Here is a 72,089-nt window from a genome sequence, read left to right as displayed (position 1 = left end):
GTTCAATCCCAAAATTCATGACTTACCAGGTACGCGGATACCCTGCTTTTAACTGCATCATTAAAAAAACATAAATGTAATAAAAAAAGTTTTTTCTAGTGCAAAAGACTTTGCTAAAGATGAGGGCCTAAAAAATGAAATCTGTTTTTTTTATAGAAAAGAGATATTTTGATTGTTAAGAAATGTCCAGACATCAATAACAAAAAAACCAAAACAAAAAAAATAGCATACAGTACAAAAGAAGTAGACACACTAATAGATTTCAAAAAATATTAACTTTAAAACTATTGCACAGCGTATAGATAAAATATTTGCGATAAATAGAATTTTACGGATTTTATGATCAGTAAAAAGAAATAAAAGACAAAAACTAAATTTAACTATTAACCAAAAATTTAAATTAACTGCAATGTTTTCTGTTTGTCATTTTCTTTCATTATGTTTATTATAAATTTCATTTAATAATTATGAATATTAATGGATAATTTGTTTTAGATAGTTCCAAATTAAACATAAATTAATAAATAATAATTATGGATTTTTTTAGGAACTATCTCAATTTTAAGAAATCTTTTTGAAATACACTAAGAGCAAGAGAAATCAGAGAATTTTGATAATCGACTAAAAAACCTAGAGTATATTAGGGTAGGCTGAAAAAGTAGACGCACTTCATACTTTTTAACAACAATGCAAAAAAGGTTATTAGCTACTGTCATTAATAAAGTTTAATTCGACTCAAAATTTAAATAATTAAAAATATGTCCCATAATTTTGTTGATTGGATAAGATAGCAAATATAGATAATCCAAAGTTCATTTAAAACATTGTTTATTAAAAATACATTGCAATACAATAAAGTACTATAATAACAGCCCAGCAAACAGGAATACCATTGGTTCCAATCACTTGTATTCAAAAAAGCAAATTATTTGATTACAAGGGAAGTGCATTAGTCCATCTTAAATGGGGTATGTTTTCAATAAAATTTACTTAGAAATGAAATGTAACAGTTAATATAAGATTTTGAATAAATAAACTAATTTTAATGATGAATAAACAATCATATTTAAAGTCATATTAAAGAAATCATATTAATATAAAATCATATAGAAAATAAATCATATTAAAGAAATTTAAATTAACTGCAATATTTTCTGTTTGTCATTTTCCTTCATTATGTTTATTATAAATTTCATTTAATAATTATGAATATTAATGGATTATTTGTTTTAGACAGTTCCAAATTAAACATAAATTAATAAATAATAATAATTATGGAATTTTTTAGGAACTATCTCAATTTTAAGAAATCTTTTTGAAATACACTAAGAGCAAGAGAAATCAGTGAATTCTGATAATCGACTAAAAAACCTAGAGTATATTAGGGTAGGCTGAAAAAGTAGACGCACTTCATACTTTTTAACAACAATGCAAAAAAGGTTATTAGCTACTGTCATTAATAAAGTTTAATTCGACTCAAAATTTAAATAATTAAAAATATGTCCCATAATTTTGTTGATTGGATAAGATAGCACATATAGATAATCCAAAGTTCATTTAAAACATTTTTTATTAAAAATACATTGCAATACAATAAAGTACTATCATAACAGCCCTGCAAACAGGAATACCATTGGTTCCAGTCACTTGTATTCAAAAAAGCAAATTATTTGATTACAAGGGAAGTGCATTAGTCCATCTTAAATGGGGTATGTTTTCAATAAAATTTACTTAGAAATGAAATGTAACAGTTAATATAAGATTTTGAATAAATAAACTAATTTTAATGATGAATAAACAATCATATTTAGAATTGTAAGTATTAGTATCTATGGAGCAGGAAATGGGTAAGAAGTTTCTATTGAAATGACCACGTATTGTATTTGCATGTTTTTATCAGAAAAACGAAATTTCTTTTTTTTTTTTTAAAGTGTCTTTTTTATACAATTAAGTGATGACTTTAAATGAGAAAATTTGACACAGTTTTCAAACAAAATTACATTAAATTGAATTAATTTAAGGAAGTTACACCATTATATGATATGCAATTAAGTGGGGATGACTGTAATACTATCAACCATTTCATTTCAAAAGCTTAAGTTTTAAAATTTTATCACTATTAACTCCTTGACTGCCATACTTAATTCAACTCTATTTTATACATCAAGATTAGTAATTTGTTTCAATGTACCATACTATTAATGCAACTCTTAAAAGTAATAAAAAAATTTGAAACATAATTTTTAAGATATAATTTAAATAAAGCATGATAAATTACAAGTAAATTTCATTCATCTAAAATAACTAAACTTGTATCTTTATTTTTGAAAATACATGCATGAGTATTAATTCTTCGATAAATCTTAAGAAGGCACAGTTAGACACAGAAAATGAAAATTCCTTTCTTTCAAAATTAAAAACAAAAATGTTAACATCCATCACTAATTACCATTAGAAAAGAAAAATTATCTCAAAAAATTTATGTAATAAAAACAAACATCTTACTCGTTTATGCTGTGCAAAGCACCACTATTAGCTTGGATGATCCAAAATATTGTTGGTTTAGGATAACCGGGTGGAGGTTTACAATTAATGGTTAAAGGTTCTCCTTCAACAACATATTCTTCTTTGCTTTCTTCATCAGCAAATGAATTTAGTTCTATAAAAAATAGATTTAGATTATATTTGTCGAATAACAAAATATCATAAACAAACAAATAATAAATTTTTGACACAACACTTAAAAATATTTAAATTTCTCTTGATGTACAGTATGCAAAAAAAAAAGATCTAATGATTGGATTTTCATGCACTAGAACTCAAACTTAATGGTTGACTGGGGACCTCAAATATGGTCGCTCAGGGGATAGAGGGTTCGAATCCCAGCGATAGCTGGTTGATACCCGGCTCCCATCAACCACAGTGCTAACGCAAAATATCCTCAGTGGTGGACGGATCGTGGGTTAGAGTCCCCTTGTCATCAGGCTAAACGTGGGAGGTTTTCCTCACCACACAACGCAAATACGGGTTAGTTCCATCGAAGAGTCCTCCACAAAGGCAAAATTTCGCACAATACTTGATCCGGGAGTTTTCTTCTCTTCTAGAATGGGTTCAAAATTACAAAGCCACGGAGTTGAATATTGGTATTCCCAAAATTGGGTGGGCTGTTCAACAACGAGTATAAAACATATATACATTAACCGCAGTGGCTCAGGCGATAGAGCATTCGTCTTCCAATGAGGTGAACCAGGTTCGAATCCCAGCAATGGCAGGTCGATTCGAATTCTGCACCCGGATCGCACCGACCACAGTGCTGACGTAAAATATCCTCAGTGGTAGAGGGATCCTGGGTTAGAGTTCCCTTGCCGCCAAGCTAACCGTGGTAGGTTTTCATGGTTTTCCTCTCCATGTAACCCACATGTGGTTTAGTTCCATCAAGAAGTCCTTCATGGAGGCAAATTTCTCTCAATACTTGAGACAGGAGTTCACTTATCTCCTGGATTTGGTCCAAAATTACAAGGCTATGGAGTTGAACATTAGTAGTCGTAAACTGAACATTGGGTTGTCTGTTCAATGATGATTATAAAATAAAATTGATTGTACCGACATCATTTTAAGTTATGAAATCAGACACAAAAACATACTTTCTTTGAATAAACATATCTTTTTTTCAAAGGATTTGAAAAAATGTCTCATTGTGAAAGTCTCATTGTCTCTTTCACAATGACAATGAAATGTCTCATTGTCATTGTGAAAGTCTCTCGGGGGAGCCTGTAACCCCTAGAGAGCGCGTCCCCAGGTGGCGGATCGGGGAATGCCTCCATCGGCTAATACCTTTGGGTGGTAGGAGGGAAATAAAATACCTCCCGCGGACCAACAGGCAGAAGTCCAACCTCTTCGTAGGCTCTGGCAACCCCCCTCCTCATGATGTTTTCAAATGTGTGTGCGAATACAGGCCCTCAGCAAAGGTACCTCAAGCCTTNAAAAAAAAAAAAAAAAAAAAAAAAAAAAAAAAAAAAAAAAAAAAAAAAAAAAAAAAAAAAAAGATCTAATGATTGGATTTTTGTGCACTAGAACTCAAACTTAATGGTTGACTGGGGACCTCAAATATGGTCGCTCAGGGGATAGAGGGTTCGTCTTCCAATGAGATGAACTGTGTTCGAATCCCAGCGATAGCTGGTAGATACCTGGCTCCCCTCAACCACAGTGCTAATGCAAAATATCCTCACCACTGGTAGACGGATCAGGGGTTAGAGTCCCCTGGTCATCAGGCTAACCGTGGGAGGTTTTCCTCACCACACAATGCAAATGCGGGTGAGTTCCATCAAAAAGTCCTCTACGAAGGCAAAATTTCGCCTAATACTTGATCCGGGAGTTTTCTTCTCTTCTAGAATGGGTTCAAAATTACAAAGCCACGGAGTTGAATATTGGTATTCCCAAAATTGGGTGGGCTGTTCAACAACGAGTATAAAACATATATACATTAACCGCAGTGGCTCAGGCGATAGAGCATTTGTCTTCCAATGAGGTGAACCAGGTACGAATCCCAGCAATTTGAATCGAATTCTGCACCCGGATCGCACCAGCCACAGTGCTGATGTAAAATATCCTCAGTGGTAGCGGGATCATGGGTTAGAGTTCCCTTGCCGCCAAGCTAACCGTCGGAGGTTTTCATGGTTTTTCCTTTCCATATAACCCAAATGTGGTTTAGTTCCATCAAGAAGTCCTTCATGGAGACAAATTTCTCTCAATACTTGATACAGGAGTTCACTCATCTCCTGGATTTGGTTCAAAATTACAAGGCTATGGAGTTGAACGTTAGTAGTCATAAACCGAACATTGGGTTGTCTGTTCAATGACGATTATAAAATAAAATTGATTGTGCAGACATCATTTTCAGGTATGAAATCAGACACAAAAATATACTTTCTCTGAATAAACATATCTTTTTTTCAAAGGATTTAGTTTCCCTACATTCAAAATGTAAGGAGTAACTGCAATCTGGGAAATATGGTCCCCAATGATTTGGTTAGGAGAACAGTCCAAAGTTTGGACCCTTAATGTTAATTTTATTTTTGGCATATTTTGCTGCTATCCTGAGCACTTTTTAAGTGAATTTAAAAAATTTTGGACAAAATTATAAAATTAGTTTACCCAATGATAATTTAATGCAAAAAATAACTCTTAATAATCATTTATTTTATTTAAAAATAGATTTAAAAAAAAGGTTTTACAAATTTTTACACTCAACTCATTTAACATTCAATTAACATCATAACATTCAATAAACTCATTTAACATTCAACTCATTTCTTACAGAAAGTATAAGCAGCAATTTTTGCATGAAAACACTTATTTTAGTATAATTTAATGAATTAACTTCGAAATTTTTTAAAAAAAATAGAGAATAATAGAAAAATATTACTGATAACCAAAAAAACTAGATTTTTCTTAAAAAGTAAAACATATACCAGATTTCCTTAGATGAACTGCATTAGTAACAGCAGTGCCATGTACATTTTTAGCATAGCACTGATAGATCCCTTCATCTGAATCAATAGGCTTATTGACTTCTAGAGTTCCCTTTTTATGTTGCTGAATGATTCTATTGGGCTCTTCTGTCCAATCAAACTCTCTTCCATCTTTTGTCCAAGAATATCTGTAATAAATAAAATAGGTATAACAATAAAACACCAACAACAAATAATAACACCTCCCACCTTCCATTTAGAAGCTATTTGTGGCACTTGACAGGCCCCTTGCCTCCTAACCAAAAATTAACTATAAAAACTATGTAACTAAAATAAGAAATTTAATTTTAATAAATTTTGAAAAACACTGAAATTAAAACACTAAAATTCCAAAATTTAAAGACACATATCAAAGTCTCAAAAGTTAAAAATTTTTCAACATTTCTGTTTTGTAAAAATATAATAAATTACACTCAAAACATATGTAGTCTAAGAATTTGATTAAAAAATTTAAGTATAAATTATACTCTAAAAAATAATAATGCCAAAAATCTGTCATTATTTAATTTTCTTAAAAACTAAGTGTAAATAAAGTATAGTAAAATATCGTGCACCCTTACTCGTTCTTATTAACTTAATAGCAAGAAGAAAAATTATTTTGCTAAAAGACAATTTGTGTTTTTGAATTTATTAAGAAATTTAAAAAAAAAAATCTAAATTATCAGTGAGATTGCAATTTTGTGCCATAAAAAAAATAATAATTGTTACATGTTGTATAAAACATTTTAAGTGAAGCTTTTATATGCTTCAAATTATTTTATTTGTTGAACTTGGAAAAATTTTGGAGAGTTCATTCTTATGTGGAGCCATTTATGTATGGATATTTCTTATCCATACATAAATGGCTTTATGCTATTGCTTAACTAACTATTTATTCCCACAATGTTTATTTTAAGTAAATTCTGAATCAATAAAAAATTACATTATTTTTATGCTGCGTAATTTATCTCCGTTAAACAGGATGACAAGTTTCTTTCACAGTGGAAAAAGCTGCTTTGAAAGATACATGTTTCTGGTTAACTAAAGTGATAAAAAAGATTTAAATATTCAAAAAAAGTTAAATATTAAAAAAATGTATAACTGTGATCTAGTTAAAATAACATAAATTTCATGCAATTTAACAAATCATTTTTAAATAAAAAATAAATAAACACTAACATCAAGGTTTATTATAACATCAATTATAAATAGTTTCTTAAAAATTGGTGGGATTAAAAAAAAAAAAATTCCATAAAATGTGCGGTGCTTTTAATTTAATAATTTTTAATATTTAAATTTGTTAAAACTAAAGATCCAAAAAAACTTACGAATTGTTTAGAATTTGGATCGATGAAAATGTAGGGGATTGACACAGTGCTAGTAAAATAATAATTTAATATTTTTTTATTCATAAGGTTTGTTACATCTGGATCAAGGTTGGGGTTTTGGACGTCTTAAACTGGTTTCGAACAGGACACTTGGGTTTTACAGTCTTAAACTGTTCTTAACTGACTAAAACTGTCCTAAACTATTTTAAAGTGTCCAAAACATTGAACATTGGTAAAAGATAAAAATTCTATTAGTGTGTACACATAATAAGTTGTACACATAATAATTACATATATTAATAAATATTTGATACCTTTCATACAATTTGCTTTAACTTATTAAAGCAAAATAATATAATATAGTAGTAAGAAAAGATTTATAACTTTTGAAGCTCACAATTCATTGAACAACAATAATGAACAACCTTAAATATGAATAAATATGCTTTTAATACTGATAAATTATGCTTTTGTAGAAGGATAAATAATGCAATATTAAAATGAATAATAAACTTTTTTAATAAAAAACTGAAACTTGTCTTTATTTTGTTTCTTGTTCAAAAATTTACATTCTATTTTTCACAATATTTTCTTTTTAAAATTGTGACACAATTTGAGTAAATAGGTTTTGGGCAGTTTAAGACAGTTTTGGACAGGACGGTTTAAACCGTGGATTAATCCATTTTGTCGTAAACCCCTTGACAACTCTGATCTGGATAAATATTAGAGTCCAATTTGCATGATTTTGTCGTTGATCTGTTTCCGGTAATTACTGCTACAGATTTCATGATAGTTAATTCTTTGTTTTAATGTGATGATGATTTGCAAAATGCGATGAAGGAAATAATTAGTGGTTCACATTTACAGGGGTTTATTGTTTCAGAGAATATCGCAATCTACGAGGTGGATAACGTTAACTCATATGCAAGTTCGTCGGGACCACGAAACAATATTGCAATAGAGGGAGTTGTTGCTGTATCTGATATCGTAGTAGCTAGAGTTCACAATACTACTATGTAACAAAATATCATAAAGAAGTATTGATGGACGGAGAGAATCTTCAATTTATAAAATTATTCTTACTCCACTTCTGGGTTCCCATCAGCTTCGCATTCTAATATGAAAGGCTTGTCTTGTTCATCCTGAGTGAGAGATACTTGAAATAACTGTTCATGTGAGGGTTGTCTTGTTATCGTTGGTGGATGAGGAATGGTTGTGATGGCCGAACACAAATAGATGAGAGCAAATGAGAACAACACACGATACATGGCGATTACCTACAAAATTCGAGAGACTCGTGATATAAGATTACAAATAAGGAATTTAGCACAGTAGGGAACCGATTATCCGGAACGATCGAGACCATCACTATTCCGGATAACTGAGTTTTCCGGTTTTCTGAATCGTCACAAAAAAACAGTTTTTTTTTATTATCAAACCCAACTAAAAAAATTAATAAATATTTAGAAATAATCTTAAAAAGAAGAAAAAACGATAAAGTAATACACTAATGATTATTTCCAAAATGATGGTAAGGTAAACATCTTTTAAAAAAGAAAGAAAAATCCTAAAATCTAATGAGGAAAAAAAAAAATTAAAAATGGCAGGAAAATTTATCGAATTTTGTTCCGGTTTTCTGATTTCCGGATAAGAGGTTCTGTACTGTACTTACATTTATCAGTTTAATAAATTATGCAATAAAATCAAAAATTGTTGAAAAAATTACTTTTTGACCTGAGAAGAGATATTTTATTTTAAACACAGATACGTCTTTAACATTTTGTTATCATTTATTCTTTTTTTTCTTTTTTGCTAAAATATTACTTTATGATAAGCTACATGCATGACTTTACAATAGAATTGCCCAACATTCATTTAGGAAATGGTTCTATTCCAATCATCCACTCTTTAAACTCCTAAAATTATAGTTCACATTAAAAAAATATATACTTTTTTTGGTGACTGCAATGAATATAGAAACCTAATGTAAAGGCCTACAAATTTATCTTTCAGGCTTTTCGGCCCCTTATTTACATTATTTTTAACATCAATGTTCCTGTATCCATTATTCTGATGCATTCCTTGTTGTTGAAATTACCAGAACTTATTCTAGAACAGTGATTCTCAACCTGGGGGTGATCACTCAAAAGGAACAATATGGCTCTTCCGTGGGAGGATGAGTTTTCAAAACAAAAGAAAATTGCAAATAATAATTATAGAATCCAGCGAATTGCTCCTCATCTTGTTCCCTTCAATATATTTAGTAGAAAGAAGATTTAGTTCTGTCCTCAAGCATCTCACAAAACAAAGAAATAGGTTGGACATTTGTTTAAAAGGAGATCTGTGCTTAAATCTAACTAAATGCTTAAATCTGACTGTGCTAAATCCTTCAAGTTAGGTTGAAGAGGTAAAAATGAACAACTGAGAGTTCAAATTTTCAGTTTTTTCTTAACATTTTAGTTGTTAATAATTTCAATTCTTCCAAACTATATTAAAAAATTAAATTTAAAAAAAATCTATCTTGTTTTTATTAGTTTGCTTCAAATATCACCCATTTTAAAAAAAATTGAAAAAGTTTAGGTACATTTTATTTTATTTTAAATTTTAAAACTAACTAGGCAAAATTGCTTCATTATTTAAATTTTACTTTAAATTGATTCAGGTATAATTTAGTCTATTTTCAGTTTTATTGACACTCATTAGAGAGAATGTATGTTTGTTTTTTTTAATAAAAAGAGAAAGGGGGCATTAGGTGTTGATCAACTTCAAGTAGGGGGTCGGTGAACCACTAAAGATTGGGGACCACTGTTCTAGAAGCTCTCTTTTATTATACATAGAGTAAGACACAATAACACTGTTGAAAAAGTCATGCAATGCACTATTGCATGAATACATTTTTCAAGTAAAAAATTTACTTCGAAAATTCATGACTTTTACTTGAATTAAAATAAATAATTTCTTCACTTAAACATTCCTTTTTTTTTCTTTTTATAAATCTATTCTAAAACAGACTAGATAAATTCTACAAAGGTAACTGCACACCTACTATCATTCGAAATATTATTACTAATTTATCAATGTAAATGACTTAAACTATAAAATATATTAATAATTATTGATAAAATTAGTGGTATTTATTAATGCTGCAATATTTACTCTAAGACCATAAAGTATAAAAAAAAAAGATAAAAAATTCAATTAAGTTTGAAAAAAACCAATAAAATCATGAAAAAACCCAATAAAACCCTAAAAAAAAGAAAAAAAACAGTGAGTTGGGTTTTTTTTTTCTGAAAAAACCAGGGTCCTTAACAACCCTGGATTTAGGATAGCTTTATAATACAGTGTTTAACTAATTCAATTAAATTTAATAATGTAATTGTAAAGAATTTTTCCTAGAAATTCTTTTTACCAGTCAACTTATAAAAGGTATAGAATACCATTTAATAATTATCCCTGGACAAGTTTGAATTATTTTTGCAGTCAACATACAATTGTGTAGTTAGCAGAGGGTATTCTGAATAAACTGTTAAATATTGTGAATAAACTGCTTTTCTTCTTCAAATATTAACAGTTTCATTTGTATATTAAGGGCAAAATAATTTTTTTCAAATTTTAGCAGATTTACCGATAAATTGAACAGGATTGATGTATTAAATTAATTTAGTTTCCTTTATCTGATTCCATTTTTAAAAAAAAAAACATTTATAACAAATTTGGAATATATTGCATGAAAATAACCTTAGAATAAATGCCTGTTATTCAATATAACAAACAAGAACATCCAAGTGGAATAGGAAATTAACTACATTAGTAACATATACTGCATAATTTTAAAATGAATGAAATGATCTTAAATTATCTTAATTTATGTAAAATTAAACAATCCAATGCTAAGTGCGGTGGGTTTTAAAGTAGTCCGGAAAAGGCTCCTATAAGTCTCACACCTTAATTGGATGAGGTGCAAAAACTGAGTTTGTCCCTATAACTGAGTTTGTCTATAAGCCCTAGATACAATTTTGTCAATGTACAAAGACAGACAGGTTATGAAGTTACAAAAAATTTTCCAACTTTTTATAACATAAAATAATTTAATTTTTTACTATAGAAATCAACTAAGGCACAATGGTGAACTTAAAATTTTTTACAGTAAAATGTGTTTCGAAAATTACAAAATTCTACATAAAATAAGCGAAAAATTAATGGATAAATTGCAATAATTAGCGATACTTTAACCGATATTAAAGTTTACTTAATTTCCTTCAATAAAGTTTTGAAAGCAACTGATTCATAAAGAAACACTTCAGGCAAAAACAAAACAAAAAAAGAACACCTACTGAAAAATACGATAAATAAAGAAGCATTTAGAAAAGTAGAGCCAAACATAAATTAATCAAGGTTTAAAATATAATAACTTACGAAGATAGATGTTTAATAGATAATAATTTAATTAATAAAAGGATGAGTGAATTAGATGACGATAAGTAGACAGACTGTCTACATCTCAATGACTCATCAACTAAAAGAAATAGGAACTTCAAACGATCCTTATAAACAAAAATTTTACTTAACAAAATTAGTAGAAGTTACGGACTTCCGCAAGAAATATCTAAAGAACAAATCATTAAAAAACTGATAGTAACGTTAATTAAAACCGCAAGCAACAACTTTCGGGAGAAATTTAAGGTGTAATTTCTTTTAATATATCCTATTTTTATTCATATAAATTAAAACGTATTTATTTATAATTGTAAAAGATGATCAAAATTAACCTAGAGAAAATTCTAAGAATCAGACAAAAATTCCATTTAAAAATTCAAACATCGAAAAAGCCGCTAAATGTTTTAAATTTTCTAAAGTAAAATGGAAAAAAAATAGCTGTGATCAAAAATCACAAAAACAAACATACCAAATGTCACCCACAGATACACACAATAAAAACAATTACTAATTAACACATATGAAATTTTGTAAGTGAAGTTTACACATTTATGAAAGAAACACACCCAAACAACAAAGCAGCATTTGCGATCGCACACAACAGCGCTAACGATTTAATAACTGATTCTAGTATTTGTAACGAATCTTAAAACCTACGCAAAGAATTTTAAGTGACTATTCCCGCTGCTTCTGATTCCCGCATCTCTAGCTACCAGACTCAAATTGGATCAAGGCAATCCAAATGGAGATAGAGCCGGGGTTCGATCCTCAACTCCGATAAGACCCACCGCGTACAAGCGATTTACGTGCTCGTGAAATCTGCGGAATCAAGAATTTTATGGTCGGTCACTGAGCAGTACTATGGGAACAGGGATCTGGGGAAAATTTCCTTCCCCTTCAGATCTATGTCTAAATTCAGGAAGAGGGCATCACAATTTGGGATGGTATAAATAACCATATAAGAACACTGAACACGAAATAGATATTTCTTTTATTAATTTTACTACGAAATCAATAAATTACATTTCTTTTTCAATAATATATTTAAATATTATCTGTATATTCAACCAATAGCCCATTGTGCAGCTCTAGTGCGACGTAAATTAATAACAACAACAACAACAACTGTATATTCAATAATTGGGTATACTATAGCCTACGTCACAGGTTGTGTTATTCCTACTAAATTTAACCCATGAACGGTATTTTCTGCGAGCCTAGCTTCAAGCCACAAATAAACAAACGAAGTGTTTGATCGTTTAAATAGCTGCTCGCCAGATTTTATTGCATTATAAAGAAAAGTAATTGATATTCGATTTTTGATTAATAATTGATTTNCCCGACGACCTGCGCGCGAAGTCGAGCACTTTACGGTAGCACAGTTTAACGAGGACCAATACCGCACACCCTCGGTCCCTACGCAGACTGATCCAAGTGGTCACCCACCCGCACACTGACCGTAGCCAGTGATGCTTGACTTCGGTGATCTGCTGGGAACCGTGTATTAACGATCAGTCCACTGCGGGACCAAAATGGAGATAGAGCCGGGGTTCGATCCTCAACTCCGATGAGACCCACCGCGTACAAGCGATTTACGTGCTCGTGAAATCTGCGGAATAAAAAATTTTATGGTCGGTCACTGAGCAGTACTATGGGTACAGGGATCTGGGGAAAATTTCCTTCCCCTTCAGATCTATGTCTAAATTCAGGAAGTGGGCATCACAATTTCGGATGGTATAAATAACCATATAAGAACACTGAACACGAAATAGATATTTCTTTTATTAATTATACTACGAAATCAATAAATTACATTTCTTTTCCAATAATATACTGAAATATTATCTATATATTCAATAATTAGCTTCATTCAAAAGTATATAACACATATTTTTAAAAATTAACTGGAATTCAAGAGTTTTTTTCTTTTTTTTTTTTTAAGTAACAAAGCTACTGCGAGAGTTTTATACTGAAAGTGTATTCGGCATGTATAATATTTAATGCATAACCACCTATGGAGGAAATAATTTTAAAATAAAATTTATTCTGCTATTGACAATTAATCTATTTACTATTATATTTGTTATATATTATTATTATAATTATTTTATTATTATTATATATTATTCATATATTTATTATAAAAATTAATCCAATCTATTCATTGCTATTGTTAATTTAATTTTTTGATTTCGCTTTATTTCAATATTTTTCTTCTTAATCATATGTATTTATAAGAGTTTAGAGGAAAGAACCAAGGATGTTGATAGTTATGTACTTATCAAACAATATTGCTACCTATTAATTCCACTTACGTATGTGTGCAAATATTTTTCCATATACCTAATTCACTCGACTTGATAGGAAATTATACAAAGTACCTACCCGAGAAGCAGGCACCTCACTTTTTCAACCAATTGGTGACCAATTGGTTGAAAACCAATTGGTGGCTGAGATTACTTGGCATACTAGGCAAAGGAGATACCGAAAGAATGTCGGCTGGATAGCCTTAATAGTTACTGTCAGATCTGATTAGTTTCATATACCTAATGAAATATACCAGTATTTTCAAAATCTTTACAAACCCAAAATCACTAGTGAGGAAAACGGAATGAAGAGCATAAAAATCAGTTTAATTGCCCGGTTAAAATTGGCATTTAACAATCGTCTTCTCTTTTCTATATCCACAGGTAATCAAACAGGTTTAGTTGCTTTTACTCTCGCATTTTCAATAGTTCTTTTCCTCAGTTTTTTATTTTAATTTACTGAAATATTTGTTTTATACTTTATTTTTAGAAATATTTCAATCATATCTATTAAGGAATATATTTTTTTGTCATTGTTTGTATGCTTATTGCTTATTCTTATCGGCTTATTGTTTTCCGTTATTTCTAAACTAAATATTACTGACCAGGGCTTGAATAAAAACTTTGAAACCTGTTTCATTGCATAAGGTAGTAGACAAGTGGTGATAAACGAATTTAGAAATATATCTAAGCTCTGTCAGGCAATCAAGCTGGTTTTAATGATTTTTATCTTGTCCTTTCCACGAGTGATTTGAGTGATTCGAGATAGGTATTTATATTTTCTCTCACTTGAAAATCAGTAAGCGATCACTACCTTGAACAATTTTTTTTTTCACTTTTGATTAAGATAAAAAAAAAAGTACATCGTAAGAGCAATGAATATAAGCACCCTGTGTATGAAAAATTCGACTTCTTTTTCAATTTTTTCTTCTTTTTTGTTTCAGGTTTTTGCGAAACATGAGTTTGTAATCAGTCTTTTGAATCTTCATAAATTCTTAGCTCTCTCACAACAAAACCTTTTTATACCTGCCCAAGCTTATCCAACAGCAGTCGTTACGTTAATTTATCAATATTGTAATTAATTTATCCAGCTAAACTTTCGTGAGTTGCTATAGTTGTTAATAAATATTTTCCTTGATTTTTATTTTATTTTATTTTAATATTATTTTCGGCATATTTCATTACAAGTGACAAATGTTAATCAAAATCATATTACTGATTTTGCAGGGTTAAATATTTATTTATTTATACAAAATTATCAAAATAAAATGCAACATATTTTCGCACCGAATATACTGTTCAATAAGTTTTTCTTAAGAACATCATGATATGAAAATTTTTTTTACGCATGAAGCATTTCATATTCCATTTCTAAGTACAGGTCATAAAATTAGGAATTGACTTGAATATTACTATCTAGTCAAATTAGATATGATTTCCGATGACGTTTTTTTCTTTTCTTCTTTTTAAACGCAGAATTAAATGAAAATTACTCCTAACTCGGCGATAGAATTACTAATTTAAAATTTATTACTGTTTCCTTTAAAAAAAATTCAATTTTGTTCTAATACCTATTTATGAATCTGATATTGTTGTCTACGCAAGTGAGATATAATTTCCTTTGTTTTTTTTCCCGCAGTAAACTGAATGAAACCAAAATAAAGTCGATAGAATTAACTCTAAGTTACAAAATTTTATGAGACAAAAGTACAATTTCGTATGTAAACTTCCTAATTTGTTTATAATTATATTGCTCTGTATGGTAGCATATATAATTAATATATAATATCTGACATAATAGTGTTACATTTTCTTCATAAATATAACATATTGTTCTTTAATACTTTTCATTTATTTTTCTAGAAACGAGTAAAAGCTGGTATTATCAGGCTCTCTACCATTTTCAAGTATGATATTTCCTTTACAATTTACTTTAAAACTATGTCGTTTATTTAAAAAAAATATTTTTATCACAGATTTGTTGGTTAGGAAATAATTAAAAGCTCATTAGTTAATATTTAAGTACCTCAGCAAGACGGAAGAGGGTAAACTATTATGATTTATCCATAATTATTACAAATTAGTCAAAATTAGGTTTCAACAAGTCAACAAGTCAAAATTAGGTTTTTAAGAATTTAGGTAATAATCTGTTAAAAAAAGTTGTTTGTTTTCCTTAACTGTCACTAGTTACGAAATTTTGTTGTTTGCCATATCGTAGAAAAATGTAACGCTAAGTGTTACTTTGAAAAAAAAAAAATCATAATGAATCCATGCATAATATCAATAATATTAGGTACATATTGGGAGTGCAAATTAGTTCGGTCGGTTTTTTTGTGGTCAAAAATGCAGTTATTTCAGAACAAAATGAGTGAACAAATTAATCAAAGTACTGTCCATCGCTGGCTACTTCTTTTTCCCACCTCTCAGGCAATTTTCGAATTCCATCTCGAGAAAATGTCTTGTCTTTTGAGGCGATCCAAGTAAGGAGCCAATTTTCGATTTCTGCGAAAGAAGTGAATCGCTGACCTGCCAAATCGTGCTGCAACTATCGGAACAACCACTAATACTAAAGAGCAATACGACGAATACGGCGGGTGCGGTAAAATATCCCACTTGAGCGTTTCCAAATATTTTTTACGACTTGTCCGACATGAGTCCGACCGTTATCATGCAGAAGAATAACTTTGCCATGTCTTTGCTCCTATTCCGGCCGTTTTTCTACCAATGCACGGCTCAAACGAATCAATAGTAGCCTATACTAATCTCCCGTAATGGAATCGCCAGGTTGTAGCCGCTCATAGTATACAACATCATTCATCATTCACTATTCTTGAAACGTCGAAACCATTCCCTGCATGATTTATCAGTTGGAGCATTGTCACCATAAACTTCTACAAGCATTCNACATGAGTTTGTAATCAGTCTTTTGAATCTTCATAAATTCTTATCTCTCTCACAACAAAACCTTTTTATACCTGCCCAAGCTTATCCAACAGCAGTCGTTACGTTAATTTATCAATATCGTAATTAATTTATCCATCTAAACTTTCGTGAGTTGCTATAGTTGTTAATAATTATTTTCCTTGATTTTTATTTTATTTTAATATTATTTTCGGCACATTTCATTACAAGTGACAAATGTTAATCAAAATCATATTACTGATTTTGCAGGGTTAAATATTTATTTATTTATACAAAATTATCAAAATAAAATGCAACATATTTTCGCACCGAATATACTGTTCAATAAGTTTTTCTTTAGAACATCATGATATGAAATTTTTTTTTACGTATGAAGCATTTCATATTCCATTTCTAAGTATGTCGTAAAATTAGGAATTGACTTGAATATTACTATCTAGTCAAATTAGATATGATTTCCGATGACGTTTTTTTTCTTTTTAAATGCAGAATTAAATGAAAATCATTCCTAACTCGGCGATAGAATTACTAATTTAAAATTTATTACTGTTTCCTTTAAAAAAAAGTTCAATTTTTTTCTAATACCTATTTATGAATCTGATATTGTTGTCTACGCAAGTGAGATGTATCTTCCTTTGTTTTTTTTTCCAGCACTAACTGAATGAAACCAAAATGAAGTCGATAGAATTAACTGTAAGTTACAAAATTTTATAAGACAAAAGTACAATTTCGTATGTAAGCTTCCTAATTTGTTTATAATTATATCGCTCTGTATGGTTAGGAAATAATTAAAAGCTTATTAGTTAATATTTAAGTACCTTAGCAAGACGGAAGAGGGTAAACTATTTTGATTTATCAATAATTATTACGATTTCCAAGTCAAAATTAGGTTATTAAGAGTTTTGGCAATAATCTGCTAAAAAAAGTTTTTTATTTTCCTTAATTGTGACTGTAGTCACTGTTAAGGAACACAAAGTTTCATAACTATAGTTATGAAATTTTGTTGTTTGCCACCAATATCGTAGAAAAATGTAACGATCAGTGTTACTTCTTTAAAAAAAAAAAAAAATCATAATGAATCCATGCATAATATCAATAATATTATGTACATATTGGGAGTACAAATTAGTTCGGCCAGTCTCTTGTGGTCAAAAATGCAGTTATTTCAGAACAAAATTAATGAACAGATTAATCAAAGTATTGTCCATCGCTGGCTACTACTTTTTCCCACCTCTCAGGCAATTTTTGAATTCCATCTCGAGAAAATGTCACGTCTTTTGAGGCGATCCAAGTAAGGAGCCAATTTTCGATTTCTGCGTAATAAGTGAACCGGTGACCTGCCAAATCGTACTGCATCTGTCGGAACAACCAGTAATCCGAAAGAGCAATATATTGCGAATACGGCGGGTGCGGTAAAATATCCCACTTGAGCGTTTCCAAATAATTTTTACGACTTGTGCGACATGAGTTCGACCGTTATCATGCAGAAGAATAACTTTGTCATGTCTTTGCTCCTATTCCAGCCGTTTTTCTCGCAATGCACGGCTCAAACGAATCAATAGTAGCCTATACTAATCTCCCGTAATGGAATGGCCAGGTTGTAGCCGCTCATAGTATACAACATCATTCACCATTCACTATCCTTGAAACGTCGAAACCATTCCCTGCATGATTTATCAGTTGGAGCACTGTCACCATAAACTTCTACAAGCATTCGATGCTCTTCAACTGCACTTTTCTTCCAATTAAAGCAGAAACATGAAACTTCCCGCAAATGCTGCATAGTTACCACAAAATTTGACATATTCAACAAAGTAAAAAACAGGGTCCTTGTCTGAAACTCAAAGCGATATAAACTGAATATTATTGACAGATGTCGAACCTCTCTGAAACCACCGAAACCAGCTGTCACTATGAAGCATTCATAACAGTCAGAGCCGTCGTTTGAAAACGGACCGAACTAATTTGTACTCCCAATATGTATATAGAATAAAGAAGCATCAACACTTTGAAATTGATCAATTTGAAATTTTTTTAGACTAGCTGTGATTACTTATAGCTAATTTGAAAAGATGGCACCTCTGTAATCGGAAAATGAATAAAAGCTCATATTATCCATTAGTTCAGATTTAAGCACCCTAGCTAGTCGGAAAGCAGACAGTCAGAGGAAAAAAATTTCTCAAGAAAATAATTAAGCTCATATTGCCACAAGTTTAGATTTCAGGACTACAGCTAGTCAGCAAGCTATGTTTGATGATTTTTCGTTTTCTCGATAGTTTCGCAGCTCTACTGTGACCTGCTCAACGGGTATAAAAAGAAGTTACAGAGCGTAATCATTTCGAATTAAATTGCCAAATTACTGCCCTGATCAACCTGAGTGAGTTCTGGCGTCGACTGCCAGCCGAAATCTACGCCTTTACCGAGCCGTATGTTGTGGACATCTACTGCATCCTGCAAATTTTCGGATCTCGCTCTCGTGCAAGTGCATTACATGCTGCGATTCGATAAAATTAAAAACTTAATAAAAAAAGTTCTGCTGCACATTCCCGAGTCATGGACCTAGAAAATCTGGAGGAGCTAAGGATATCATGGGTGAAAGGTATTGTCTATTAATGTTGGGATTTGCTGTACGAAGCAACTTCAGGGCAGATCGTTTAAGTGACACATAAAATTTTAATTTTTATTTACTCACTTGATATATAGGAATAGTTATTAAAAAAAAAAAAAACACGTGTCTTTCGCCATTTGCCTTATTGATTTGATATCGAAAGTGGCTTTGGCGAAACTGTCAAAATGGCAATAAAAAATGGGACAGGTCCTTGATGGGACATGCTGGACACCAACTTTAAAATATTAAACTGTGTTAATTCTTGACTTAAAGTTTTACTTTTCGAAAACTTTCAAAACTTTTCTTTTATGAAACTTTTCTTGGAGGAAATGTTTTTTCCCTCGACACGCTTCGAAGAAGCATCCGTTTGGAAATCGCTTTTTTAATGCATTATCATATTTTATTTAATGAGAATGTTTGATTACCTCGTCGATTATTGAGATTTAATTAGATTCAGTAGATTTCGTTCCTTTATACGAAAAAAATTATGAAAAACCGCTCTAATTGATGAAGTCATGAAAAGTCACAAAAGCCATAAAATTCACATCCCTAAGGATAAATTAAGCGCAATTTCTTAAGGGATTCCACCTCCGTGAAATCTATCAATTTAAACAACTTTTCACGTTAGTTTCCATAAAAGAAGTAAAACTTAACATCAGGAGTCCGAAGCATTTAACTTTCCAAAGTTGATGTCCAGCTTGTTAATAAAAAATGGCCAAAAAAAAGGGGGAATCTCATTTCTTGTAAAAGATATTTTGACAGTTTTTTCAAAGACATTTCCTATATCAAATGAACAAAGAAAATGGGACAACACACTGGTGTTTTTGAAGAACCACTCTTCCATATCGAATGAGTAGATAAAGTTTAAAATTTTATGCGCCACTTTCACAATAATTCGCATGCTGGAACTGTCTATTAAGTTTATTAATTTTTATCAAATCGCAGCATATACGTGATCTAAAAGTTTTGAAATGTTCAACCGGTATCGAGTGGAAAACATTTTTTCCGAAAATCCTTGTTGGATGTCGTGGACATGTCCATAACCACATCCATATTTGATATTTTTCTTTCTTTTTTTTATAACTGAAGCTGTTACAACAGCCAGAATTGTAACGGCAAATGCTGTTGTTTCATCACTTATTTTATAATTAATCGATAGTTACAAGAATATATATATTAATGAACAGTATAACCAATGACAATAAATGAACTGTATAACCACTATATGTTAATATTAATACCAATATAGATAACAGGGCTCGAAAAAACTTAAAAATTTTACCCGTCCCCTAGGACGGCTTGTCCAACAATGTACCCGTCCTCCTTTGAAACCAACCCGTAGCTTCTAAATAAATAACGTTAAGACACGGTTCCCAGCAGATCACCGAAGTCAAGCATCGCTGGCTGCGGTCAGTGTGCGAGTGGGTGACCACTTGGATCAGTCTGCGTAGGGACCGAGGGTGTGCGGTATTGGTCCTCGTTAAACTGTGCTACCGTAAAGTGCTCGAATTCGCGCGCAGGTCGTCGGGCTACCGAAGCTGGGGTGCCATCCCTTCCGCAGAGGATCAAAATTATGATGGCATGTCTTCGGATCATCCTCCGGGATGTTTCTCAGACCGTCGCCAATAGCCCATTGTGCAGCTCTAGTGCGACGTAAATTAACAACAACAACAACAATAAATAAATAAAAATATAATTTTCTCTTATCTATTGCAAACATTTATATAAATTGCACAATGAATTAGTAGTTACTAGGTTTACATTATGCAGTAATAAAAGAAATATTAGGTTACTAATAGTAACCTAGTATTTCTTTTATGAAATAATTTATTTTCTTAATGAAATAATTTAAGTGACAAAGGTGAAGTTATATGGAATGTCAATTTATCCCAGGGTACTGCGTTACTTAAATGAATCAAATATGACGTCTGCCAGTTCCACAATCAAGACAATGATTTACAGAGGTTTCTGCACAGAAATTTAAAGGGGTTTTACATTTAGGTGGAGGTTCATAATTGCTTTTAACGCTTCTTGTTTAAGATCGTACGTAATGTGCTTTTTTGTAAGTTCATTGCTGAAAAGCCTCTTTCAACCACTGCAGTACTCCCAGACAGAGAAAACATCAATTCCACCATGCGCAGTATGTTGCTGTATTGTGGGTCATTTTGCTGCATTAGAGGTCTTTATAAATAGCTTGGGCTCGGAGAGCTGAAGTTTTCTGGTGTTTAACGATGTTATGTATCCTAAATTTTAATGACACCCATTAAAATTTTAGATGTATTCCAACAAAAATTTAAAATATGTCGCTAACATTAACGGGAAAATGGTCGTCCGCGCGGACGTCGGATTCAAGAAATTCATTGTCCGCGGGGAATTTTTGATCGGCGAGGACGGGCAGACGGTCGATTTTTTGAGCCTTGATAGATAATATCAATAGCTTCAAAAGCTTTTCGTGATTATCTGTTTAAAAAAAAAAAAAAAAAAAAAAAAAAAAACAAAAAAAAANTAAAAAAAAAAAAAAAAAAAAAAAGAAACGAAACGTGAGCAAAGTGCATGTGCAGGCTTTTTTATCCGACCAAACAGTGGCATTTAAGAACTTGGATAGTGTTAACGAATCCTCCTATTTCTTGGACAGAGAAATTCCTCCATGCACTCGGTTTCAAGAACTTGGACCTTTAGCGCGCGTGTACTCAGCAAAATCTGTTTACAATATTTATAGAGACTTTTTATAAATCTTTGATATTTTACAAATCTCTGGGAAACATCCCAGACGATCATCCGGAGGCAACATACAAATTTCGCAATCCGTTTTACAAGGATGACACATTCACACAACATTTATCCATCATAAGATCGTAATTTTTGACCTGAACCAGAGCACGATCAGTCTTTGATCCAGTAACTCTATGATTTGTTATGAGGACTTGGAAGACTTCGTAACCCAGACAGATTTAGCATGCACCAGCAACCATTTCTGCGGATATCGAACTAACAACCTGTCTGACAAGCTCCCTACTAGGCTGGCTATTCCGGTCCCACAGCATAAATAAAGCTTGCAAAAATATGTCCTACCAATTAGGTTCTCGTTTGATTGTAATTTGCGAAAATATTGCATCTAATGTGAATGCTCCTCTACCACAAATTTATTACTGCCGCAGTCAGAATGTTACTTTGTAGTTTTGAATTCTACTTTTTAAATAGCTAAGATTGGCAACACTGCATTAGAATGTGGCAGCGGCTGGAAAAAACAAAACAAAAAATGTAAACTGGAGGGAGAGCAAAAACTTGAATTATTTTTTTTCTCCTTTAATTTTTTTGTAGTGTATCTTTGCTTTTAATGTATTCTTTATCCCCTGTAAACTTCCCCTTTAGTCGCTATAGTTTCTTATGGTATAATTAGCTTACAAATTCAAATACAATAATGGTCCTTGTAAGTATGTCTAAAAATACTAGGTCTCCAGTTATTAATTGAGGAATGCATGACCTTTACGTGTCACTCTATATAATTCCTAATTGTTTTAAATAAATGAAAGAATGAATTGTTTTTGTGATACTTTTTACAGTTTTATGATAAAAATGTATGTAATTTAAAATGTTGCTAAATTTTAATATGTCATTTTTCAAGGAATAAATCTTTCCCGTTCTCTTTTTCCTATCTCAACTATTTTCCAAATATATCATGAGAACAATTCATTTTCTTATAAATTACTGCTAAGGCCTTTTAGCTAAAGTTTAAGTAACTTTCTATGCGTTACAGTTGATATATTTTAAATAATTGTTAACGGCATTTAAAAAATTATAACGGTATTTTATCGCGTATTTCAGTGTTCCAAATACCTTCAACTGTTTTACAAAAATTTCTATGAACTTTTGCTAGCATGTGTTTACTATTTTTACAAAATTTAATGGTTGTAAAATAATTTTCTGTATTTTTAAATTAAATTTAATAAATAACTTAATGTAGGATGCTATTATTGATATGTTGCAACGGTAAACATATTAATAATTAGATTTATTTACTTAAATTTAAATTGGGAATCTTAAATTAACTGAAAAAGAAATATCATCTTAGTTTTAGTTAAAGTTTGTTTTCAATATTTAATTGTAGAATGTTATTTAAAATTGCAATAGTTCAGATTTGAAATATCATTGTGTATTTATTATCTAAGTCTAATTAGTGTTTTCGTTATCTAATTGATTTTATAATGGATGTAAATGTTTAATTGGACAGTATAAAGTTTAGTTGAAAAATGTAAATGTTAACTTCTTAAAAGAACTTTCATTAAAGTTGCATTAGTATGTATTATGTAGTACATATATATATATATTTTAACATATAGCATGTGGAATTGGTAGAATATGATTGTACATAAACTAGGGTGACCTGGGGTAGTTCCTGATCGAAAAATGCAAACATCTATTTTGTGAAAAAACTGTTCAAGATAGAATTTTAATATTTACTGGAAATTTGAGGCTATATAGGATGAGTCCTATGCTACCTTCTTTTGTTTGAAAATCTAATTAGAATTTAAAAGATTTTAAATTTTTAGTGATCAGGAATTACCCCTTCTCTTGATCTTTTCTGGGGTAATTCCTGATCATTTCTGGGGTAATTACTGATCACCAGTTTTTATAGTAAATGGGCTGTTTAAAAATAATTATACAATGGTAATTAACAAATAAGACATTAAGATCAAACAAATAAACCAAAAAGATATTTTTAAGCAGCTATTAAAACGTTTTATTTAAAAGCCGGAATAAAGATTAACACTTCAGCTCTGGCAGCAGCTCTCACACTGAAATGTTCATTTTCAATCTTTAAAAAAAAATTTGCTATTATTGCTTTCTAGAAGCTTAGTATTCTTTTAAGGCTTATAATTTTTCACCATATTTATATTAGGTCAATTTATCAACTTAAAAATTATTCTAACAATCTACACACATAAAAATGAGATAGAAGAAAGGTAAGACAGGCTAGAAATGGTGCATATCAGAACACATTTGTCTTGTATACAGTTAAAAACAAATTTTGTGATTATAGTTAAAATATATTTTATAGTTGTTCCACTTAATAAATATGAACTGTTATATAAGAAAAGACAATTGGCTATTTTTTATACTATAAGAAGAAATGAAAATGATCAGGAATTACCCCAGTGATCAATAATTACCCCATCTGTAGGAGGCAACATTTGATATAGTTTCCTATATTCAATTATAATGTTTACAGTAGATGGGAAACAATTTAAACAAAAGCTTAAACTATTTTTATATCAAAGAAAAAGAAAGTAACTCAAAATATTTATTATTAAGAGAAGATCTTTGCAGAAATGTGCACAATTTGAAATCCATCTTTGAAATGGAAAATGCAGAAAGCATTTTAAAAGATACTTATTTTGTTAAATTAAACAAAACACTATTATTAAGTAAATGTAGTTATACTTTAGTAAAGTGTACAAGCTTTCTTGTCCATGTCTCAAATTTAAAAAAAATAATTTTGTAAAAAATAAAACTTAGGTGATCATTATTTACCCCAGAAACAGAGTGATCGTGAATTACCCCGGGTCACCCTAATTGAAAAATGCTTGATAGTTACTTATGAGTTTATAAAACAAATGGTAATGAAAATTAATTTATATGTCATTTTTCTACTGTTATTTATTAAACTGAAAAACTAAATTATCAAGGTTTTTCTTTATTTCTTTTTGTTGTAATATTTAAATCAGGGTTGGCAAGATTTTGCCGCAGGTGGAAAAAACCATGGTAAATACCGGTAAAAACCGTCCTGGCAAAAACAGGTTTTTGCCAAGCAAATTGGCAAAAAGTGGCAAAAACCTATATTTTCCAAGATGAGAGGACAAAAACACATTTNTTAATCTCAACAGTAGGCCCACACTAGGTGATCATTATTTACCCCAGAAACAGAGTGATCGTGAATTACCCCGGGTCACCCTAATTGAAATATGCTTGATAGTTACTTATGAGTTTATAAAACAAATGGTAATGAAAATTAATTTATTGGTCATTTTTCTACTGTTATTTATTAAACTGAAAAACTAAAATATCAAGGTTTTTCTTTATTTCTTTTTGTTGTAATATTTAAATACAACAAAGGTTTACTGCTTCTAATTTTCTATGCGATCACATAATTCAACTTGAACGTATCAAAAACTAGAAAATATTCTTTCTATTAGAGTTGACATAAGAGAAGCAATGAATAATTGAATGCCTTGTTTTTTATCTGATATTGCTATACTATAGCCATAAATTATAGATTCAATATTCTTAACCTTATCTTTAAACACATATATTTTATTAGAGGTAAAAGTTGTAAAAAATAGATACCTATCTATAATAGAAATTTTAAAATGAAATTGACTTTTTTTGTCGAATCCTTTGAAATACTCATTTGTGGGCAATATTTTTCCATTCTTTTCTGCAAAATCAAACTATAGCAATTTCTTTTACCTCTGACCTTGTATCTATAGTTACAAAATTAAATTTTTAAAATAATCATTTGATAATTTCTAAGAACAAATTAGCTTGTTAATTGCCAAGTAAATTTTAGGAAATGTAATATTAACTGGTAATATGTGAAAAAATGCAGTCAATGGCTTTTTTCAAGTGGCCCCAATTTAAAAAAATCGGCAGGATATTTTTTGTACTTTACCTAATATTGCGAACCTTGGTTTCTCCTGTATATTTTGTTTGCATTTCTAAAAATAAAAATTGCATTTATGTTTGTTTTCCTTAGTTACCTGAAGAAGCAGCTATGACATTAGCCGAATTGAGGCAGATGGCCGCTAGGCAACAGCATCAAATAGAAGCCCAGCAGCAGCTTTTAGTTGCCAAGGAACAACGGCTTAAGTTTCTTAAGCAACAAGAAGCTCGGCACCACAATCTTGCTGAACAGCATCAACTCGATCCTTCTTGCTTGCAGAATTTACGTGATAAAGTTGAATCTCAAGAAATGAAATTAAGGCAGCTGAGAGCATTGCGTGGTCAAGTTGAGCAGCAAAAGACTAATAATGGTAACTTAGGTATGGTAGAATCATAATTTTTAAATTTTTGTAAAATACTCATATTTTTTTTATAGTTAATTTCCCATTTGATTTCTAACTGCTTAATAAATCATAAGTTATGTATTAACATATGGCAAATATATATGGTGGAGGGTTGCCACAAGCGACTATTTGAAACTATTTACGACCTGAGGCGACTAGGGCAATTTTTTTTGCCAGAAAAGGTTAAAAAGCAACTATTTTCAGGAAAAGGAGACTATTGGGAGACTTTTCTGTGCTCCTAGCAATGTTTTTTTTAGCATAAATTGGGTTGCCAACCTGCGACCCGGGTTAGCTTCTGTACACAATGAGTTTTTTTTCTGCACTAATGTTTATATGAAACACTAATGTTTGTATAAAAATTATCATATTTGCTACGAACTTGACTAAATGTATTGTGATATATGATAATTAAATCATTTAACAAAATTTTAATCATATTTTTTTCTTATTTAGACAACTATTTTCATGCTTTAGGCTACTAAAAACAACTATATTGTTCATTTTTTTCTTTGTGAGTCCTGATGGTGTTATTTCTTAGTTACACACAAAGTTGGAGCAACTTTAGGCAAAAAAGAAAAAAAAAGAATCCTTTCCTACACACATACATAGATAAATAATAAACACTTACAAATAACTAGCATTGACATGTAAAATGTTAATGGTCTATAATTTGTTCACAGAAAAAAATATTTTTAATTTTATTGACCTGAAAACAAAATCATAGAACCATTTTTAAACAGAAGTTAATAAATCTCAGAAAGTTTTGCTGACTTCAGATAAAATAAAATGTATCAATAAATTAAGTCTAGAAATTTTAATTTGCTTATTGTTATTATCTGACTGATTTGAAGTATTTTCTAATTATAAGCTGATGTACTGTATTTTCTAATTATATGCTGATTTTTATTTCATATGAAACTGTACAAAGTCAAAATTAAAGATTGCGAATTTAGTTCAAAGTGTTGAAAAACATAAGTTATAAGCTGATATGAGAGAGTTAATTAGAAAATTGCTTTCCCTTGTGAACAAGAAACTTAAACCTATCTCTCTCATTTAGTATGAGAGGATGTTCAAGCAAAGCTAACCACTGTATTGTTAATTTGATCTTGCCTTACCTTTGCTGCATATTTTTTAAAAAAAGGAGCATAATAATGGAGAAAATTGTTTATGCTAGTGTACTCCATTATGTTAAGTCTTGCAGTGGACTGATCGTAAAGACACCCAGTAGAACATTAAAGTCAAGCATCATTGGCTGCGGTCAGTAAGCGAGTGAGTGACCACTTTGATCAGCCTGCTTAGGACTGAGGGTGTGCGGTATCAGTTCTCGTTAAACTGTTCTACCGTAAAGTGCTCGACTTCGAGCATGTCGTCGGAGTACCAAGGCAGGGGAGATATCCTCTGCGCACAGGATCAAAATTGCAATGGCATGTCTTCGGATCACCCTTGGGCATGTTTCCTAGGCCGTCGCCAATAGTCTATTTTGAAGCTCTAGTGCGACGTAAATAAAGTGCTTACCACTAGATAAAAAATATTTTTTAACATTTTTTTTTAATGTTTATAATTTAAAGTATTTGAATCATAAACTTGAATTTTTCCGACCTTTTGATCTGTATCTCATAGTAGACTCCCTTTCATTTAAAAGAATGTTTGGCCCTGATTATTCAGTAACATTTACAATTGGTCAAGTTCTGTAGCAAAAAGTCCATGGAGTATAGAGATTCAGTAAAACTTTTTAACTTATAATTCACATAATATTTTAAAAACAACTGCGAAAATGAGACTTCTTGATCAAAAACTGGTAAATGTTAACTGGTAGAAGATTAGCTTGGAAAAAACTTTAAAGATGGCAAACTCCCCCTCCCCCCTGAGCTGTTGAGTTATTGTGAATGAAGTATATAGTATTTTAAAATCTATTTTAATATTTTCGTTGTTACTTTATTTTACCATTGCTTATATAACTTAGTCAATAGTTGTATGATAAACTTAAAATAACAAACATTATTTGAAATTTAGTTGTTGTCATTAACCTCCAGAAGTTAATTTTGTTAGAATGTAGTTATTTATAATAATTTTATTATAAATTTTTCTAACTTTTATTTTAGATATTAATTTATGAAAAGAGTTCATCATAATAATATTTTGTAGGTGCTGAACTTGACTCTATCAGGGCTTTGTTTAGTGAAAAAGAGAAGGAATTAAATCTCGCTGTCAACAAAGTAGAAGAACTTTCGAGACAGTTGGATGAAATCCGTAATAACAATAATCGAAAAAATTGCGTCATGTCTTCTGCTGTATCTGAATTAGAAAATTTAAGGAGAGAATTAATGGTGAGTGTGAATAGTTTTTGAAGTGTTTTTGGATGCATAAATTCATTTACTAATGCATAAATTCATTTACTAATGTGATTTAAATAGTTTAACTTTAAATTGTTTAATTTGTAAAATGTAATCTGTTTTAATCAAGGATAGAAAGCTTATTCAATGATCTATTTGCATATCTATATTCGATTTTTTTTTCTATAAAAAACTGTACTTAAATGCCTAATGCATAAAATATGTAATATTCACAATTATAATGAAATAGAATTGTTTCTTGTGAAATAAAATTCAGTTTCTTTGAACACACTGAGTAATTTATTTGTTACGAAAAAAGCTTTTAACCAACTGGTTTAATACATGTATTTTTAGCAGAATTGCCCTGGATTTTTTGTGTTTGTAATTTGGCTTCATGTTTTTTAGTATTTGCTATCTCATGTTGGTATTGTTTACTTTTAAATTTTACCTTTCCCTACCATTGTTCCAAAATTATTTTTCATGCATTCTGTGGGATAGCTATATTTTTTGGGGCCATATTCAAAAAGCAAAAATTATTTTATGTAAGGATTAAATAGACTTTTTTTCAGCATAACTCTTACACTAGATATTAAACGATACATGTGATTTGCAGAGATATGTTTATTTGCATTTTATAATCTTCATTGTGACATTTTAATTTGTCTGTCATTTTTACATATGTTAGTTTTTATCTATCAAATATATTTTATGCATTTCTGAGTTGATATTAGAATACATTTCTAAAAATTTTTTAAGATAAATGAATTTATCAGATGATTGTTTATTTTATAAAGTATTTCGGCAATAGCTAACATTTTAGTAAAGCTTCTAATGAAAAACTTTTCATGCTATAAACATTTAAAAAATTTGAATTTGTTGGTTATCAAAAATCAACATGAAATTAAATAGAGGAAGGAAAAATGTACCTCCAAAAATAAATCTATTAAAATCACTACCATATGTTTGTATATAGAATGAGTAAACCTTTTAAATAAATATTATTATAATTTTTTTTTTAGTAATTAAGAAGCCATAGGTAAGCCAATTTTGTTAACATTGCAAAAACTTCAATCAAAATGATTAGATTATTTTGTGATCGCTGCTCTGTTATCTTTTCTAGTAAAATTAACCTTTTTGAGTCTGCTTAATGTGGTTTTAAAAACATTATATATTTTAATAGTTATATACTAATTACATAGACATTATATGTTATGATAGTTACTTATTATGTAATAATAGTTATGAGGAAATTTTTTTTCTTCAGAATTTCAGGTGAATTTTACGTAAGTGTTAATTGTTTATTACTGTATTTCACGTAAAGAGAAGTCAATGCTTCCTCTCCAACATATATGTTAAAAATGAAGAAAGGAAAATATTAAAAGAAAACAGAAACTAAAAGTCATGTTACATTTAATTGATCTGGTGTGTTTTTATATACTTTTATACTTGTAGTAGTGGTCAGCATTCTTTTAAATCTAATTTATTTAACCAGAAATAAAATGTTAATGCATAACCTTTGTTAATACCATAAAAATTGTTTTCGCAACATTCTCTTAAATTAAATTTATTATATCTTAAACAAAAAATTAATGCATATTCATTTGTTAACTTCGTTAAAAAATCTTTTTGCATTGTTCTTTTAAACCAAATTTATTAAACCCTAAAAACTAAACTCAGCGATGCAACTGCCCTAGAGGGCCAAGGCCTACTGTGCCCATTTCAGTTTTCTTGACTTTGGGCTCTGGGGTGCAGAAGCAGATGTTCCGGTCAGGTGGACCGCGGAACCCCTAGTGTTTAGTTCCCAAGCATGCTTGGTACTCATTTATCGACCCACTGAAGGAATGAAAGGCTGATTATTAAACCCTAAATAAAGTATTAATGCATAAAGCTTTGTTAACAGTGGTAAAATTGCTAGTACAACATTCTTAACAACATTCTTCTCAACGGTAACCCCTAGTGTTTAGTTCCCAAGCATGCTTGGTACTCATTTATCAACCCACTGAAGGAATGAAAGGCTGATTATTAAACCCTAAATAAAGTATTAATGCATAAAGCTTTGTTAACAGTGGTAAAATTGCTAGTACAACATTCTTTTGATTAGAATTTATTGACACATGAATAAAATATCAGTGTATAAAGCTTTGTCAATAGTAGTAAGAATGATTAGTAGATTTTACGAAAACGGAATAGCTGGGGGAGGATGGGCTTTTTAAGATTAAATTTTATAAATTAAATTTAAAAATTTTTATTAATTTTTTCTCAATAATATGCTATTTAATTTTTACAGTATTGAACCAAATTATCTGAGCAACAAAGCAATTACATATGCCAACAACGGCATATAATGTTGATGCATAACTGAATAGAATGTTTTTGCATAGTCTTTGGTAATACCATAAGAATTGTTTTTACAACATTTTTTAATTTAAATTTATTATATCTTAAACAAAAAATCATCAATATCAGTGCATAAAGCTTTGCCAATAGTAGTAAAAAGGATTTGTAGTTTCAGATAGCTGATAGCTGCTGAGGTCTTTTAAGATTAAATTTTATAAATTAAATATGAAAAATTATTAACATAATTTTTTTTCTCAATGTGCAATTTAATTTTTACAATATTGTACAAAATTATCTGAGCAACAAAGTAATTACATATGCCAACAACGGGAGACCGTTACCAGAATAGCTGGATATATTCTGGTTATGATATTTGGCTAATATAGGTACCTGGTATTCCGGTAATATAGAGACCATTAGCAGAATAGAAAATCGAATAGCTGGGGTGTGTTTTAAGATAAAATTTTATTAATTAAGTTTAAAAAGTTATTTGCATTAATTTTTTTTAATTATATGTTATTTAATTTTTCCAGTATCGGACCAAATTATCTGAGCAACAAAGTAACTACATATGCCAACAACGGGAGACCATCACCAATCGCCAACAAGACATTTCTCTTCTCGATAAAAAAATCAACGAACTCACCCAGCGTTTACACCGAAAGCGCCTTCTAAACGAGCAACTTGCTTCCCAAATTCACAGTGCTTCCTTGTCGCGTAACCTCAGTGGATCTGCGGTCAGTAATGGCCTTTATCATGCCTCGACCATTGTAGCCGTAGAACCTATACCCAGAGACGCTGATCCAGAACATACTCGAGATGACATGTCTGCTAAATTGAGTGGCACACATCAAAATGACCTCGGAGGATTTTATTTGACCAAAAAGGACCCAAAATATCAGACTCTTCCTTACAATACCAAGTTTACTCTAAAAGGCAAATGTGAAGAATCTCAGTCATCCAATGAAGACGACTCATCGCCTAACAGTTTGGACTATTCCCCGAATTCTAAAAAGACCCCACCTCTGTCTGTGGTAAAGCCATCCTCTTTATGCAACCCAATGCCCCAAATTAATAATTGTAAGCCACCTGATACCTACTCATCTTCTGATGAAGTTTCCAATCGAAACATCAAAAATAGTAATTTGTCGGTAAGTATATATTTTATTTGTTGCATTTAACTTGTTTTCAGATGGGCCACTCTTTAGCGAATTCGTGAAATTCCGTTTCATTTTTGGTCGGTTTTTTATAAAAGGGCATAATTAATAGTGGCAAAAATTTGATATCTAATATTGGGGGGCTATCGACACGTTGTACCAAAGTGATGGCAGTATTTTATCAATTCTACCTCATTCGCAGTTTCAGAATCTTTAGTATTCTTGAATAATATTAAAAAGAAGCAAAACTTAACAGTAGTCTTTAGATATGTATATCTGTGTAGGGTCATTTTAGGTGAAATTTAGCTCTGCCCGTCGTATGACTTTTCGAAAAATATTTTTTGTTAAAAGGAACTCTTTATAATATTTTGCATACATGACAAAGTTGATGATATTAATTCATAATTTAAAAAAAAAAACAATACTTTTATTCTTTCATCGCAACAGACGAGATAACTCATCTTCCAGGAATACTTGCTGTGCTCTATAGTTGAATTAATGAATGTGGTTATTAATTACAATTGATTATTTTAGTAAGTAATTATTTTAGTGAGTAAAATCAACACATTTTTAAAGGAATTTGTATTTATTACAATTTTAGTTCAGCTGGGGAACTCTAAGCAAAGAGGGTGGGACAATGGCGCGTCATTGCTGCAATGAAAGTGTTAAATACAAATTTTTTTCTTCACAAAACCAGGCTCTTATTTTCCCACATATACAAAACAAGACCCTTGAATGTAGAATTTAATTCTATGGTGTTTTAACATTCTGAAAATCATGAGTTGATTAAAAGAGTGAACAGAGGTCTGATTTTTCTCCGTCACCAAAATGAGATCCTATTTTAAATACTTAACAAATTTACCTTTTAAGTTTTTGCTTCTTATGTTTTTGGTTTTTATGTTTTTAGTTTCCAGAATTTTTCAGGATCTTTTAAAAGAAATTTAAAATAATTCATGGAAAAAATTTACATGTTTATATGTTTAATTAAAATCATGTTTAATTAAAACATGTTTATATCAGGGATGAGATTTTTCCAATTTTTAGCGGATTTCCGCTTTTTTCACTTTTATCTCTTAAATTTCAGCTTTTTTATCAAAAATTCAGATGTTCTAAAAATTTCATTTTTTTAAGTATTCCGCTTTTTCAGAAAATTCACTGATTTACAAAGAGAAACAGAAAATTCAAGCTACATNCAGTGCAGATTAAAAATTTTTGCTTCCTATGCTTTTGGTTTTTATGTTACAGTATTAAAAATATTTTCTTCCCCTTATATGAATATGCGCTCAATAATTTTCCGTTTTGATGTTTTAGGAAATTCCGAAAACTGAATCCGTGAAAGAATCTGAACTGAATGAAAACAGTGACTCTAAAAATAATAATGTGTGCAGTAGCCAGTCTTCTCTACCCATCAAAGAAAAATCCCAGTCCACTAACTCCCGTCCTGTAAAACCTGTTGTACCCCCTAAGCCTGCTTTACCTGTGAAACCAATGATCTCTATTCGTCCAAAAATAAATGCCTTTAATGGTAAAAGCTCTAGTGAGAAAGATGTGAATGTAGCCTTATCTGTTTTACAAAATAAGTCATCAGACAAAGACAAGACTGCTATTAGGTAATCTGTTTATTATTATTTTATTTTTTTTGCTCTCTGTATTTGAACTAATTTATTGTTTACTTTCAGATTATTTTTTCTTAGTTTCGCATTATTATTGATTATCATTGTATATAGAATTCTAGAGAAAGCATAGAGAATACTAAATAGGAAATTTGCCACACAATGAAATAACTGAATTAGAACAAATATTACAAATATATATATGTATAACACAAAATAGTATTGCAGGCATGCTTGCCCATTCTTAATTTGCAGGAAGATTTCCCAGTTTTTTGTTTTGTCTGAAAATGAATTATCTCCGCTTTTCATTTTATAATCGATTTCGTCTCATTTTTCATTTATATGCAAAAATTATTTTAGGCTGCTTATTATTGGTTCACAATGAAAAAAAAAAAAAACAGTAAAGAAATTATTTCCACCATCATGTGATTATCAAATATCAGAAGCAAATTTGTTATGATGCATTATCACAGAACCTAGAATTAGAGTTTTTCTGCCCCCCTTCTCTTAAAAAAAGGCACTGATATAATATTTGTTTTCTATATTTTTACATATTGTTATATTCTCATTGTCCTGAACCCTTAAACTGTTTTACTACATCTGGATATGTATTAATGCCATAAAATTGTCTCTGCTACAGGGAAGTTATGAACATTGTCAACAATCTTATCACACATCATAAAATTACTCTGCTGATGTATATTGTGATTAATCTCACATTAAGGTTTAATAACAATGAAAGCCAATTCTTTTATATGTGCTTTAGTGCTAGTAAATTTTATAATTTTTTTTATTATTTTTATTTCAGAATTAGGAGATATATATACCTCTTTGTTGATGTATTTTTGAGATTTAAAGTCTAGAGCTATTAAGCAACTATTCACCTATTTTAAAATTGGGACTAGGGATGTATTGTATTTTTTGGTCTGTAAGTTTACTCTTTATAAAACCTAGAACTGTTTGGGAGAAAATAGTCAGGGAATTTTTTGGCAGGGGAAAAGCTTGAAACAAACCTTGAAAGTAACCAATTTTTAAATGCTCGATAGCAACAAATAGTCAGTGAGGTTCAAAGTAAATAATATATCATTATTTTAAGATGAAATTATTTTTGATATTATTATATAAAATAACAGATGTAAATTTGACTATTTTTATTATTTTTTGTTAAAATTAATCTTTTTATTTAAATTATTTCTTAACTGCAAGTAAGATCTATGATGACTGATTACTTTGTGAATCTATTAAACTATGTTACATCAAGTTTGTGCAAAATTTCAATTTTATCAGTAAATCATATACTTGCGTATTCTATATTCCACATGACCTATTGAAATTTTATTATTTACAAATTTTAATATTTGACAAAATAAATTTAATTGCTTATCAAATAAAAGAAAAATATATATATTTCTGATGAATTATTGTTGTCTATTAAAAAAAATGTTGGAAATTATGTTTCTAAAATTGAATGGGAGCCTGAAATTAGCCCCTGAAAAAGGTTGGGGATAAAAGTTTGAGCTAAAAATTTTTTTTTGAATCATTTATGAAATTTTTTTTTTTGTATTTTATATTATGGACAGAAGAATTTCATATTTGGATAAAAATTCGTTTTTAACAAGTGCGAATTCAGAGTCAAATTTATACTCTGATTACACAGAATAACCACCATTTTGAATTTAAAAATATGGAGTCATCTAATCACAAGAGAGAAAAAAATACGGCGTTGTGTTTCATCCAGTTATTATACTGTTTAGATTTTGTTAGAAAGATAAAATGTTTACATATGTAACTTTTTCATTCTCAGCAACTACAGAGAACGTTTGCTGTATTATCAGTGCATCCCTAGGTAAAAGCTTGTATTTTACTTCCATTATTGGCTTTGAGAAGCATGAAGCTTTTATATTGTCCTTTTTAATATAAACGATTCTGTGTTTACATTAACATTTACTACCTTAGCTTTAATGTTTAATGCATTATTCATTGTGTATGCCATTGTTTTAATCTTTAACTGCAGTAGTGATTAGATTTGAATTTTGTGTGAAGTTTGACTAACTATTGTAAGCAGGGTCATCTTAATACCAAGCTGGGTCCCTGGGCACAGAAATGTTTTGGGCCCCTGTAACATAAACACATTTTTTTTACCCCCTCAAAACTCAATGAACATAAAATAGATCATTTTTAAAAAATGCATAATTTTTAATAAAATTAAAATAAAATTGAGATACTAACCAGTTGCAATCCTAAATAATAAAATAATTTTCATAACCAAGAAACTAATTAAAATAATTAAATAAAAAAATACAAGGATATAGCAAAAAAATTCAAAAGGTATGAATTATTTCCTCAAACTATAAGAGCCTGTTATTAAAACATATTTCAATGCACATCAGACATAACCAGTTTAGAAGTTGCTGTCCCATATTGCTGAGTAATTCTAAAATCTTTCAGTTATTACTTAATTTAACTATTTACAAATACTAAACAGAGTTGGTGGTGATCAAGCATGTTTAGAGACATTATGACTTAGAGAGTTGAGTACCTAAAAATTTTATTTCAATGTGGAAAAATAGATTTTGGTTGACTTTTTAAGTTTTCCAGGTGATAAACTATTCAAGTCAGGGCTCGAAAAACCGCCCGTCCTCGGCGGTCAAAAATTCCCAGGGGACAACGAATTTCTCGAATCCGACGTCCACTCGGACGGCCATTTTCCCGTTAATTTTCGTGATACATTTTCAATTCTTATTATTAGAATTGATGTTTTCTCTGTCTGGGAGTACTGCAGTGGTTGAAAGAGGCTTTTCAGCAATGAACTTACAAAAAAGAAAAAAAAAGACACATTACTTACTGGTCTTAAACAAGAAGCGTTAAACGTGATTATGAACATCTACCTAAATGGAAAACCCCTTTCAGATTTCTGTGCTGAAACCTCTGTAAATCATTGGCTTGATTGTAAAACTGGCAAACGTCATATGTGATTCATTTAAAAAACGCAGTTACCTGGGATAAATTGACATTCCAGATAACTTGACCTTTGTCATTTAAATTATTTCATAAAAGAAATACTAGGTTATTATTATTAACTTAGTATTTCGTTCATTACTGTATAATGTAATCCAAGTAACTACTAATTCATTGTGCAATTTATATAAATGTTTGTAATAAATAAGAGAAAATTATAATAAATGTTTGTAATAAATAAGAGAAAATTATAATAAATGTTTGTAATAAATAAATGAAAATTATATTTTTATTTATTTAGAAGCTACGGGTTAGTTTCAAAGGAGGACGGGTACATTGTTGGGCGTGCCGTCCTCGGGGACGGGTAAAATTTCTGAGTTTTTTCGAGCCCTGATTCAAGCCATTGGTGTTTGCATGATAATCAATCACTATTTGTAGGGGAAAAAATGCACACTTTTTACACGAGAATATATTTATTTTAAAAAATAAATATATAAATTTTTTAATACAATTTATAAAAAATAAGATTCTATACTATTCTTAAGATTTTGATTCCTTTATAAAAAGTAAGATTCTAAAGGCCTATAACTCAGTTAAAAAAAATTAAGGTGGTTATAATAGTTTTTGATAAAAAGAATCTTGTACACTTACTCCAATTTTTAATTACTTTTATATGTTTAAAAAATATTTCAAAATTCAAAGCTGGGTGTTACAAACATTAGGTCCATAACAGACAGTTTTAAATTTTTAAAAAAGAATTTTAATTTCTAAAATTTAGGTTAGTGTAAATGACACAAAGATTTATTTTCACAAAAATTATTTGAACTGCTCAAATTTTATTTAACTGAGTTATAATTTTTTTAAATTCTTCTAATACAACATTAGTAAACGATAGAATTGCCAATTCTTAATTTTGTGAGAAAATTTATTGAACTTTTTGAATGCACCTTGTGAACTGTGTTCAGTTCTAATCAGAGTTGGCGAACTATGGAATCAATTTTTTTTTATAAACTTCTCCCATAATTCAATACAGCTTTGAACGTTGTTAATATATTTGTGAAGATTCAAAACTTCTACTTTAGCTATAGATTTCTCAAAGTATGGATCATGTTCAAATATTATACAGTTGAAAAAAAAATTTAAAAGGACTTTTAAGAATATTTTATCAGATCTAAAAATTCTGAAGGATATGTTTTACTATTGCTTTTGTGATATATTAACTATATTTTTAGTTTATTAAACGTTTTAAAAATTTTGTTTGATAATTCCTTTTTGATGGAATCCTGTTCAGGAACACTTAAAATAAGATCTTAGTGGAAGATTAATATGTTATTTAGAGTTTTGAGTTCTTTAATGATGTGTAATAATTTTTTTTCTGCAACTTTACTTACAGTTATAGGTATATAATTCTATAGATATTTTATATTGTATTTTTTTATCTACAGCCGTAGCCTACAGTTGCAGGTACATAGTTCTTTAGCTTTAGGTATATACATTCTTTACCTTAAGCCATAGGTNGATTATCCGGAACGATCGGGACCATCGCTATTCCGGATAACTGATTTTTCCGGTTTTCTCAATCGCTACAAAAATCGCTAAAAAATCGTTTTTTTTATTGTTAAACCCAACTAAAAAAAAATTTGGAAATAATCTTAAAACGAAGAAAAAACGAAGTAATACACTAATGATTATTTCCAAAATGATGGTAAGGTAAACATCTTTCAAAATAGAAAGAAAAATCCTAAAATCTTATGAGGAAAATTTTTTTTTGAAAATGGCGGGAAAATGTATCGAATTTCCTTCCGGTTTTTTGGTTTTCCGGTTTTCTGATTTCCGGATAACGGGTTCTGTACTGTACATAGTTCTTTAGCTTTAGGTATATACATTCTTTACCTTAAGCCATAGGTATAGAAAAGTTATTCATTCACTCAAGTCTTAATGTAACATAGTTTCTGCCATTTTTTTTTAAACAAAAAAATAAAAAAAAAATAAAAAATTGATAGAAAGGGAAAAAAATATACAGTTATAAATATAATAGTTTTTTTGTTTAAGAAAATATGTTATAAAATTGGATGTAATTTACTGTCTTGCTGTAAAATGAATTCAATTTGCATGAATTATGTTACTTAAAAACTATAACTTAGTTCTGCTTTAAAATACAAGAACACTTATTAAAAAATATTTTTACATTACATTTTTAAGATTACATACATTATTTCCTTTGTTAAAACATTGCCTGTACTCTAGATTTTAAATAAACATCTGCATTATTAAAACTAAATATTTTTTATACTTTTTGCATGGTTTGTTTGCATGTTTTGATTATTCAAGTGTTTTGCATTTATCCTATCTGTTATTTATAATGTACATAATCTATAATATTTTGCTTGTTCCAGATTTTCTAGTGCAACAGATAAGTTAGAACAGCCTCCTCCTAAAAGTAAAATAGCGACTTACTTTCCGAAACCTAGTGCACAATCCGATGCAAGTCCTCAAGCAGAAAATCGAAACGAAAGTGCAGACTCAAATGACCCTCCGAAACGCAAACCCAATTTCGGGCAGCTGCCGATTAAGCCGAAACCGCTGACAATCAGGAAAACTCCTGGACTGGAACCTCCCAAACTTAAAGTTCAGTCAGTAACTAGTACCAGCTCTTATCGCAAGAGTGGTACAGACTCTCAACACTTAGTGTCTCAGCTGCAAAGCTCTATTCCCCCAAGTCACTCTTCTACTGAAGCCAAATCCGAAAGTGAAGTCGTTAGTTCAGAGCCTAAAGCATCGGCAGAAAGCATTCCTATAGGTGAAGTTGCACCTATGCAGAAAATATCTGAAGAATCTAATAAAAACTCTGATGTGAAGCTGCTGCAGGAATCCCGTATTGCTGATTTATCTAAGAAAACAGAAACAGATGAAACTGATTTTCTTCAGCCAGAGACTGTTATTATAAAAGACGGTAATTTTTACTTAATTTTTAAATGTATTTTTTGTTCTATATCATTGTATTGCCATTTTGAAGTTCAACAATGCTGCTAGACTGAAGAAACTACTTAAGATCCTTAGGAGCCATATTTCTAAGTCCCTTTTTACTAAAAGCTGCCCCCTATTTAAAAATAAGAATTCTTTACTTCATTATTCATCGATTAATATTCACATTCATTATTATTCTATTTTATGAGTGCACAGCTTTGCTTTTTTGAGTGACGGTCTACTTGTACAGTAGGTTGACGAATGTTTTACAGAGCTCCCATGGGTCAAGGAAAACCTTTAATTGTCAGGGAATTTTATTTTAACTCTAAAAAGCAGGGAATAGTCAGGGAAAGTTGCAATTTTTTACAACAAACTTGGAAAATTCCTTTATTATTCTTGGAAAATAACCGGTCAAATGCCAGTAACTGTAATCAATTATTGATATTCGAGTTAAATAATACTAACACCTTTACAATTATTTTATGAAATTTCATTCTTTAGTGAAACTTTCCATGTTTTCATTCTATTATGTATTTGCTCGCAAAATTTTCTGATGAATGTAAATATGGTATGGATTTTCTTTGAAATATACCTGGAAAAGTCAGAAACTTTTTTTTCTGAAATTGAGTGGGTAGTTTTAGGTATAAAATTCTTTTTATAAGTCAATTTAGTTATATATTTGAATTAAAATAATCTTTATTAAAAAGTAGATTTATTGAAAAAAAAGATGAGGGAAAATTTTTTTTTTATCACGTAATACAAAGGTTTACATAAAAATAAATCAACTGTTATTTTCATGGAATAAAAGTAAAATAAAAAAATAAATATTTTACACAGTAAATGCAAATTAAATATTTTAATTAAAAAACTTTGATTGTCTAAAATGATTTAAAATAGAACGAACACATTATAGTTCAAAATAAGATTAAACATTTAGATGGGAACATAATTTTAAGTTTAGGCCATTTAAATGTAGTAAATTATGAGAGATTTTATGAATATTTATTAACAGTTTTTTAAGCTACAAAAAGTAAGAAACTTAAAAAATGAGTTTCTTCACTCACTTTCAAGTATTGTGAATAATATTTTATGGTTTCTTTCTAGTTTCTTCTTTTTTAAAAAACTTTCACTTTTTATCAATGTTTTTACTAATACATGGGCAATTAAGGGGATTTCTGTTAGACTTTATTCTTTTTCCTCACTTTTTCTTGAAATCATTGGTAAACTGAGACGTTCAGCTTTAAAGTTTTCTTTAGAGAATTAAGTATAATTTTGAATAATTATGATTAATTTTTGTATAATTTTAAGAATAATTTTGCATATAATATTTAGTTTTTATGGGCATTTTTATGATAGTGCAGCATTTTCATAAACGTTTTTGATAGACTATATGTTTTTCTAGAAAAAATATTTTTCCAAAAATTTTTCAGAAGTTTTTTTTTTGAACTTTACAACTTTAGTTATTTCTTGTTTGTAATATGGCTGTTAGTCAGTTTTTTATTAATCTTAAATATTTCTATAATATTAGGAATAAATATTATAGTTTTATTTCTCTATACCAATAATATAGCTAAATTTTTATTTTTTAATAAGGTCTAAACTTATTTATGTAAAGAAAAATATCTATTGCTGATTTTGTTACTACTATTCAGCCGCAAAAAATTCAGTGTTCAGCCAATTTTTTTGGCCAGAAATTCAGTATTTGACTTGGCCAAATCACTATTCATTACATCCCTATTGTTATAGTTTTTGTTTTAATGCAGCAGGCAGTACTTTTTTGATTTGGAACTATTATGAGTTGTTCAGTTTTGATAAAATTATATTGGAAGCTGTTAAAGATTTCTGTTTTAAATAAAATAATTCTGAAATTAAAAATAGTATATTTTATTAATCTCTTGTTATTAAATTTGTTTTTTGTTACACTTAGGTAGAGCTAATTAATATTTTTACGTGGTTTGCCATTAACTTTTTTAAAATCATTGTTTGTTTTTTTTTGTTGTTATTATTCAGGAAGCTTTAATTTTGAAATAAATTAATTTTTAGGAGCATTTTTCTCCTTGCATTAATCATTGTTTTTTTTTGTTGTTATTATTCAGGAAGCTTTAATTTTGATATAAATTAATTTTTAGGAACTGATGAGCATTTTTCTCCTTGCATTTTAACTTTTTGAAAAACAAAGTTGTTTTTGTGAATTTTTTTTGTAACCTGAAACCGCTGTGAGGATCCATGCAATTATATCTCTTTTTTAAATTGTATGGTTATTAGGTAAATTCTTCTTATGATTGGATGTTTTGTATTCTGTGTTTTGCCAACCATAATAAACTAAATCCAATTTGAGGAAGGAAAGATGCTTTGTTGGAATTTTTACCTAACCACTATTTCTCATGTAAGTAAAAAAAAAAAATATGTGTTAAAAAATGTCCATAAAACATTAATCAAATGTAACAGAGTACTATTTAGTTTCAATGTTACAAACTTAATTGTTACTTTGGCAAAATATTCATATTTAAATGTTTTAATTACATGCTTTGAAAATCCAAGTTCTAAATATCTTTATCTCTAAATTTCTTTTGTCACAAAAAATGGCTTGGGCACCATAAAAACATAGCAAGTTAAGGCTAGGAAGAAAATATATTGTTTCTTTTGCATATAATTATTTTAATATCATATTCATTTCATTATTTTATTAATCAATTACCTTTTTTTATTATCTTTAGAATTATCCGAGGTGACTGATTCTGAAGTTGGTGAAGAAGTATATCAAAGTGCAGTATTGAGAAGAATAAGAAAAGGAAATCTAAAAGGTGAAAATTCCGTCCGCAACTGTCGAAGAGTTAGCTTTGATCCACTAGCATTGCTTCTAGATGCTGCTCTTGAAGGAGAATTAGAATTAGTAAAGAAGACTGCAGCTGAAGTAATAATCACTGATTTTTGATTATTTTTCTAACCTTTCAACTTTCAAGTTATTTTGATGATTTGGGTATAGAAATTGTAATTTTTTTTTATTTTCAAAAATCAAGTGTTAAATTTTTTTTTTTACTTACAAATTTGTAAATCAAATTATTAAAATAATTACAAAATAAAATATGCTTAGTGGTTAAAAATTAATATTTTGAATTACATGCATAAAATTTTAAGGCTTTGTAGCCACTGCATATTTGCTGAGGTGGTTGCCACTCGGTGTGGTAGTGGTAAAGTTTGTTTCTAGTGGAGCATTGTTTTCTAAAAATTAAAAAAAAAAATATTTCTAAAAAAATAAATCATCTATGTAATGTTTCAGAGAACTGGATGCCACTTTGATCAAAAAATGCTGTGCATGTTGAACATCAACCTCTATCCCTTAAAACCCTCAATAAAGTGCTACCATCTATTGTTTGAAATTGCATCTAAATTAACTTTTTCCAAGATAGATTCAGGTTTGACGAAGAGATGAAGCCGAAATAAACTTCTCCCGATGGAAGTAACGAAACGATGAACTCAAAAAACATTACCCCAAGTAATACTTGGGCGTGACATTTTAAAACACCATTTCTGTGCATAAATGATAACTACATAGATTATTTCAGGCATGACAGTTAAAGGGTTAAACGAAATACATATGTTGAATAGCCTAATTTCTTTATCAATTTATGAAAAATGTATTTTTTTTCCCTACAGTATCAAAAAGGGCCAGTTTTGTTTATTTCAGTTAAATTTTATCTGTGTCATTTTATAGCTCATACTTGTAGCGTTATTCTAAAAAAATTACACATTAGACTCGTTTCCAAATAAATAACAGTATTACTCTAGGAAATATTTTTTTTCATTTCAGTTTATATTTAATTTCTTTAAGAGTATAACTTTTTCAGTTCCTTTTGATTTATATAGTGACCTGTTGTCATGAGCATTGTTTCTTTATATGAATGAGAACTAAATGGTTCTAGCAAAAAGAACTTAGTTCTCCTTGAAACCTCACTTTTTTAGATGAAATATTTTGTATCGTTACTATTTTTTAAAATCCTTTTAAGTGTTAAAGATAACTTTAAATTTAAAATTTAAATTTTTTTAGCACAAAACAAATTAATATATAAATTTTAATGAATAAATAATTAATGTATTAAATGAATAATGTTCAATGTAAATTATTCAAGTACTACTAAAAAAATTTAAAGATTGTTGGAAACCTCTTAGTTTAATTTAATTTTTATTTATTTTTTAAACTCTTCCAAATCTTTCTTTATTGAAGTCTATTATTATTTTGAGAAAAGACGAAACTCTTTATTTTTTTTTAGCTCTCTTTGGTTTAGTGACCTATTTATCTGAATTTTTGATTTTATTTATTAATATGGATTTGAAATAAATAAAATAAAAGCCTCTTCAAAGCCACTTATCTAGAGTGGGGAAAAAAATCTATATGTGAACAATAATGTTGTATTAATTTTCAATCATGAAAACTTTTTGATGCCTGTTAAACTAATAATTAATAAAGATTAAGGTTTTGTTTTCTGTTCAGTATTATATAGAACTTTTTATTTGCAAAAAATTCTGTTTTTCTTTTTTTCTTTTTTAATTTAGTGTGTCTTAGGTAATATTCTAGAACACTTTTAACCTTTTTTTAGATATTTAAGTTATTAGTTTCATCATTAATATTGTTCTATCAAATTTTATTAAAAATTTTAAATTTTCTTCTATTATATGAATGTAATATAAGCTGATATAGAGTTATTGTATTTGATATTGTCTTCATTTCACATAGTGTTTTAACAGTTAAAACTCTGGCTTTATTTGAGTTTTATTTTTAATTAATTGCTGTTTAAACCCTTTTTTTATCTGATTTTTTTTAAAATCTTTTAGCACTATACGATACTTGAACTTATAAGTATATAAATTTAATTAGCAAACAAAGTTATTATTATTACTTTAAAAAATGATAGCCTGTTCTGGATAGCATTTCTTGAACTTATCTCAGAATTTGTTGATTGAGTGTGAAATTCATTAAGACCATATACAGATTGTTCTGTAGTACCATATTAGCTTTTATCTATCATAAATGAGATACATTAATAATATTAATATATATTATTAAAGTTTAACACTTGAAATAGGTAATTTTTAGGTATGAATGGCTTTTTTGTCCCTTGTTTTGGATAACACAAACATGGCCATGACTGACACCTTTCATTTTTTGTTTGTAAGATTCTGGGAAATGTCCCTCTTAAGTGGATACCATTCCACGGGAGAAACTTTTCGTTTCTAATTTTTTTTTTACCTCCATAACTAACTTAAAGTGGAGAAAAAGTGAGCTCAGATAAACTTAGAAAAAGCCATGAAGTTTTAAATACTGAGAAGAAATTTTAAAATATCAAAATAAGAATAAATTATTAGAAGATAACTTAGAATTTTGGAATTTATAAGTTATCTTCGAATAATTTGTTTGCATTTTGATGTTAGGAATTTTTTCCCCAGCTATTGAAACTTCGTGACTTACTCTAGGCTTGCCTGAACTCACTTTTTCTTTCTTTTGAATTTTTAATTAGTAATAAAGGAGAAAGATAATTTGTGATGAAAATTCTCTTCCACAGTATGGCGTCTTCTTAAAGGGTATCACAATCACATAACATTTTCTAGCAGATGTTTTTTAGATAGTAGAAGTACCCAAATCTCTACTTTCATACTTTTGATTCAACAAACCTTATGACTTTGTGTGGGGGGTTATGACTATTAGTCCCCATGGGAGAATGTTTGGGAAGAGAAAGGCATTATAAATGGTTGAAATGGGTATGGTTGAAAAATGTTAAGGGAAAAAAATGGGAGCGAAATATCAATCTCTGTTGTGGTTGTGACAACTCTTAATATATAATATTTAGAATATTTACCAAAGATAAGGTAAGTACTTTAGGAGTTATGAATTAACATTTATGCAAAAGACAAATGAATTAAAATACAGCGAACTGTTGCTACAACTATATTCGATACAACAACTCCCTCTATTACAATAATGTTTCGTGGTTCAGACAAACTTGCATATGAATTAATGTTATCTACCTCTCAATATTGTGATATTTTTTGAAGCAATAAACCCCTCTAAAACGATTTTTTAAAAAAAAATTTCAACCTGATTTTCTCCATTTATTATTGGTTTTTAAATAATGTAAAAAAAGCAACTTATTTTTACTTAGTCATTTTTTTTCTGTCTTTTCTGACAAGAGTAAGCTCACTGCTGATTATGTACTTATCTTATTTCTTTTCACTGCAGTGAAAGATTCAAGATTTGTATTCAGATTTCAATATCCTATCCTTGATGTACATTGACCACCCCAAGACCTTCCATTCTATTCTTAGAATTGCTTCCCTTATCTCTCAAGAAGTCACAGATGTAACATTCCTGTCTGATTTCATATTTAACGATAATTACCACTTTGCAAATTAAATTTTTATAATATATAAGTATATTTATAGTTAATACATAAAAAGATATATAGTTAATACATATAAAACATTAAAATTAAAAATTTTTTTTGTGTCCCCAAAGTATGTAGGCCCTTGATATAATAATATATCCCTCTGCAACAGTATATTTATTTGGTCCCCAAAATATTGTTGTAGTGAGGTTTTACTGTATAAGGAATAATATCAGTATTTAAGTTAAACATGTTTTCATGTTATGTAAATATTAATGAGGTGTTTTGTTGACCTTCAGGTCCCTAATCCAAGCGCTGCTAATGATGAAGGAATCACAGCTCTTCATAATGCTATTTGTGCTGGTCACATCGATGTTGTTACTTTCCTTGTCGAATTTGGATGCGATGTAAATGCTCAAGATAGTGACGGATGGTAAGCAATTCTTTACTTTTCGCATTAAGGCAGGTACTGAGTTGAACTAAAAATAATTTCTTTTGAAGAATCTTCATTATTTAATATTTTTGCTATAAATAATGTTTTCCTGAATTTTGTAAGCATTTAAAATAATAACGATGAAACTTTGAAATCATATTTTACACTGAAAAGATAATGCTCCTTTGTAACTTCCAAACTTATTTAAATATACAGTGAATGCTCAATATAACATGTACTGCATATTTCAAGAACTTTGCTTTTATGACTAATTTCCAAATAACCATCAAATCGCTAATGAAAAAATGAGTTATTTTGTCCTTTCACTTTTCGAAAATATATTTTAGAGAAACATGTTTTCTGTTCTTTGATTGAGTAATGGATATGATAAATGTTTTAATTGAAGGCATTTTTATTTATTTCTGATGTAATACGGAAATGGAAAAGGAATGTTGTTTCCCTTCTTACTATTGTAACCTCTTTATTTTGTAAAACAATGTCTTGCAATCACAGTCTTTCTTCACTAGAAAAGAGAATTTCTTTAGCTGTTTTTTTGCAGCTTGCTATGCTCTTTAAAGAAAAAAAGAATAAATAAAAAAGTCCTTTTTGTTTACCATTTATTTATCATACTCCCTTTTATTTGCAACTTCTCGACTTATCAATGGTGTTAAAAAGATATTTCACTTCATAAATTTTTTTTGTGTGCGTAAAGTTACGATTCAGAAACTTGTTCAATCATTTCTGTCGTATACGCAATCTGCGTTTCATAAAGTGCAATGCAACTTAATTCACTCTCCAATCTGTAAACAAAGCAATCTAGATTTGCATGTTCATTCAAAATAGTTGTTCAAACTAAAAGAATAAGAGGTAAATACGTTTATTTCATTTTTTAAGTCTTTATATTGCTAACGTTTAAAATGAATATTTGCTTATTAAGGTGATAATTGCATCTGAAGTGTACTTTTATTTTATTGTTACATAATATTGCAGGACACCTCTTCACTGTGCCGCCTCTTGCAATAATTTACCTATGGTGAAATTTCTGGTGGAAAGGGGTGCTTGCATCTTTGCAACTACTTTGAGTGATCATGAAACAGCTGCTGAGAAATGTGAAGAGGATGAGGAAGGGTTCGATGGATGCTCTGAATACCTCTACAGTAAGTATTTCTGCATCATACATGCAGCATGGTGCATAGCATTTTTAAAAACTGCTTATTTTTAATTTACGTTTTTAAAAGCCCTTAAGGGTGCCTTTTTTATTCAGGGTTTGTAAAAAGTGCTTAATTTTCTATCTTTTAAGAGATTTTTTTTTTTTTTACTTTGATTGTCGTTCTAAATTACACAAAATGCATGATTTTCACAATTTTCTCTGTAATATTTATCAGAAACTAGTTACTTTACTGTGATTATGTAAAGTTTTTGAATTTTACTGATTTTATATTTATAAATTAAGAACTTTAAACGATAGAAAAATATAACTTTTATTCCTGCACACATCCTAATATGATTTCCTTTTGGAAAGTGATAAAAAATATTTTTTAAATGCTTAAAACGTACTTAAAAGGTGCTTATTTTTTGTTGAAAAATCTGACTCCGCACCCGCTACTGGGTTGGTGTCTTGTTTTCTCCCAGAAAAGATGTGAACTAGGTTCAGACAGCCCTGGGAAAATTGTTGTTCTAATACAAAAAATTTTATCTCTAAAAAAATTTTAATATACAGTTTATTTTAAAATAATTGTTAATTCCTTATGCCATATCAACTTAATGTTGATAAAAAAATATTTTCTTGTTATTTAAATTTAACACAAGTAACTTTATATAGTTTGTCTAAAGTAAGAACTCCCCCCGCCACAAAGTCTGAGGTCGTCTGCTGCTATGGAAGCAAGAATAGCACTCTTTACTCTAGGGCTAACACAGTAGACAAAAGAAAAATATTGCCTTTCTTTCGTTGACCCGAGTCGAAATCTGTCCTAAACAATAATCCCACACCTCTGCTTGAAATGGTTATACCTCATTTCCATAGTCACCACGAAGAGTCTAAATGAATGGCTAGGGTAGTTCTTACTTAACACAAACTATATGTTAATTTGTTTATTTATTAGTTTAATTTCCTTAAGTTTCAAAATTTGCCAAGGTAGACCCCGTCCAGAAAAATGCATTGTTTTCTTACAGAATGCGACCACTTTAAAAAAAATCCATCTTTATATCTGAGAAGATTTTTTTTACTTTTTATCAGTAATCATACTAAATTTTCTTTGTTCTTTGAAACCATCACCTTATTATTTTATAAATTTAACTTTGTAACTTTTTATACAAAATTGTAAGAAGTATTTTATATTTCGGTAATCTGGTTTTTGCTAGCAAAAATTTAATATACATGAACTAAATACAAAGCAAGCAATAAAGTTAATATTGCTAAAAAAATATATTGCTGAATTATAATAAATTATCTATAAAACAAATTATGTGTAATATACATATACATTACACTTATTGTAGAATGTATTTGGATTGTAAACCTTTCTGGTTTTGTTCAAATACATCAAGCGATATATATACATTATGCATATTCAATATTTCAAAATGAATATGATTCCTGATGTTTTCCGACAAAGAATTCAAAAATAAGTTTTTTAGTTATAAAATATGTTTGTAATCAGTATTTTAAAAGGTTAGACTGAAATATTCCCATTATGTTTGAAGATTTTTAATATCAACTGTACCAAGGCAGATTATTATTATTATTTTCAATTCTGCGATTGTTTTTCCACTGGGAGAGAAACTTTCCTGTCTGTAATATCTTGCTTTTTTGCTTTTAGGTTTACAGGAAAACCTTGGAGTTATGAATAACAGTGTTGTGTACGCTGTGTATGATTATGAAGTTCAAAATGCGGATGAACTGAGTTTTCGAGATGGAGACATGCTCACTGTTTTGAGGAAGGGGGATGACGAGGAAAGTGAATGGTGGTGGTCTCGTTTCTTAGATGAAGAAGGTTATGTACCTCGTAATCTCTTAGGAGTGAGTATTCCCTATTCTTTATAATTTACATATCTTAATTAAGTATATTTCTTCGAAAAATATTTCCAAATTATCTCTATTCTCCTAACATAATTATGTACAGACGTACCTGCAAAGTCTTCTGTTTTAACGAAGACTCTTATGATTTACTACTATCTCCTGTTTACCCGTACATTCTCGAATTTCTCCGTATTTGTTGGAAAATTTCTTTTAAAAAATTTTGGCGATAAAATATTCGCTGGTGGCAAAATGACTAATCTTATTCCTCAACAGGTATTGCCAGTACTGCAGTATGTTGAGTGGTGGCTCAAAGGATAGACTCAAAGGATAGAGATCTTCCAATGTGGTGAACCGAGTTCGAATCTCAGCAATGGCTAGTCTGTACAAATTTTACATCCGGCTTGCACTGACCGTAGTGCTGACATAAAATATCTTCAGTGGTAGATGAATCATGGGTTAGAGCATGGGTGCAAGTCTTCCGTCCCCAGGACGGATTTCCGTCTTTCGAAAATGTCCGCGGACAGAAGTAAGACGGAAACAAGACTGACTCGAAGACGGAAATCGGAATTTTTTTCTTTCCTTAAAAATATTTTTTAGGTCTACGTTATTGGTCTACTTTCTTATGTCCTGTTGTTTTATCAAAAGACAGATGAATAAATATTTTTTGTTCAGTACTTAAACTTGATGTATTATGGTAAAGCTTTCTTAGATAGTTTGCATATGTCGAGGGGGTATTGTGTATGTTAGGTATTTTAGTCAAAAAATTTTCAGACTTGGCCTTTTTTCCAACTTGCACCCATGGGTTAGAGTCCCCTTGCCATCAGGCTAACTGTGGGAGGTCTTAGTGGATTTCCACTCCATGTAGCACAAATGAATGTAAATCTATCAAAAAGTCCTCCACGAAGGCAAATTTCTCCCAATACTTGATCCAGGAGTTCCCTTGTCTTCTGGATTGGGTTCAAAATTACAAGACTACAGAGTTGAACATAAGTAGTTTTGAACCTTAAATTTGGTTGGTTGTTCAACAACGGTTATAAAATAAAATTGTTTAAGTGATTATATATAATAGTTATAATTTTTTTATTTATTAAGGTTTATATTCATATTTTTTACTTGTAAATGTAATTACCCTAAATGTAAGTGCTTATATTATTTCCAATTTTGAATTTCTCTTTTTGGCTTACATGACTATGCATGATGTATCAAAACTTTACTCGTTGGCCTAAAAAATGTCAGTAGTAAAATCTCCGTTATTTTATTTCTCCAATGTGGGCAGGTATGTATAGATACATAACTGGACAGGGTTGTCACTTCCTTGGGAGAACAGGGAAAACCTGAAAAATACAGGGAATTTAAAAATCACCTAAAATAACATGGAAAAGGCAGGGAAATTTGATTTTTTTCTTTATGAACTGGGAACCGAGATGATTGTGCTCCGAAAAAAAATCCGGACTTCCGGAGTTTTCGGTAAACGCGATCTGAAAGTTTCCAGAAATCCGGTGTCCAAATTTTCAAGAAATTATTGATCACATTTATCCTTGTATAAAAAGATTTTTATATTTTATTTAGAAATATTAGAACTCTAATTTATGCTTGGCATCTCTTTCATTTGTAAATATTTTTTCTAGTAGAATAATAAATGTGTTTAGAGATAAAAGTAAACTTATGCATAATTATTTATTTAAATTATGCAGCATGTAATTTATTTAGAATTTCATGTTTTGAAAATATCAATGAAAGCGTAATCTTTGGGATATTTAAGCATGATATTTCAGCTATACTAAACTATTTCATTTACTATAGCATTATTTAAGTATGTTCCTTTTTTTTCTCTTAAGTTTTTATAGGAATTAAAACTAATAGATTTAGTTAGCCAAATATAGCTCACACAATAGCACAGTAATTGTTGCGTTTCCTCTTAACATATTATGTATAATGTATACAGGGAATTTTTTTCTTCTAAATTTTAGTGGCAACTCTGCTGGAGTTAGTATATTTTTGTAATTCTACTTTAAAAATATATAAAGCAATATATGTTTTGGTTTTGTAAAATAAGGGTGCCAACTTAGTAACTTTTCCTTTTTCGTCTCAAAATTAGAAAACATCTTTTTAAAATGGCTAATAAAATCAGATTTTTTTTAACAGCCCTTTTATTATCTATCTATTGAGCATTTTTTTTCACTTTCTGCACAAACCTTACCTTAATGTTTCCACATGTGAATCAATTTATTTGTTCTTAACTGCTAATTAGTTTCCTTATATGTTTCATCTAATTTACTAAAAAATTCTCAAATTTTTTATGAAAAATTAAATTAACTACGGGAAGTCAATGAAAAAAAATTAGTTTTTACTTATTTGGTTGCTTAAATCTTAATTTAAGTATGTAATAATGCTTAATAATTGTAGCCTAATGCAATGCTTAATGTAAAATCCCATGATTTCATTACTAAATCTTATGATTATTTTTACAAAATAAAAATGAATCCTTTTATTATTATGTTGCATGATGCATAGCGTTTTTAAAAAGTGCTTAAAGGTGCTTATTTTCGATTTTCGTTTTTTAAAAGCTTTTCAAAGTGTTTTTTTCATGGGATGTTTTTAATAAGTGCTTAATTTTCCCTTTTCGAAAATGAGATTTGTTTCGTTACCATGCCAATTTTAGACACCTATTATGCAAAAACGTGCTTTTCACATTATTCTATTGAGCGTTTTCACAATTCATTCGACAATCTATTTCGGCATACCATAGCGTATGAAAGTGCCAATAATTTTACATGTTTGATGTAGTACTTACGAGGCCGCATGTGCATCTACTGAGCTGGGTTTGAGGAGATTCTTGCACTCTCATGTACTATTCTCTTCACCCTCTGATATAGAATCGAAAAATCTCTTGATCATTTTATAATGGCTAATATAGTCAATAAAAGAGCTCTTAGTCAAGAACTAATTATTTTGTCATAATCATGTAAATTCTTTGAAAATTATTTTGAATTTTGTCAATGCATATATTTCTTGAAATATTTTTTGAGTACTTAAAAAGGATTTATTTTTGTTCAAAGATTTGGCTACACACCCTGTGTTGTTAATTATTGTAAATTATTTTGCAGTTATATCCTCGTGTGACTTGCAAGAAGGATCAAGAACTTGCCAAGGCTGCTGAGTAACAAAATATTTTTTTCTAATTATGAAGGATGACCTTATTTCATACACAGAATCTTCTACATGTGATACACTTTGATGAATCTCAAGATTGTGGTGCCTTTTTCAAGTGCCATGCCCATTGTCCTCTATGTCATTGGAAGTTTACATGCCATAAGTGCCAAAACTGCTTTTTACACGCCATTTTTTGAGATGCTGTTTTACTTCCGTCCCTTTTTGCACTCATTGAATAATAAATCATGATTTTTTTAGAATTGCAATATTGTTTATATTAAAATATTCTCACCTAGTGGCTATTTATATTTGTGAATGAAAATAAATTATTTTTTATCGAAATTTATAAATTGCCTTCATTGTTATAAGTGCCTATTTGCCATGAAATGTCAATAAAGATTTTAGATTAAAAGTCTTTCTGACTCGTGTGAATCATTTTTTATTTTAATAATCACTTTGCTCCTAGTTTAGTTTTTAGTCTAGTTATTTTACTAAAAGTGTTGTTGATCTTGGAAAAATTATTTTAGTTTTAAATAATGTTTTGTCTATGACCAGGAATGGCAAGTTTCTTCCGGAGTGGAAAAACTGCTTTGAAAGAAATACTCGTAGCTTTCTTCCAACTCAAGTGGAAGAAATTTAAAAAAAACTCTTTTTCGAAAAAAACAGCATTAATTCAGTTTTTTAAGCAATTTATAATTGTAATCTAGTTTAAATAATGAAATTATTTTTAAGCTGTTTGATATGTTAACATAGTGCTCGAAATTTGGGTTTTCTTCTCTTTTTAATTTAGTGTGTCTTAGATAATATTCCAGAGCATTTTTAACCTTTTTTAGTTATTTAAGTTTTCATGGTGCATAGCGTTTTTAAAGTGTGCTTAAAGGTCCTTATTTCCAATTTTTGTAATTTAAAAGCCCATAAAGGTGCTTTTTTTATTGGGTGTTTTTAAAAAGTGTTAATTTTCCCTTTTCAAAAATATTTTTTTCTCTTTACTATTTCTATTTTTTGCTTTGCATTATCAGGGTGCGTAGCGTTTTTAAAAGTGCTTAAAGGTGCTTATTTTTGATTTACAATTTTTAAAAGCCCTTAAAGGTGCTTTTTTTTATTCGGTGTTTGTAAAAAGTTCTTAATTTTCTATCCTTTAAAAATCGATTTTTTCTTTGCCTTATCGACTATCGTTCAAAATTACAAAAACTGCATGATTTTCATAATTTTCTCTGCAATATTTCGCAGAGAGTAATTATGTCATCATAATTACGTTTTTGATCATGATAAGTTTTTAAAAATGTTTTTGAATTTTATTGATTTTATGTTTATGAATTAAGAACTTTAAACGATAGAAATTTTTTTATTTTTATTACTGCACAGATCCCAATTATGATTTTTTTGGAAGGTGATTAAAAATATTTTTTGAGTACTTGAAAAGTACTTAAAAGGTGCTTATTTTTTTAATTGAAAAACTGGCTACGCACCCTGATTATGCAAAAGCGTGCTTTTCACATTGTTCTATTCAACGTTTTTTACATGTTTGATGAAATACTATGTGTAACTCTGCTCCATTTTGAAAAATATTCTCTGTTTCAGACTTCATTTTCCCCCTTCCGATATCGAACTGAAAAATCTCTTGATCATTTTATAATGGCTAATATAATCAAGAAAAGAGTTCCTTGTCAGAAACTAGTTATTTTATCATGATCATGTAAAGTCTTTGTTTTGCATTTTGTTAACGTATAGAGTGCTTAAAAGGTGCTTATTTTTTGTTTAAAGATTTTTGCACCCTGATTAAAATAATGAAAACTACAAAACAACACTTGGAAAAAAATAAATTTAATCAATTTCTTAATTTAAATAACTAGTTTATTAATGTTTTATGTAAATGAGTTGAGTAAAACAAAATTTTATAATTTTATAAAGAGCTGTTAAAATATAATTTAATTTTATCAATACTACTAAATTAACAAATCACATAAAAGATGTATACTATAAAAACACATGGAATTCACGATTACAAATAGCATATTAGTTTTCATAATCAAAAACTTAAGTATGACTACTCCAACTGACTCTTATATAATGTCTGTTTAAAGAAAATTGGAAAAAGTAGAAAATTTGTGCATGAAACTAAAAAAAAAGTTTTTTTTTCCATTTTAAATCGATGTAAAAAATACTTTACTTTCTGTTTTAAACTTAATGTATTTAAATTTCACCTATTCTAATAAAACTTGTTGCTAAACAATTGTATTGATACAGGGTTGTCACAGGCGACTAAAATGCGACTTTTGCAACTATTTTCTGTTATATTACTGAGGCAACTCTTTTGTCTGAAAGGGCTAAAACAGAAAATATTTTCAGGAAAGGGAAACTAGTGGGAGACTTCTGTACTCTTAGCGATGTTTTTTTTAGCATTAATTGGGTTGACAACCTGTGGCCCGCGGGAGCTTCTGAACACAATGAGTTTTTTTTCTTAAGAAATTTTGAAATTTAAGTTTGAGTCGTCCCTTTTTTAATGCGCTCAATTTGCCCAGATTCCATTGGAAGTCTATTTTGCTTCTCGATCGCCTTTTCAACTGTTATTGCAACAAAATTCCGCATGATTTTAAAAAACCCAATTTTTAATGCGATATTACGATGCGTGAATTTCGAATTTGAACAATCACTTTTCACAATATTATATATATACTAGGAGGCTTCGCTAACTGCTCGCTGGCGCTCGCCAGCCCCCGGAACTGCTTTCGCAGTTCATTTCGGATTGCTTTGCAATCCGATGCTCGCTTTACTCGCTCATTGGATACGTTCTTAACGTCTAGCTTTTGTATACTTTTTTGAACACTGAAGTTCCGAAAACTTTTCACTGTAGAAAATTCTAAACCTGTGCATTTCAATATTAATTTGAAATTGCAAACAGTTCACATATTTTTCTTAATCACACTATTCTAAATTTCAGTTGTTGAGAAAAGTAACTGTTGTAAGTTTTGCTTTAAAGTCTTTCCCACCAGAGGGCTAAAACCATGTGTTGTAAAACAATATGAAATAGAACTGAACGCCGGATGTAAAGCATCAGCTTCGATGAAGATAATTTTGTGAGAAATTTTTTGATAATTCGATGAGAATTCACCTGATTAGCCATATGATGCTCACTACGTGCTCTTGCACGCCGAAGCCCATCAATTAAAAATGAAAACTGTTGCCAACGCGAGAAAAGAAATATCGGTTTCATTGATACATACGTATTAGCGTTTTGCATAATATAGATAGATTATCTAAATCAATTATTGATAAAAGGGAAAAAATTTTAGAAAACGAATGTTTTTTATGAAAAAGTATTTTTTTGAATGAATTCTAGTAATTAAAAGTATTAAATTTTCTGCAAATATACTACTAATTTTTTTGATTTAAAAATGTAGTACTAGAATGCTAACGTTTATATAAAAATGATCTTATTAGCCACCAACTTAACTAAATGGATCATGTTTTTGTATGGATCACCCATTAAATCATATTTCATGTTTTTGTATTGAATGAGTATTTTAAATGTATTTGGCGACAAACAGTCGATGTCAACTTTAGTGAGCATGTTTTTCCCACAGCATATCAAAACGGTAACAGAGAGAGAAAATTATAACTCGAACAGTTCGAATGAAGGCTTGAGTATTTCGCAATTAGAAGCTAGCGAGCCATGATGGCCCAAAAGATAGAGCAATCGCCTCCCAATTAGGTGAACCAGGTTCAAATCCCAGCAACAGCTGGTCGATATGAATTCTGCATCCGGCTTAACCGACCACAGTGCTGACGTAAAAATTTCCTCAGTGGTAGATGGATGATAAGTTAGAGTCCCTTTCCCATCCGGTTAACCGTGGAAGGATCTTGAGGTATTCCTCCCCATGTAACGTAAATGCGGGTTAGTTCCCTCGAAAAGTCTTCCACGAAGGCAAATTTCTTCCAATATTTGATCCAGGAGATTCCTTGTCTTCTGGATTGGGTTCAAAATTACAAGGCTACAGAATTGGATATTAGTAGTCATAAACTCAAAAATCGGGTCGACTGTTCAACGAGAATTATAAATATAAAATGCTAAACTTAAAACGTAACCCTAAACCAGCAAATTCCGTAGACTTAACGAATTCGATGGGCTTTAATTCTACCATTCAGGTAGTTCCATATCAGATAGAGATCATTATAGAACATCTGAAATTTTTAAAATTTATTTTTTGTAGTAGTCATGGTATATTCGAATTGAAAAATTATTTATAAACAAATATATTTTATCGGAGCTCAATATTGAATATATTTAGAATTGGGCATAAATTGTTTCTACGGCGGATAATATAACCGAGAAAAGAATTCTTTGCCAGAAACTAGTTATTTTACCATGAACTTCAAAAATTATTTTGCATTTTGTTGACATGTTTATGAAGAAATTTCAACAATATGAAGGGGAAAAAAATTATTAGTGCGCATATTCTAATTATGATATTTTTTTTAAAGTGCTTGAAAATGCTTTTTAGTGCTTAAAAAGTACTTAAAAGCTGTTTATTTTTTGTTGAAAAATTTGGCTACGCACTCGGTAAATGTTTAAGTAATATTGTACGCAAAATGCTTTCAAGTCGGAAGACATGGGTGTGAAATAATCAACTACTACTAATATTCAAACTAATATTTCAAAATTTTGATTTGAAAATATTTCAAATACAGAACCCTGTGTTAGCCAAAAGTAATTAGTACATTCAAGACTTTAAGTACATTAGTACATACAGACAAATAATGAGTTCTCATGGTTTCCTTATTGATCACTTTTTTATATGATGGGATTTTCGGTGCTCCCTCCCCCTCCCCCCACCCCAATTCTAATTACTAATTAAAGGTTGCTCCCATGTTCCACTTGACCCTTCTACCTGTTTCACCCGCCTAATGATAATACAATTCACCCGTCACCACTACGTAACAAATTACTCCCAGCCAAAAATTTTCATTTCTCCCCTCAAACAAATGCCTTAGCTCCCACGCTTTGTGGAAACATTCTATCTAATCAAATAACTAATTTCTAAGAACATTTTTATAGGTAAATTTTTTTTTGTTGGTTCTGTTGAAAGAAGAAAAAAAAAATGTTTGATCGATAAATCTGTGACATTAACATAAGCGAAAGATAGGTTACATAAAAAAAAAAAAAATAATAATAATGCACAGCTGTTTGGAATATTTCATTCTAGTTTCATCTTATCCTTTAGCCTTACTTTCTTTTTTTAAAGTTAAGAAAGATCATGAAGAATAATAGAACCTTCATTAGTTCGGAAATTAAGGGCTTATTCAAAATTCCTCCCCTAAAAAGTAGAAAAGTGTAATTGCTAAAAAAAAGCAGCTTGTTATTAAGCTGAAAAAGGTTTTGTAAATGAGCTAATTTGAGTCCTACACTAAACAAAGTGTTCCTTATGTACTGAATAACGTAAAACAAATAGTGCTAATGTTGCAATGTGTGTAACGTGAATTTTCTACGCTCCTAATCTCAAGAGTGTTCCCAAAAAGTGATACCCGGAACACTAGGTTTCGTGGAAGAATCGCAGGGGTTCCTAGTGTCATTTATAAATATATTAATATTCAATTATAATACGATAGTTAATATGAAATTATTTATGTAAAATGACACTTAAAAAAGAAGTAAAGTTTCAGGAAAAATATTTCTTTTTTTTATCAATAGCAATATATTGAATGAGTTATGATAAGCACTTTTCTATATTTTACCGAAAATAAAGTTTTTTTTAAATATAAAAATAAGTATATCTCTGTCTTAAATCGCGAATAGTGGCAGAAAAACAGACAAATATGGTCTCTGGAGGCAAACACACGTCACCCCCCTTAACTCCCTTTTATATTAACCTATAATTTCCAAACTCCGACATAAATTAAGGTTATCTGTTCCGAAGAATCGTAAAAAAGGAAATTTTTTTTAGGCTTATTAGGGGACCAACAAAGGACCAAAATACGTTTTGTTTACTTTCCGGAAAAGGGTACTTAAAGCTAAATATTCGCGATAGCTTCGTGTGAAGCGAGGCGTGCTTGGTAGAGTGCTGCGGACAAGTTAGCCCTGGAGAACCTGGGTTCGAAACCCAGCGCCGATTTGAGGTTTTTAATTTTTTTCACTGTTTATTTTATTTAATATTATTTTTTTAATGCGCTTTAGCGTGAATAACGTTTTCTTATTATAAAAATTATTATTTTTCTTTTGAAAAAAGCAAATAATAGCAGGAAAGCGGATAAATTGCGGATATTTTATTTATTTATTTATTTAATTTTTATTATTATTTTTCAACAAGTCTTTCAATATTTTACCGAAACTAAAGTGTTTTTATATAAAAATAAGTTTATATCGTTCTTAAAGCACGAATAATGTCTGAAAAACAGACAAATATGGTCTCTGGAGGCATGTACATGTCACCCCCCTTAACTCCCTTTAATATTAACCTATAATTTCCTATCTCGGTCAGAAATTAAGGTTCAATGTACCGAAGAATCATACCGAAGGAAATATTTATAAGTTTATGAGGGGACCAACAAAGGACCAAAATACGTTTTGTGTACTTACCGGAAATGGGTACTTAAAGCTAAATATTCGCGTGAGCTTCGTGTGAAGCGTGGCGTGGTCGGTAGAGTGCTGCGGACAAGTTAGCCCTGGAGAACCTAGGTTCGACACCCAGCGGCGAATTGCGATTTTTTTTGATTTTATTGTTTATATTATTTCATTTTTTTAAAATATGTTTCAGCGTGAATAACATTTTCTTATTATAAAAATTATTATTTTTCTTTTGAAAAAAAGCAAATAATAGCATAAAAGCGGATAAATTGCGGATATTTTTTTATTTATTTATTTATTTTTATTATTATTTTAACAAAAAGTCTTTCCATATTTTACAGAAAATAAAGTGTTTTTTAAATAGAAATAAGGATATCTCGGTCTTAAAGCGCGAATAATGTCAGAAAAACAGACAAATAAGGTCTCTGAAGGCAAGCACACGTCACCCCCCTTAACTCCCTTTAATATTAACTCATAATATTCAAACTCGGTCAGAAATTAAGGTTCAATGTACCGAAGAATCATACCGAAGGAAATATTTATATGTTTATTAGGGGTCCAACAAAGGACCAAAGTACGTTTTGTTTACTTTCCGGAAAAGGGTACTTAAAGCTAAATATTCGCGAGAGCTTCGTGTGAAGCGTGGCGTGGTTGGTAGAGTGCTGCGGACAAGTTAGCCCTGGAGAACCTGGGCTCGAAACCCAGCGGCAATTTGAGATTTTTAATTTTTTTCACTGTTTATTTTATTTCATATTATTTTTTTAATGCACTTTAGCGTGAATAACGTTTTCTTATTATAAAAATTATTATTTTTCTTTTGAAAAAAAGCAAATAATAGCATAAAAGCGGATAAATTGCGGATATTTTTTTATTTATTTATTTATTTTTATTATTATTTTAACAAAAAGTCTTTCCATATTTTACAGAAAATAAAGTGTTTTTTAAATAGAAATAAGGATATCTCGGTCTTAAAGCGCGAATAATGTCAGAAAAACAGACAAATAAGGTCTCTGAAGGCAAGCACACGTCACCCCCCTTAACTCCCTTTAATATTAACTTATAATATTCAAACTCAGTCAGAAATTAAGGTTCAATGTACCGAAGAATCATACCAAAGGAAATATTTATAAGTTTATTAGGGGACCAACAAAGGACCAAAATACGTTTTGTTTACTTTCCGGAAAAAGGTACTTAAAGCTAAATATTCGCGATAGCTTCGTGTGAAGCGAGGCGTGGTTGGTAGAGTGCTGCGGACAAGTTAGCCCTGGAGAACCTGGGTTCGAAACGCAGCGGCGATTTGAGATTTTTATTTATTGTTTATTTTATTTCATACTGTTTTTGTAATATGTTTTAGCATGAATAACATTTTCTTATTATAAAAATTATTATTTTTTTTTTGAAAAAAAGCAAAAAATAGCATAAAAGCGGATAAATTGCGGATATTTTAATTATTTATTTATTTATTTTTTATTATTATTTTACAACAAGTCTTTCAATATTTTACCGAAAAGCGGATAATGTAAGGATATTTTTTTATTTATTTATTTATTTTTATTATTATTTTAACAACAAGTCTTTCCATATTTTGCAGAAAATAAAGTGTTTTTTAAATAGAAATAAGAATATTTCGGTCTTAAAGCGCGAATAATGTCAGAAAAACAGACAAATAAGGTCTCTGAAGGCAAGCACACGTCACCCCCCTTAACTCCCTTTAATATTAACCTATAATATTCAAACTCTGTCAGAAATTAAGGTTGAATGTACCGAAGAATCATACCGAAGGAAATATTTATATGTTTATTAGGGGACCAAAAAAGGGCCAAAGTACGTTTTGTTTACTTACCGGAAAAGGGTACTTAAAGCTAAATATTCGCGATAGCTTCGTGTGAAGCGAGGCGTGGGTGGTAGAGTGGTGCGGACAGGTTAGCCCTGGAGAACTTGGGTTCGAAACGCAGCGGCGATTTGAGATTTTTATTAATTGTTTATTTTATTTCATACTGTTTTTGTAATATGTTTTAGCATGAATAACATTTTCTTATTATCAAAATTATTATTTTTCTTTTGAAAAACAGCAAATAATAGCACAAAAGCGGAAAAATTACGGATATTTTTATGTTTATTTATTTATTTTTATTATTATTTTAACAACAAGTCTTTCCATATTTCTCAGGAAATAAAGTGTTTTTTAAATAGAAATAATGATATCTCGGTCTTAAAGCGCGAATAATGTCAGAAAAACAGACAAATATGGTCTCTGAAGGCAAGCACACGTCACCCCCTTAACTCCCTTTAATATTAACCTATAATATTCAAAATCTGTCAGAAATTAAGATTCAATGTACCGAAGAATCTTACCAAAGGAAATATTTATAAGTTTGTTAGGGGACCAACAAAGGACCAAAGTACGTTTTATTTACTTTCCGGAAAAGGGTACTTAAAGCTAAATATTCGCGATAGCTTCGTGTGAAGCGAGGCGTGCTTGGTAGAGTGGTGCGTACAAGTTAGCCCTGGAGAACCTGGGTTCGAAACGCAGCGGCGATTTGAGATTTTTTTTTATTGTTTATTTTACTTCATGCTGTTTTGGTAATATGTTTTAGCGTGAATATTATTTTCTTATTATAAAAATTATTATTTTTCTTTTGAAAAACAGCAAATAATAGCATGAAAGCGGATAAAGAACGGATATTTTTTTATTTATTTATTTATTTTTATTATTATTTTAACAACAAGTCGTTCCATATTTTACAGAAAATAAAGTGTTTTTTAAATAGAAATAAGGATATCTCGGTCTTAAAGCGCGAATAATGTCAGAAAAAAAGACAAATATGGCCTCTGGAGGCATGCACACGTCATCCCCCTTAACTCCCTTTAAAATAAACCTATAACTTTCAAACTCGGTCAGAAATTAAGGTTTAATGTGCCGAAGAATCGTGCCAAAGGAAATTTTTTTGCGTTAATTAGGGGACAAACAAAGGACCAAAATACGTTTTGTTTACTTACTGGAAAAGGGTTCTTAAAGCTAAATATTCGCAAGAGCTTCGTGTGAAGCAATACGTGGTTGTTAGAGTGCTGCGGACAAGTTAACCCTGGAGAACCTGGGTTCGAAACCCTGCGGCGATTTGAGGTTTTTAATTTTTTTCACTGTTTATTTTATTTATTAACTAAATTAATTATCCGTAATCTATCCGCTTTTATGCTATTATTTGCTGTTTTTCAAATGAAAAATAATAATTTTTATAATAAGAAAATGTTATTCTCGCTAAAACATATTACAGAAATAATATGAAATAAAATAAGCAATAAAAAAAAATCTCAAATCGCCGCTGCGTTTCGAACCCTGGTTCTCCTGGGCTAACTAGTCCGCAGCACTCTATCAACCACGCCACGCTTCACACGATGCCCTCGCGAATATTTTGCTTTAAGTACCCTTTTCCGGTAAGTATACAAAACGTATTTTGGTCCTTTGTTGTTCCCCTAATAAACTTATAAAAATTTCCTTTTTTACGATTCTTCAGTACATTGAACCTTAATTTCTGAAAGAGTTTGAATATTATAGGTTAATATTAAAGGGAGTTAAGGGGGGTGACGTGTGTTTGCCTTCAGAGACCATATTTGTGTGTTTTTCTGACATTATTCGCGCTTTAAGACCGAGATATCCTTATTTCTATTTAAAAAACACTTTATTTTCTGTAAAATATGGAAAGACTTGTTGTTAAAACAATAATAAAAATAAATAAATAAATGAAAAAAAATATCCGCAATTTATCCGCTTTTATGCTATTATTCGCTGTTTTTCATAAGAGTAATAATTATTTTTTTTAATAAGAAAACGTTATTCACGCTAAAACACATTAAAAAAATAATATGAAAGCACATGNGCTTTAAGACCGAGATATCCTTATTTCTATTTAAAAAACACTTTATTTTCTGTAAAATATGGAAAGACTTGTTGTTAAAATAATAATAAAAATAAATAAATAAATAAAAAAAATATCCGTAATTTATCCTCTTTTATGCTATTATTTGCTGTTTTTCATAAGAAAAATAATTATTTTTTTAATAAGAAAACGTTATTCACGCTAAAACACATTAAAAAAATATTATGAAAGCACATGCATTTATAAAAATTCCATAAATGTTTCTCATCAGTTCAAAATAAATTAACCAAATTCAAGAATTTTGTTTTTATGATTACTATTCTCAATTTTTATAACTGTTCTTTTTTTAAATCCATAATTCAGATAATTTTGTTTATATATAGCATATGCATACACCAAAGACGAATTCAAAATTAAAATTATTTCTTTCTTCTTGTTAAATATTTCAAAATAATTGGAAGCTATTTTATTTTTTGCTTAGTATTTTTTTTTATACATAACTGATGGAGTTCTGCCATATGAAACTCAATCATTTAGGGTTCCATAGCCGAAGTAAAATTGGTAACCAAACCGCTGGAGGGTTAAAATTGAAAGGATGATTGAAGAATGAAAATATTTATCATTCAGAAAATAAATCAGGTTAAAAAAAAAAAAAAANAAAAAAAAAAAAAAAAAAAAAAAAAAAAAAAAAAAAAAAAAACTTTCAAAATTGCTTTATAGACAAATTTAAGTTTCATTGCCAAACCTTAGACGTAGTGTTAATTTCGAAGCCGTTAGCATTTTTTTACAAATTTGAATTTTCATATTTTATTTTAAAAAATGGATAGACATTTTTTCTATAAAAATCTATTAGCTACCAGTTTTAATCTTGATGAACTATTAAACATACATTTTTTTTTACCCTTTCTTCAAATTTCGAGAACCTCAAAGGTTAGATAATTAGTGACTGTTTTCGAATGTTTTTGTATTGAATGAATATTTCAATTGTATTTGGCGACTAACAGTCGACGTCAACTTTAGTGAGCGTGTTTTTTTCACAGCATATCAAAACTCTAAAAGGGTGAGAAAATTCGAATAGTTCGAATAAGTGCTGAGTATTCCGCAATTAGAAGCTTGCCAGCCATGATGGCACAGAGGATAGAGTGTTCGCCTTCCAATAAGGTGAACCGGGTTTGAATCCCAGCGACAGCTAGTCGATATGAATTCTGCATCCAGCTTGCACCGACGACAGTGTTGACGGAAAATGTCCTCAGTGGTAGACGGATTATGAGTTAGAGTCCCTTTACCATCCGACTAACCATGTAAGATTTTTGCAATTTTCCTTGCCATGTAATGTAAATGCGGGTTTGTTCCATCAGAAAGTCTTCCACGAAGACAAATTTATCCCAATACTTATTCCAGGAGTTCCCTTGTCTTCTAAATTGGGGTCAAAATTATAAGGTTACGGAGTTGAACATTAGTTGTTGTAAACCCAAAATTGGGTCAGCTGTTCAACGACGGTAATAAAATAAAAAGGCTTGCGGCTAAGAAATAAAGGTGAAAGGTAATCTTTATTTCCTCATACAGTTGAAAAGAACTTGGTCTAAACTTTCAATTTTCTTCAATGGCTCGACAGTAGAGGGTTAGCTTTGGCAATACCTCATAGAAAAGAGAAGGCCTCAGCACGGATTACCATAAACAAGAAATTTGATCTTTTACTTGTCCGAACGTAATTACTTCTTCTGTTCTGCCCAGCTTAGAAGCCCGAATGCAGTGACCACTTTCCTATTTTTCATTCACTGCACAGTTTATGTTCGTTACGTCAGACTACTAAATTGATCCGTGCAGAGGCCCTCTCACTTCTAGGAGGTGTTAATTTTGTTCTCTCCAAGAAGCGTTTTTAAACCTGATTTTCTCCCATGCGATTTACTGTTCTTGGTTTTTAAGATACGACTATAAATGCTTATGATAAAAATAGTGTTTGTTTGAAAATACCAATCAAATTCTCATTTCATTACATGGCAAAAGCTAAACATGTTTTAAATTAAACTTAATCTTAACTTGGTCATTTAGAATCATTATTCGTTCACGAAATGCGTTTTTTTTATTGATATTGAAATTAAGTTTACTTGTTCTTAAAGTGATCGCCAAGTCCAGTTGCATATTGAAATTTTTTGACTATTCTTAAATATCGCCACCGTTTTGCAAAACGTCAGATTAATTTCAAAAATCTCCGATTAACCATACAAAATGTCTCCTAGAATCCTTGATTATTTACAAATCGCAATTGAAGATTCATATGCACATCCTTGATGCACAAAATAACTCAAGAAAGTAAAATTAAGTTCGTTTATAAAACTGATGGCAGAAAGATCAAATGTTACAATGTCACCGAAATTTTGCAAGGAGCCATGTCTCTTGTAAAAGTCACTGCTACTTTCTATTCAGCCTGGCAAATTTCAGGTTTGTTACAATTAATATGCAAAAATGTACTCATAATCCTGAATATGCTTAGGTTGATATTTATGTTTTAAGAGTAGGGGAGAGTGGGGTCAATTGTAACATTTTTTACTTAACTATATTTAACTAACAAAAAATCCAATATGTTATTAGTATTAATTGACAGACGAGTAAAGCAGACTATCTTCTACTAAAAAAAAATACCTTATTTTAAATGTTATTATATTAGTTATTAACAATTTTTGACAGTCGTGCACTTTTTACAATTGTCCCCACTTAAGGTCAATTAAAACTGTTGTCAATTAAAACTGTCAATTAAAACTGATTAAAACTGTCAATTAAAACTGTCAATTAAAGGTCAATTAAAACTGTCAATTAAAACTGAACTGTTACAATTGGGGTCAATTGTAACAGTTCATAAATTCAACTAAAACATAGCTAATTATACATATTATCATAGTTGTGATATATTTTTTTATTAATCAAAATAGTAGTGATATTTTAGCAGTAAAAATAATAATGAGCAGAGACCTAAAGGGTTAAACTTTTAACTTTAAGGGGTTAAAAATTCCGATTTGATATTAATTTATTCGTCGATATTATTATATTTATTCGATATTTTAATATCAGCAGAGGATAGATTAGGAGAAACATAAGTGTTCGAAGCACCAGTTAAATGTATACTGAGTAAATGTACACATGACATTTCAGAAACATTGATGTATGGCAGTGTTTCCCAAACTTATGACTTTTGTGTACCCTTTCGAAATTTATCATAACGCTGTGCACCACTAATAAAAAAATTAATGTATTTTTAACTATCAAAAAAATTTTAACTAAAGTTAAAAATCATAACTGGCTGTTGACACCACTAATTATTAACTGTAAACTCTGCAAAAAATAGCCAATAGAAAAATACGTAATCGTAAATTTTCATGGCTAGCTTTGTTTTTAAACAAAAATTTTCGAAATTTTCGTTAAATGCAAGATATTTCGAATACAAACGTGTACCCCTGCTAAACTGTTCCCGTACCCCTGGGGGTACGCGTACCACACTTTTGGAAATATTGATGTTGGGCATACCGGGCAAATGTATACCGGGCAGTGGCACTTCACTAGACTTAGTATATATTTCGGACTATGCGGCTATGTGATTGTCAACAGTCATTGATGGAAATCAACAACCACCAATTTAGGTCATTCATTGTAACATATATATGCCTTTTAAATAAGTATAGTTTGGTTTTATAACTGCATACTGTAAACATCAATTCAGAATTTTTATCTTTCCTTATTTCGATAATTTTAAGCAGAGCTTTAAATTGGATAATCAAGAGGGAGAAAAGCTAAAACGATTGAATGATTTTCGAATTATTTAGAATTTTATATATGCGCATCTGAATGAATAAATTCTTTTTTTTTATGTTCTTTTCAGTTCTCATTACCTTTGAAAACCAAAAAAAAAGAAGAAAAAAAGCCAGGCAAGCAGAAATTTCTATCTTAGCATTTCATAACCTTTAAAAATAAATTTGCATTGCAAATTTTCCATATAAAATGGCGCGAAAATGCTAAAACTCTGAGAAAGAATTTCTTTCAAACATATCAAACCTAATTATCTGGCGTAGAGTATTCTCAAAATTAAATCGCCGCATTTTTTTTTATCTCCCACTCTCTCCAGGACACATATTCATGATTTTGTAGTATCCGATGCTTTCTTTTGCCCGATTTGCGAATCTTGTTTCGAATTCATAAAACTATGTGCGTGGGCATGAAGGCAGAGGAAATTAATTTCAGCGCGTTGACAAGAAAAGTATAAACTGGCGTGTACGTTGTGTGATTCATGTTTTGCGAAGAGAAGTTTTAGGAAATAAATTATCGTTTTCGGTTGCTGAAATAGCCGTCAGCATTGAATAAACTAAAAAGCACAGTACGCGAAGAAGGGTGTGTGTTTTTTTATTTTATTTTGTGCTATGCTTCATTTCACATTACTTAGTGTTTTTTTATTCCTTTTTTTTTATGTAAAATAATGGCGTGGAATGTTTACAAACCGAGGAAACTTTAAAAACAAGTAAAAGTTAGTGCATTTTTGATGAAAAAAAAAAGATTTAGCACTGCATATTTTTTTTTCTTGTATAGCAAATTTTATAATAAATTTCATTTGCCAAAAAGGGGGTTGTTTAAGAATTACTGGAGAATAATTTTTTTATTCTGATAGTCATTCTTTATTATCGTCAAAAATTCAACTATGCCTCTTAAAAAGCAAGCTTTTTCTTTTTTTTAAGAAAATGTTCGGTTTTAAGTATGAAGTTCGATGAAATTCAAATGTTTTTATTAACGTAGGCTTACTAAATAGTGAGTTGAAAGAACTGAAGCCTTTTGAAACAAAAATAAGCTTAATATTTATACTGCTTAATAGTTTATTAAATTATAAAATGTTAAGCTTAATTTAGGAGTTTTAAGCTTATTAAAATGGAGTTTTAATGAGCTTAAAACTCCGTTATAATAACAGTTATTAACTTACAGTTAAAATATTTCTCTCTCGTTACTCTTGCATTATGCAGAGTGTTCTGTAGTGACTGTCCTAAATATGTATATTTCAAATTAATGTCAATTTAAAATAAGAAACATATACGTTAGTGATCGCAGTTTAACATTTAAGTGAGGGAAAAAATAAAACAAAAATGCCGAATCATTGCTGGGAAAAACAACTGTCGTAGTGATATGGTCAATATGAAAATATTTGTTTTTGAATGTTATGACTTTTATTTATATTTCAGTAAATGATAGGTAATTTTTTTTTATAACCGTCGTTGAACAGCTGACCCAATTTTTGGGTTTACGACTATTTATGTTCAACTCCTTAGCCTTGTAATCCTTGTAGCCCAATCCAGAAGACAAGGGAACTCCTGGATCAAGTATTAGGAGACATTTGTCTTCGTGGAGGACTTTTTTTTGATGGAACTAACAAGCATTTGCGTTACATGAAGAGGAAGATCACGAGAACATCCCACGATAAGCTTGACGGTAAGGGGACTCTAACCCAAGATCCGTCTACCACTCAGGATATTTCACGTCAGCACTGCGGTTGGTGCAAGCCGGATGCGGAATTCGTACCGATCAACCATCGCTGGGATTCGAACCCGGTTCACCTCATTGGAAGGCTCTATCCCCTGAACAAATGATGAGTAATTAGACAAAAAATTACCCCTACACTGCCCATGAAAACAAAACATGCCATGCTTGATTGCCTTTGAAAACAAATAGGAGTTGAAACTCGTCTGTTATATCCGTATCAAAGTTTTCTCAAACAATCTAACTGATTTTATAGTTTTTCAATTCGGAATAGGAACCTGCTCTGGCTTTTTTTGTCACTGCCTAATACGTATGCCATTTCCTTGATTAATGTGGTGTATTCTTTTTTATTTAATAACAAGCTTTTATGTTACTTTCTTGTATGTTCTAATATTCCTCGGCACAAGCCTCCAACTTTAGCCTGTTCAGGCTAATAAATCTTGTTTTAACTGCCTCGTCACATGAACGGGTCAGATATAATATGAACCCATATAGAGGTAGAAGATAAATGTATCGATATATGACGTTTGATAATTATGCCCTGGTTGCAAGCCCCGAGAATTACAACAATGATTTCGAGGCATCCATTCTACGCTGTTGTAAGAAATTAAGAGAATTCGCAGACTTGGTCGATTATCTCTATAACTACAGGACCGATTTTAATGAAATTTGATATGTACATACATTGATGCAATACAAAACAAATAACCATTCAATAATTGTAATACACACGCATGATCATGCGTAACACTTGTTGAAGGAGGAGGGTATGAAATTGCCATAGAACAATTCTGGCCAATTGTCATAGGAAGAAATAAGCTACCTTATTTCAAGTAGGAAATCAAGCTATAAGGCCTGTATATCTATAAGAGGGGACCATATCCCCTATTAACCCTTTNACTAAAATTACGAATTTTGAAATTAATATGATTTTTTAAAAGGCAAGCTAAGCTTAAGTGTTCCTTCACTGGTTAGTTTACCCTATGACGTTTGATAATTATGCCCTGGTTGCAAGCCCCGAGGATTACAACAATGATTTCGAGGCATCCATTCTACACTGGTGTAAGAAGTTAAGTGAATTTGCAGACATGGTCGATTATCTCTAGAACTACAGGACAGATTTTAATGAAATTTGATATGTACATACATTGATACAATACAAAACAAATAACCATTCAACAATTGTAATACACACGCATGATCGTGCATAACACTTGTTGAAGGAGGAAGGTATGAAATTGCCATAGAACAATTGTGGACAATTGTCATAGGAAGAAATAAACTACCTTATTTCAAGTAGGAAATCAAGCTATAAGGCCTGTATATCTATAAGAGGGGACCATATCCCCTATTAACCCTTTTTTTTAATTCTGCAACCGCTGTTTCATTCCTTTCGACTCCAAGTAGTGTAACGCATGATCATGCGTGTGTTTTACAATTCGTCGTTTTGAAACTAAACCGTAGTAACTAAAAAAAAAATCGAAAAATGAGATATTTAAGTCATTTTGTGTAAAAAAAATCACCCTTTTAGAGAAAAAACGTGTTATCTTCATAGTTTCTTAAAATTAATTTAGAGAGCAGATAAATCGTTATCGCATTGGCGCGATTCGCCATCTTGGTTTTAGGAAATAGTGTAGCAGTGTGCCAGTTGCAACAAAACCTTGGAGGAGATAACGCGTCGCTTTGAAACTAAACCGTGGTAACTCAAAAAAGCAATATGTAATATTATAATATGTAATATTCGGGATATATATATATGTAATATCCCGAATATGTGATATTCGGGAGGATATTTTGAAGAACATCGTTGTATTTTGAAATAACTCTCCACTTTTAATAAAAGNAACCGTGGTAACTCAAAAAAGCAAGTTTTTCAGGAGAGCGATTTTTTTTCCTACACTGTTGATTGTCAAAGTTTGAAATGAAATGTGTAATATTCGGGAGGATATTTTGAAGAACATCGTTGTATTTTGAAATAACTCTCCACTTTTAATAAAAGTCTTAGAGAAAAGTGTTGCAACTCAAAGTACCTTAACTTATTTCGAAATTACCACAAAATTAGAAATGCTACAAGAACCAGGCCTGGTTCATTGAAAAATGTAAAGAAACAGGAATTTTTAATGTAAACTATTTTGCAATTGTCGCCATAGCTTCGAGTCAACCTGCTGTGGAAGTTCCTGAAAAATTAGGAAACGCTCTCCTGAGAAACTTTTTTGAGTTACCACGGTTTAGTTTCAAAGCGACGAATTGTTGAATGGCTATTTGTTTTGTATTGTATCAATGCATGTGTATATCAAACTTCATTAAAATCGGTCCAGTAGTTCTAGAGACAATCGACCAAGTCTGCCAATTCACTTAATTTCTCACACCAGTATATTGCAATCTCAGGGCTTCATCTCCTGTTATATTTCTAGATCGCCATTATTTTCAGTGCACAAGCCACGGTGGACTAAGGGGGTGGAGAGTTTCCTCCCATTAAGGTCAGCCAGGTTCGAATTTCAGCAATCGCTGGTTGATAAAAATTCTTTTGGTTGATAAGGCTCGCATAGTTGACAGTGCTGACATAAAATATCCTTAATGGATTGACAGATCATGGGTTAGAATCCCCTTGTTGTCGGGCTAACCATTTTCGAGGTTCGAGATTTTCCTCTCCATATAATGCATATGCGGGTTAGTTCCAAGAAAAAGTCGTGTGGGAAGGCTACGGAGGTGAACATAGATAGTTCTAAACCCAAAGATGAGCCGGCTATTCAGCACTGCCTATTAAATAAAATTGTGGTGCTGGAATCTCAGACCGTTTTTGCACAATCGACAGGGTGCGAAGTGTTTTTAAAAAGTGCTTAAAGGTGCTTATTTTTGGTTTACGTTTTCTAAAAGCCCTTAAAGGTGCTCTTTTTATTCGGGGTTTGTAAAAAGTGCTTAATTTTTTTATATTAAAAAAAAAAGGTTTTTTTCTTTGCCGGCTCGATTGTCATTCTAAATTACAAAAAATGTATGATTTTTCATAATTTTCTCTGCAACTTTTATCAGAAACTAGTTATTTTGTTGTTGTTACTAATTCCCATCTGGTCTGACTCAGACCAGATCAATGAATCCGTTGGCATGTAAGAAGTCCGAAACTAAAAGGGGAGAGGAATGAATGTCGTTTCAGTCCAGCCCTAAACAGTTCAAGATATGCTCAGGTGATGCCTGGTTTTGTTGGCATTCATGGCAAAGAGGAAAGATCTTTTGATTGGCAGAAAATTTGAGACTTTTCAGGTGTCCATTGGCAAGTCGGGATAAGCAAGTGTTGGCCAGCCTGTCACCAGGAAGAGATAAAGAGAGCCCTGGTCTTTTTGCTTTATACCAGTAGTGAATAGGAGGAAGCAGCCACTTTTGTTTGTTCAGGGCCTTTTGCCTTGCGAAAAGTTCAAGGTATGTAAGCTCTGAGGTGGAGGGGACTGGATGGTCTAGTCCCTTCTTACTAGTTATTTTATCATGATTATGTAAAGTGTTTGAAAATGTTTTTGAATTTATTAATTTTATGCTTGTAAATTAAGAACTTTAAACGATAGAAAAAAATAATTTTTATTGCTGCACAGATCCTAATCAGGATTTTTTTTTGTGGAAAGTG

General features: G+C 30.2%; 2 protein-coding genes across 7 annotated transcripts in view; one reads left to right on the top strand and one right to left on the bottom strand.

Moving 5' to 3' along the window:
* LOC107449960 (neuroglian) overlaps positions 1 to 11,904 on the bottom strand; it is a 40,593-nt gene extending 28,689 nt beyond the window's left edge. Inside the window, exons 1-4 of the mRNA XM_016065653.3 lie at positions 11,745 to 11,904; positions 7,922 to 8,115; positions 5,472 to 5,659; positions 2,506 to 2,659 (exon numbers count right to left, since the gene is read on the bottom strand). Coding sequence (XP_015921139.1) covers positions 2,506 to 2,659; positions 5,472 to 5,659; positions 7,922 to 8,106 — 527 coding nt within the window. The 5' untranslated portion in view covers positions 8,107 to 8,115; positions 11,745 to 11,904. The remainder of the gene's footprint in view (positions 1 to 2,505; positions 2,660 to 5,471; positions 5,660 to 7,921; positions 8,116 to 11,744) is intronic.
* A 10,404-nt stretch (positions 11,905 to 22,308) lies between these two features.
* On the top strand, positions 22,309 to 52,940 carry LOC107449961 (apoptosis-stimulating of p53 protein 2). Of its 6 annotated transcripts, none has more exons than XM_016065654.3 (12): positions 22,330 to 22,541; positions 25,866 to 26,151; positions 28,321 to 28,502; positions 31,379 to 31,996; positions 33,314 to 33,612; positions 35,420 to 35,461; positions 38,970 to 39,526; positions 42,258 to 42,454; positions 46,220 to 46,353; positions 47,344 to 47,510; positions 49,173 to 49,372; positions 52,480 to 52,940. In XM_016065654.3, the coding sequence occupies exons 1-12, from the start codon at positions 22,533 to 22,535 to the stop codon at positions 52,534 to 52,536; spliced, it is 2,748 nt and encodes a 915-aa protein (XP_015921140.2). In that variant the 5' UTR covers positions 22,330 to 22,532; the 3' UTR covers positions 52,537 to 52,940. The 6 variants fall into 6 exon arrangements, with proteins under 6 accessions (XP_015921141.2, XP_015921140.2, XP_071034393.1 ...); XM_043041976.2 differs by having other exon boundaries at positions 22,335 to 22,372; XM_071178291.1 differs by lacking the exon at positions 22,330 to 22,541 and adding an exon at positions 22,672 to 22,689.
* The last annotated feature ends 19,149 nt before the right edge of the window (positions 52,941 to 72,089 follow it).

Source organism: Parasteatoda tepidariorum, chromosome 3, assembly GCF_043381705.1.
Source record: "Parasteatoda tepidariorum isolate YZ-2023 chromosome 3, CAS_Ptep_4.0, whole genome shotgun sequence".
NCBI lineage: Eukaryota > Metazoa > Arthropoda > Arachnida > Araneae > Theridiidae > Parasteatoda > Parasteatoda tepidariorum.
Note: the sequence above shows the minus strand (reverse complement) of the source record. Positions and strands in the feature narration are given on the sequence as shown.

What these genes read in the sequence shown, in the direction of transcription:
- LOC107449961 (XM_016065654.3), top strand. An exon ending in GACTAATAATGGTAACTTAG is followed by an intron (nt 26,152 to 28,320) that starts GTATGGTAGAAT and finishes AATATTTTGTAG; the next exon opens with GTGCTGAACTTGACTCTATC. An exon ending in TAAAGAAGACTGCAGCTGAA is followed by an intron (nt 42,455 to 46,219) that starts GTAATAATCACT and finishes GTTGACCTTCAG; the next exon opens with GTCCCTAATCCAAGCGCTGC.